At 43.9% G+C, this 60,948-nt stretch overlaps 2 protein-coding genes across 7 annotated transcripts in view; one reads left to right on the forward strand and one right to left on the reverse strand.

Annotated features, from left to right (window-relative positions):
- The window catches only part of trit1 (tRNA isopentenyltransferase 1), a 30,872-nt gene extending 16,550 nt beyond the window's left edge, over positions 1–14,322 (forward strand). The window contains exons 6-11 of one of the 3 annotated variants that reach the window (XM_041955618.1): positions 1–73; positions 3,789–3,901; positions 4,053–4,130; positions 12,005–12,114; positions 13,038–13,155; positions 13,438–14,321. The exon at positions 1–73 is cut by the window's left edge and continues 39 nt beyond it. In XM_041955618.1, coding sequence (XP_041811552.1) covers positions 1–73; positions 3,789–3,901; positions 4,053–4,130; positions 12,005–12,114; positions 13,038–13,155; positions 13,438–13,664 — 719 coding nt within the window. In that variant the 3' untranslated portion in view covers positions 13,665–14,321. Of the gene's footprint in view, positions 74–3,788; positions 3,902–4,052; positions 4,131–12,004; positions 12,115–13,037; positions 13,156–13,437 lie in introns of all 3 variants that reach the window. The other 2 variants (XM_041955616.1, XM_041955617.1) reach the window with 2 other exon arrangements.
- A 12,219-nt stretch (positions 14,323–26,541) lies between these two features.
- fam49al (family with sequence similarity 49 member A, like) lies at positions 26,542–57,786 on the reverse strand. Of its 4 annotated transcripts, none has more exons than XM_041955102.1 (12): positions 57,461–57,786; positions 44,244–44,334; positions 38,962–39,041; positions 34,769–34,890; positions 33,307–33,412; positions 30,624–30,760; positions 30,422–30,499; positions 30,049–30,165; positions 28,722–28,801; positions 28,186–28,312; positions 26,939–27,009; positions 26,542–26,841 (listed from the first exon to the last, which is right to left on the reverse strand). In XM_041955102.1, exons 3-12 carry the CDS (start codon positions 39,032–39,034, stop codon positions 26,778–26,780), a joined length of 975 nt encoding a protein of 324 aa, XP_041811036.1. In that variant the 5' UTR covers positions 39,035–39,041; positions 44,244–44,334; positions 57,461–57,786; the 3' UTR covers positions 26,542–26,777. The 4 variants fall into 4 exon arrangements, with proteins under 4 accessions (XP_041811036.1, XP_041811037.1, XP_041811035.1 ...); XM_041955103.1 differs by lacking the exons at positions 44,244–44,334; positions 57,461–57,786 and adding exons at positions 40,136–40,215; positions 42,696–43,165; XM_041955101.1 differs by lacking the exons at positions 44,244–44,334; positions 57,461–57,786 and adding an exon at positions 42,696–43,163.
- Between the last annotated feature and the right edge of the window lie 3,162 nt (positions 57,787–60,948).

Raw genomic sequence — 60,948 nt, forward strand, 5'->3', positions numbered from 1 at the left:
TGTCTGCTGGACTGATAGAGGAGCTCAGAGACTTCCATGTCCGCTACAATCAGCAGAGAGTCCGGGATGACAGGTAGCGAATCAGCAGCACAACGTGATCCCGCTCATCCTGAATTAATCATCTTTTAGTGTCGTCGTTGCTTCAGATCCTGTCTGGATTATTGTGCGTGAGGCTGAAGCCACTGGGATTTTAGGGACTTGTTCAGTTGTTCTGTTCTTGTAATCAGAAGGATCGTGTCAGGTGCTCCGGCTTGATGCTGGAGATATTTTGTTAAAGTGATGAATATAAATTTATCGGGGCATCGTGGCCAAAAGGAGCACACACAACCATTCACTGCATGCTGCTGTTAGAAACTGAGTGCAGTTACGTGACAATTAGCCTGATCAGCCACCGTCAGTAAACAACACAAACACACGCTCTTGGACCGTAAACCACTAATCAAACCAAAACTAACAGAAGTCAGTTTTTGAGGTGGTGACTAAGATTTTGGTTGGTCTCTGTTGGTCGGTCCTCTTATCTAGTTGATAATGAGTTTTTTGCGTCCTTTTTTGGATTTTAACGCAGGATGGGCACCTATCCACATAACTGTAAATTGAATATTTCTGAATGCCCTACACAGACTAGGCTCAATTACCAAGTAATAAAAGGTTTCCAGTTCCCTCCAGTGCTTGCTTCATAACATGAATTGTTAGCGAGCAGGTTAGCTGTTAATGAATCTTGATGTCCATCCCAAACTGGCTGTGTGGTAGAAGGGGCATTACTCCTGGGGCATCTATGGCACTGGTATGAGTCCCTGGGGAATGTCCCCTCACAAAGCCATCCTTTTTCTTTGCAAATCAACCAAAATCTATCTAGAAGATACAGCGTGGGATGATGAATCTGGCATGTGGGCCAACAAACATATGTCATACTTGGCTTCAGCCCTGTGGTCATTGCTTTTGAACATTACGAGGGAGTCTGGAGGTTCAGTGTCTGTGCAACAATGTCGACATCTCATTGTCTAAATTAATGATCCAGACATTCAGTCTGGATCCAGACTTCAGTCAACTCTTCCATGCAACCAGGGCAATAGGAGTGGAGTGAACTCGGTCAAGCTGCTATCCAGTTATTTATTTCTCCTTCCCAGTCTGACAGGTCACTCTGTTCTGTATGCTGTCGTTTCCCAAAGGCCTGGAGACCAATTTAGATACAGCCCACACTGTTGCGAGTTTAGTTCAGATGGGACTGATATTTCTTTAGGATGTCCAGTGATTATTAATAATTGCAGAGATAAGCCCCCTCTGTAGACATAGCTCTACCAGGGGAGTCTGGCGATACTTATTACCTCAGGGCCTCAGGAATTTTATTGAATGGACATTCTGGTGGCCCTGGAACAAATTACTCACAGCGCTGTGTTGTCTGTTAAATACGGTATTTACAGATAACATTGAAATGGTCAAGATTCTCTCCTTGTACTCCTCAGAATTATCAAGCTGTCCTTGACATTTTGTTGACAATAACCACATGACCAGTAGCACACTGGAGCTATGTCACTCTGTCAGTGGTATGCACGCACTGTTTCCTGCTCTGTGAGTGGCGTCTCTGCGTTACCATAAAGCATAAAATGTACCTTTTTCTTGCTAATAATTAGAAGCGCAGGACCAAATTTGCAGTAATTTTTTTCCCCTGATTGAATGAGAATTGTTTATGTTCGTGTAAGCAGGCATGTGGGCTTCACTAATAGCTGAAACAGATACAGTATGTGAACACTGCTGTGGGTCTCTGTTGGCAGCAGATATTGATATTGTATGTGTGTGACGGGGTGTGGCTGCGGGGAGTTGATGCATTGGTGGAACTGTGCCCGCGAAGCTGCCAATTCCCCTCTTTCGTCCCTCCTTTCCTTCATCACCCCATCCCACCTCATCAGCCAGCCTCCTCCTCTTCGTCTCTCCTCATCCCCCTTCTCTCTCTCTCTCTCTCTCTCTCCTTCCATCTCTGCCACTATTGCCCTCTCAGCAATCTGATCACCCAAGCACTTTACTCTCCCCTCCTCTGTCCGTCTGTCTCCTTTACCCTCATGTCTCTATCTCCGGCTGGCTGCTGTGGCCAGACATCAAGGTCAAATCTCTCCCTCCCTCCCTCCCTCCCTCTCTTCCTCTGTCTTTCTTTTTTCTCCCTCCATTGACTCTACATTTCCTGTGCTCTGTCGCTATTCTCAAATTTCTGTCTCTGCCCGTCTAGCCAGATTTATTTTTGTTATTTCCCCTTCTTGTTTCAGTTACAAGTGTAAGTTATGGACCAAAAATAGTCATTATTTTTATTAGAATGTTTATTCGACAGGCTGTTACAAAAGAATTGAAGTTTTCTACAAAGAGATAAGATTGATAGCAAGAGCAGTGAATTATTGGTAAAAAAAAAAAAGTACCAAGAAGATAAAAACAAAAGAATAGATTAAAAACAAGTCTATAAATCAGTAAATATAATCTGTAATCGGTATCGATGTCACTTCAAAGGCAAGTTTTATTAAAAAATACAGATTCCAGTTTACATGTTCAGTGTGATGGTCTGAACATTATCAGAATATGGCTGGGCTGCAACTACTTTTAGTATTTATTGGGGATGTAAAGAAAATAAGTGCAGTATTTGGATATGACCAGAAAATGCGCTCTGAACATATACATTATCCAGGTTTTGTGAGACAGATTTCAGATTTTCATGAAAAATTATTGAGACACTTAATCAGGTTCTCCTCTCAAACACACACTCCCTTTGCTAAAGACAAATCATTATATTTTCCCACTGTGGGAACCCTCCTGTTTTGTTTCCACTTTTATTTCCCACCTGGACCATCAACAGTTACACAGCTTCAAAAACACATCCTGTTTTATTATTTGACTAAATATAGGTGCGTGGGTAAAATTTTATCAGTTCTTATATGTTGATGGCAGCTAAACTTAAACATGACAGTCGAAAGCAAGTGAGCACAGAAAATAAAGCAGTCTAAGAGATTTCTATCAGCTTTTGGTAAGTCCAGACCACTTCAGGTGTACATTATTAATACAGATATTTTGTGATTAACAGACACAGAGGGTAGTTTGTACTACATCCAAGATATTCATGCGTACACAGTATTGTCCACTACATGTCCTGTTTTTCTCGACACCACTTTATTCCATCAAAGACTTGATTTTTCATCCATTAAGTCATCTCTTATGTTGAAGAGGCATTTTCCTGTAGCAGTAGAAATAAAGAAAATGCCATCTTGGGTGACCTCTACTATTTTTGCAATCATTCCAGATGCAGAAAAGGTACAGGTCATTGAACTGAACACGCATGCCAAATGTGGAGCTGTTGCGAAAGTCTGAAAAGGTACAGCTTGGGCTGGAACAGGCAGCAATGCTCAAATTGGGGTGATATGGTCTGACATTGATGGAAATGTTGCATCTCTACTGTCTGACGAGGTAACCAGTGGGCTTCTGCCCCAACCTGATGTCACTCCGGTCTGGCTACCGAGTCTCGGCACCCGTGGGTCCCTCTGCCTGTGCCATTCAGTTTTTTTTAATGTCATTCTGTCACTTTGTACCCCGAAGGGCCTCCCATCTGCTCAGACTGATATTCTTTGTTCAGAGGGGGAAGGAGAGATAGAGGAGGAGAAGGTGAAATAAGTCACCACCGGGTGTCTGGAAATGTCAAGTTGGAGATGGAAACTTTTTTTTTTTATTGATAGATAATGTTTCATTTTCTCCTCTCCTCTCCTCTCCTCTCCTCTCCTCTCCTCTCCTCTCCTCTCCTCTCCTCTCCTCCCCAGTCAGGACTATCAACATGGGATTTTCCAGTCAATCGGTTTTAAGGAGTTTCATGAATACCTGACTGCCCCTGAAAGCAGCGTGCAGCAGGATAAAGACACACTACGAGACAAAGGTCAGAGAAATACCTGATCAAAGTCACAGAGATGGATTTTGATTCGCCGGTTGGTGGACTGGTTGATTTATTAACCAGAAGAATCAACTGACAGAGTTCTCTCCCGCCTCCCCTTCATCTGCAGTCTAACAGCCTCCTTTTAACTCTGCAGGTATAGAGGCTTTGAAGATCGCTACAAGGCGCTACGCCCGAAAACAGAATAAATGGGTTCGCAACCGCTTTCTTAAACGTGAGTACCCTTCACCCACCTCGTGCAGAACGTCTTTGTGCACGTGTATGTGTGTGTTTGTGTGTGTGTGTTTGTCCTCCACAGTCCAGTTCCTTAGCAATCAGCACTCTCTTTAACTAGATGAGATTCATGAAGTCCATTAGACACACAATAAGCCTCTCAGGCTCCGTATTGTGTTCCAGGGTACAGGCTGTAGTGTGTGTGTGGGTGTGTGTGGGTGTGAGTGTTCATCAGTCTGTGAGCACAGCAGGATTGAGGTGATGTCACTTTACTACCAATCATTGCGTGCATTGATTTTTTTTTTTTTTTTTGCTTGCCATGAAATAAGAAATCAGCACAATTTTGCAGGTGATTTGAAAATATTTTATTTGTAGTTACTCATCACACCTAATTTATTAGAGCTTTTTTTTAGTTGAAGCTGAGGTGACCCTCTCCTGGCTGTAGCTTCACATTTAGCAGCATGTTTAGGACATTTATGAGAGTGGTGTCAACCTTTTCATCGAACTCTATGAAGCGAATAAAAACGGTTCCTTTAACAGTCTACGTCTATGTTTAAAATGGCATGCTGGTGATTCATTTATTCACTGGCACAGAATTGGATTTGATGTTATGCAGCGTGCGTGAGCTGCTGTGACGTGCTAGAGGGGCCATCCCCAGCATACACCTGCAGCTAAGACCTTTGAGCGTACTCACCACGGCCAGAATCAGCCAGTGTTTGGCAGGTGCTGATTCCTGCATGTTTTAATACTTATGTAAAGACTGAGTGTGTTTCTCTGTCCCAAATAGAAACCTGGCCTGTGTGTCCCACCAGCAGTATGCCCTGTAGTAACCCAGCCTCCTAATCCTGTTAGGCCCAAGTGGCTTAGGCCATGCCAGGTCCTAAACCTCAATACCCCTCTTTCTGAATTCCCGCCTACCCGCTGCACACACCATATGGTCTTCATCACATGTGTGTGTGTATCTGTGCTCCTGCGCTTTTATATATGCGGTAATCTGTCTGAAGTTGTCTGTGCTGTTGCGTGTGCATGCATTTGTCTGTGTGTGTGTGTGCTGGGACGGTCCATGTAACCTCCCCTGAAGACCCTGCTTAGACTCAGGCCAGTTGTCTGCAGCATCAGGCCTGACAGTACAGATGGCAGCGGATAAAATCAGCTCTCTTGAAAGAGTGAACTGGGTTTTGGTTATGATATGTCATGATATGGTACATGCAGGCACTCCTCAGAAATCACTGCGAAAGTGTCCGTGTCAGTCCAGTTGTGTTTACAGTCTTTAAGGTTTTTAAGCTGCATCTTGTTTTAAGAATTGCAGTATGTCCATTTTTATGACCATTGGCCATGATCAGGCATTTTATTTAACCCCTCGGCTGTAGAGATTTGGGAAATCTGTTCTTTGTTAAGAACAATCAGGACAAGGATCGAGAGCCTCATACATCTTTACAAGTTTTCAGTTGAACAGAAATCATCTCAAATACTTTTAACATAGAAAATAATACCCTGGAATACCTGTAGCTGCTGGCCTCTGCTATACAGTTCACTGCAGTAGCTACAGGAATTTCCAGGGAACTATTTTCTATGTTCAATTTAAATTTGTGTTTTTAAAGTTTTGAAGATGATTGACTGTTCGGGACCTGCAGTACTGGCGGCGACAGATGAGATGTGTTAAAAGTCTGAAACTTTCTGTCACATGAAGCCTGTTTGCAGAATCTGCAAAACTCTTCAGCTCTCAAAGGGAAATGCAGATATTTGTCAACCTTTTAGTGGGATTTTAAAGTGAGGCGTTTGTAACGTGTTGCTTCAGGCACCAGTGAGACAATGAAATACCGTCCAGTTCAGTTTCATTAATAGATCTGTGGGTTTGAAGGCATTTCAGCTGCCAAAACACTGCGCAGTGATTTGAGTGTTATGATGGAGGGTTTTACTGCTCTGCAAAGTTATCACGGCAACAATTCTTTTATCCTTTGTCATGACACCTGCCCACTAAACAGCATACATATGGCTTTCATTTTATCAGGTCTACAAGGAATTTTGTTGCAGCAAATTGTGAGTCAGGTTCATTTTCTTCGGCAATGCAGACTCCAGCATTAATAACGTTGATCTGGGCAAGAAGCATGAGCTCCTCACAGCTTTCAAAAACGCTTGAAAGTAATATAAACCATCTTAAACGCTTGTCTTGAGTCTGACTGAAAATAAACTTCGAAATGAGTCCCCTGGAAATGTGCGTAGCTACTGCAGTGAGTTTTTGGAAAGCAGCGGGAGGCTTGGCTCCTTTGCCCCGGCAGACATTATTCTTGCTGGAGTCCATGTTTCCCAAATGTCTACATCTGAGCGGGTGAGCTAAAGGTTATGTTAAATGCCGTAATTTTCCTGTAAAAGGTCTTGTTTATGCTCACACACAAACCGAGGATCATCATCCCTCATGTTGATATCTACACTATGTCAGATGTTTTGTGTCAGAGCCTTCAGGTATTTTGCCCTGGCTGGGACTGTCCCAACCCACGGTTTTGCTCTTCCCACCTATATGTTAGCATCGTCTCTGTTCTCCTCGCTCCCTTGCTGTGACTGTTGACCTCTTTTCTGTTTCGTCTGAGCCCCACAAACACACACACACACACACACACACACACACACACACACACACACAGATGCCGGCAGGCCTCAGCTGAGCAGGCTAATCTCTTGAAGCATTACAGAGCTGCCGGGAATTTGCCCTGACCACACAAGCTCGGGCAACAGGGTCACCGGGGGCTACGCGGACCAACCCAAGCACACAGACACTAGTGGGTCAAAGGGAAAGACAAACTGGAAATGACAGAACGCCTCAGTCAGACAATGAAGTGGATGAGAGAAGCTGGAAAATGACCTGAATGCTGACCGTACATGTAAATATTCAGGAATATCCGCAGAATCTCCAGCCTCGAAGGCACAAGTTTAACCCAGTTTTACAGTTCACAGTTTTTAGCGGCGACTTGTCGGTGAGGGAGCAGGTGGGTGTTCAGTGTCTTAAATACTTTCTTGATGCACTCAACTTTAGTTGCTGTGGGAATTTAAATGCCAGGTCAGCCGGCTCAAATTAAATCAAGCTTAATTTCTCTTGCCTTTAAGTGCGTCTGTATGTGGGTGTACACTTAAAGGATGTGTGTGTGCGTGTGTCCGTGTGGTTATAGGGGAATGTTTAATTAGAGGATTTAATCACCCATAAAGAAAATGGTAATTTGAGGTTATATTAATTTTTAATAAGTACCACATTATGCGGAGGGTGCCAGTGCCCTCGGAGTTTGTTTATTTTTTTTTAATTCCTCAAAGACATGCACACACGCTCTCCCTGTAACCAGGATATGCAGGTGTAGTTTGACTGAGGCCCTGTGAGTGTTAAGTAACAGGGGTGTAGCTATCTTTTACTCCCATGAGAGAGAGAGAAAGAGAGAGTGAGTGAAGGATGGATGGACAGAGACAGAGAGAGGCAGGAGCGACACATGGGCAGCTGGGTGGATGGAGAGTGGGTGTAATTTGATCCAGCTGGGGCAACAGGTGTGGGGCGAGTTTACACCCTTGTCCTCGAGCAAGTGCAACGCTTTCATGTACGCGCGCACACAAATGCGACCTCCTCCCGCGGAGCCTGTGGGGTGGAGTCAGGGCTGTTGTCACCACAAAGGCCTCTCTGTCACCTTCACTAGGTGGAGGTAGGCAAGGGACATCTGGATGACAATGACACATGAGGGTTAAAAGGAGATTCAATAGCAGGTATGTTCCCATCCATGCACCAGTGGAAAAGCAGGAGATTGAAAAAATAAAAATCCAAAATTAAATGGAAAAAGCTTTTGGCAGGCTGTGATGGGAAAAGCTGGTTTATCAAGAGAGGGAAGAAAGGCTGCCACTCCCAAGAGAAACCCCCATAGATAAAGAATATAAATAGCAGAGGTATCGCAGGGGTATGTTACTGCCAACGTCCTTGGTTCGAGTCCAGAGGGGGGCCCTCGCTGCATATCACCCCACTCTCTATCACCACAGTGGCTCATATAAACATCACAGGCGGCAATAAGAAGAGACAAAGTCATTCATTAAAAAACACAATTGGCAGTCTTAGAACAAAAGCATACATAATGTATCAGAGTTACTGTTTCTCCATTAGATCATACAGTCTTGCTGCATATTCTTGAACATATTCTTTTGCTTAAAACATGCACAAAATTTTAATGAATACAATTAATTTTTAATAAATTTTTTTTTTTTTTTCTTTGGCCTCTCGGGAGCGCAGAAAAAGGCTGTGAGCATAACATTGACATTTAATCATCTTTAGAATCAAAATCCGGAACTTGTTAACAAATTACTTATGAGCACATCCAGCAGATAAGGAGCAACATTCGCGTTCATTTGGAGTCCTGATTGTGTCCACCTGATGAATAGAAGTCCAATATTCACTCTCCTTGTAGCTTTGTTTTTGGTCTCCACCAACCCCTGAGACAAAGATCTGGCTCCTTAACTGCTAAATGCTCCACCGTGTAGTCACTAACTTTGCCTGTCTGCCTTTTGGAGCTGGATATATAAAACATGTCTCATTTTTAGAGCTTTTTGTCTAAAAGCCGCTGCCTGCTGCATCTGAAGCAAACACAATGAGAGCGTTGAGACTGAGCCACAACAGTTAGGCTGCGGGACGTGAAACCAAAACAGTGAGCTTGAGTTGGGTCACCATTGTCTTCATTTACTACAAGCAACTTTCACATCCAGCAGTCATGCGATCCACCGTCGATGAAATATTGATTATAGCAGCTTCAGTAGAGCTAGAGTGAAGGAGAAGAAACTTAACATAATGGAGGGGGGAACTAGATTTGTGTCGTGGCCCACTAACATAATCAGAGTCGACAACAATATGGCAGAATCTGCTGAAATATCCTTGCCCTGTACTTAACCTGCTGCTGACATGTCATACATGAACAACAGAAGGAGGGAAGGGAGACAAAAAGTGGAAGAGGAACTATAGGAAAGAGGAAGGAGGCTGAATAGAGGCAGCTGTCGTGTTCCAGTGTGGACGACAGCCAAAGAAGCACAGCTGGGCCGAGTAGTCGAGTTTTTATAGCAAAGCACACACAGGCGCATATACTCACTCAGCAAACACAAGGATAATGCAGCAAATGATTCTTGGCCCGTTTGCTGCAACAGGTGGACTACTGTTTCAGCACACACACACACACACACACTCAACACTGGCAAGCAGCTGCCCGGCGACAGGAGATGCTCTTTCTTGTTGGCAAGGCTCCCCTGTGTGCTTGAAAAGCAATGCTCACAGTGTGTGTGTGTGTGTGTGCGTGTGTGTGTGTGTGTCGACCACCCTGCTCTTTGTCCCTTTATTTCTTATCAACCCTCATTCACTGCAGAGTGGATTAACAGAGTTAAATTTCACCAGATCCCAAACAAGAATGCTGGAAGGGCGGGGGGGGGGTTCCGTCCAGCATCTGGCAACCCACCACACACCATCTCCCCTTCATTTAACACCACTCCTCTCTGCCCAGCGAGAGGTTGGTGGTGGCAAAAGGGAAGTGTTGGAGGGGGGGTTGGTGTTGAGAGAGATAAAAGAACAAAATAAGGAGAGAGCTAGCCGCAGCAGGAGGGCGGCTGGCGAGGTGGGGCTGGAGAGCTCCAACTCTGCATCTGGTATAGGTATTCCAGGTGACGCTTGCCGCCACCACCTGCCTGCTATTGTGCCCCGAACACAAAAGACGTCCCCTCTCACACACAGTAACCACGCCAGTGAAACCTGAGGCTTTGATTAACAGTCAGTGATGTTTTTAGAAAAACACACTAACAAATTGACCTGCTGTCTGGTGTATAAACACACATGCCGGACGGAGTGTTGGGATTAGCAGTGTGCGCCGATAAAACAGGAAACACCCGCTGGGAAGGCAAGCGATGCAGGTGCGGGAGTGTTCAGACGGTGCCATTAAGGATCTTTGTGTTTACCTTGCTTTTACGCCCTTGGTCAGCCATTCAATTAAGCAAAGTTGGCCTCGACAGGAAGTGAATGAAATACATCGCATGTTTTAGCGGCCGACGGGACATTAAGCCAATGCAAATTTAGACCCGGAGGAGTTGAAATGTGGCTTGTGCCAAGAACTGGGCCAAAATGAAAGTTTATAGCTTCCAGGCGGGGCTGTGTGAAGACTCTCATTGTTCCCACACACACTCATTCCGCTGACAGAGTCGGTGCAGTTTGTTGTACAGATGACCAGTTATACAGTTAGCGCTCTGTTTTCCTCTGTAATAATGGAGTCCCAGACAATTCCCAGCGGAGTCAGTGACTTCAGTCTATAGGGTGTCTGCTGCCCGCGGCTCCACAGTTCAGTCTGTATGTGGAGAGGATTAAGCCATAATTGAGTTGGCTAACTGCACCTTACAGGTTAATGGGATTCCTGTACATGAGTGTGTGTGTGCGTGTGTGTATGCTTCACCCATTGGTTATGAAAAAATGCACCTGACCAGCTTTGTGCCTTTTATGAAAGTTTAGCCGTGGCTCTATGGATGACTGAAATATATCAACAACTTTTGGGTGGATTGCCATGATATTTTGTTCAGATGTTCTGGTTCCCAGAGGATTAATCCTTCAATCACTCTAGCGCCATCATCAGGCCAACATTGTAATTTCCCATGATGAAATCCCTTCTCTATTTTTATTGCTATCAAATGCTATCATGCAAAAATGCTAACATAAGGTGGCAGACATGGTGAACATTATACATGGTGTGTGCATGAGCATGTTAGCATGCTGACTTAGCATTGAGCTCAAAGCACCGCTGTGCAGAAATACTGCCTCAGAGAGCTGCTAGCATGGCTGGAGGCTCTAAAAAGCTGATTTATGCTTGACTTGAGGGGTTAAGAGGAGGCCAGATGTAGATACCTGTGACGTAGGTTTTGATTTATAATTCTGAGTTGTATTTCAGCCGTTCAAATCACCACCTCAACACTAAACAGCTGGAGGTATGGCGTAGCTTGGGATCATTCACACGTAGCTGCTGTAGGTGTACTGTAGCAAAACCTCTCAATGCAAAAGTATGAATCCAGGTCAACTCAAATCTGTGTAGAATTCTTAACTTAAATGTATTATTTATGCAGAAAATTTGAGTTCTCTACATGTTGCACACACCTTCATTTCCTGTGCATCTGTGTGTCTTCAATCAATGCAGGGCAGGGTGATGCAGGCGGGCAGATGGACAGACACACACAGACAGACAGACAGACAGACAGGCAGGGCAGGGCCTGGTGCTGCTGTTTAGTGCTGAGGCCTGGCCTGCAGACTGCTGACTGATGCAAAATAGAAACACGGGGGTGGAACAGTTAGAAGGAGGGAGAGAGAGCGAATGAGAGAGAGTGAGTGAAAGCTGAAGCGAGACTGATGGCGAGGAAGAGAGAGAAAGGGAGAGATGGTGCACAAGAGAGAGAGAAGGGTGGGAGGAAGGAGGGAGAGACATTATCGAGCCAGTGTGAGTCAGCAGGTTGACAGAGCTTCAGGGTGCGGCTCCGCCACATCACTGCTACTGCAAATTTCCCAGCTCGCACAGGATTCATTCTGAAGTCCGCCTCATCCTTTCTGACATAATGTCACCGTTTGTTTCTTCTTATTAGATGTCAAATGATCAGCGACATAATTAGCAAGTCCATATACCCCCCCCCCCACATGAAGAATCAAACATGTATATCCAAATCAACCTCTTGATTAATGGTGCAGTTGTTTTAAACGACCAATGAAAATAAATTGTGGAAACACTGAATCAAAATTGTGGCTTTGAAAAAACCTTTATTCCTTTTATTGCCAGGCGGTGTCGGCCTTGTAAAATGCATAATGTGCGTTACCTGTGTGTGTGTGTTTGACGTGTGTGTGTGTAGGACCTGGAGACGCCGTGCCGGTGGTGTACGGCCTGGATGTAACGGACGTGTCAAGGTGGGAGGAGACGGTGCTGAACCCTGCACTGCAGATACTCGACAGTCTCAGCAAGGTGGGGCTTCAGTCGTGTAAACCAGCGGCCGCCTGTCAGCAGCGCTCATCTGCTGCTGGGATAAAACGATACGCCTGCTCCCTCCTTTACTCCCCTTTGTTCCTCAGCCCGTTTTCTCTTTACCTCTTTCCACTGCTTACTCTGTTATTTCCTCCATTAATTTCATTTTCCTTTCTTTTCATCCCTTTTCCATCACTTTACTTTTCTTTTACCTTCATTTCTCCATCTTCCTACATCCCAATTTGTTTCCTGCCTTCTTAGCTTGATTACTTGCAGCCCCCCCCCCCCCCCCCCCCCCCCCTCCCACTGCATCCTTTTATCTCCTACTGTAACTTTTTATTTTGTCTATACTTTACATTTCTTCCTTTCCTTGATTTCCTTATTTTTTCCTCCATTTCCATACCACCTTATCCAACTCTTCCAGCTTTTATATCCAGCTTTTATATTCTTTTGTTCCTTTTCCTTTCAACATCCTTTTCTCCCTTGTCTTTTTCCTCTCATTTTTTCCATCATTTCCTCCCTCCCTTGCTTTCACACCTGACTCCAGCTTTGCTTCAGTTTGCTGTTATAGTCTGCTCCGTGCATAATACTAAATCGTAAATTCCAGTATTCCATAAACACACTATTAAAGGAACCCTGTGTAGTTTTGGACCACTTGTAATAGCAGGGTTTTTACATCTTACTGCAGGTTTTACACTGTTTTGAAGATAACAATTTGTGGCACTAATGTGCCAGCAAACACAGCAATGCACCAACACAGGCAGTGATGAAGAAGACGGGATAGAGACATGGATGTAAACAACAGTATATTAATATGCCTTCAACTTGTTTGCAGACCTCAGGGATACACACCATGTAATTTTGTTGAGAAGCATTGAATGTAATTAAAAAACTCCTAAAAGCTGTTTTGCTCAATCAATCAGGGTGAGGAGCCAACTATTGCACCAATCAGAGTGCAGGGGGCGGAGCAGAGAAACAAACGGAGCCACCATTTGTGTGATATGTGTGACAAAGTGATCATCGGTGACCTGGAGTGGACAGGTGAGGCTGTGGACCCACATCGTGCCATGTGACAACATCACACAAAATCACGTGCCATTCAGTCCTGTTTGTGTTCAGCCATCAGAATGTATATACGCTGAAGTCCCTCAGATTTCTGTCAGTATTTACACCCACTTCAGTTTCCAACCAAACAATCTCAATGTTGTAAGATTCCAAGATTCCAGATTTTGTGTCTTGATCCACAAGTTTTACTGAGATGAAACTGTGTTTTCTCGTGCCAGATATATCCAGCAGTTTCCTCTTTATTTTCTTTCCACGCAGCTCACCTGAAGTCCAAAAAGCATCACTATCATGTGAGGAAGAGGAGGAAGCCTGATCCGGCCTGTGACCAATCCCAGGTTCCCGCCGCACCTCCTGCCTCTGCTGCAGAGACGGAGAGTCTCTCACAGGACTCTTGTGCCACCGTTGCCCCGGGCTGCAGTGAGACCCCTCAGGACTCCTCCGGAGATATAAGGACAACACGCAAGGAAGTCCCTGTGACATTTTAAGAGTCGCGCTGACTCTGGACTACACTCATCTTCATTCAGGTTTCCACCACTGTTCTGCACACACAGCTGGATGTTTCCTTACTTTCCTTATAGGACTACTTTCTTACTTCCCATGTAACTAAGCTATATTTTCTCTTTGACAGAGGAAGAAGTAACACAGATCCTTGCTGAATGTGGATCACAAAAAAACGTATTGTTCATGGGCATCAAGTATGGATCCTTGAGGGGATGTTTGTAGTAGATTCAGTATTTTGAGGGTCAAGACTATTCATTGCAGACTGAAAGGATAGATTAGGTGTTCATAGTGTGTGCAGCCAAATAAATGCATTCTTTGAGGACTCTTTTTTGGCAGTGGCCTGAAAATCTACTTCAAATTGTAGACAAAGGTCTGTTTCTGTTTTTGCAGAATGTGCCTTAAATGAAGTGACTATCTTTCATACTGTTGCTACATACTGTTAGCATTTGAGGATTTAAGTTTCTTTGTTATTTTTATCTTAACCACCGTGCACTTTTAATTTAAATCAATTCTTCTTAAAAATGTTCAATAAACTAAAGGATTTTAGAGATTCTCAGCCAGTGGAGGGTGATGTGTCCTGTGTCACTGAAGCGAAAAAGGAGGTTTGAGAGGCACAAAGTATTCACTGTTTGGCCGCTGCCGCCTCGTTTCACTGCCATTAAATACATGTTTCTAGCTCTTTGTTTGATAATGGCGAATCACCTGGTTCGTGCTGTTGTCTTTCAGTGCTGCCGAGCTGAGCTCATTTCTGCTCTGACAGCGGTGTAAACCACCGGCTCAGGCTGTGCGGAGGAGAGAGTGTGTTTTCACAGCCGTGATTGCAGGTCTTTGTTTATCCAGCGGCGTGTCGTACCCCTTTTAAACCAAGGTGTGCCTGCCTGCTGTAAAACCACTTACACAATACCTGGCATCCCTCCAAAGGCCTTTTTTGGCGCTCCCTTTCCCTCCCCTCACCTGCCACTTGTTCTTCTCACCGGGACAGCACCTTCCCCCCCTCGGTTCCTCAGAATCACACAATTGTTCCGCATTCCCGCCTAACGCTCCATCATCTCTTTCTTTAAGCTTTCAGTCCGAGTCTAAGACGTATTCTCTCATTACAAGCTTAGTTCACAGGCTCCTGGTGTTTGACCTCATCCACATGACTAAAAATATTTCCAGCCATATAATAGCGGGAAGTGCGTGCGTGCGTGCGTGTGTATGTATGTGAGTGTGTGTGTGTGTGTGTGTGTGTGAGTGTGTCCCACATTCTCTCTTTCCAAACTGGGTCAGGCCTCAAGCTCACTGGGTGCTTACCATACAGTGTGAGAGTCCCACTGATAGCAAAGGTCACTGTGCAACTGGTGTCTGGTTTTTATAACCCTTTCTGTGTTTGGATGGTTTGTTTTTCTTTCCTTCTGTTGTACATTTTTATGCCTCTGCGCCAACAACAGCCGCGGCTGGAGGTATTATATTTTTGGGTTGCCCGCACGTACACGTACCATTCTCCTGAACCATCTCAGGAGGGCCTTGAGGGAATTTCTTCAAATTTGGCGTAAATGTTCACTTGGACTCAAGGATGAACTGATTAGATTTGGGTGGGCAAAGGGTCGACATGACTGTGACCTCAGAAAACATGCTCATAAGATAATTATGACAAAATTTCTCACAAATTAATTGGTTTAATAGGATAAAATGATGAAGTGATGACATTTTATATCCAAGAATTAATTGGTGACACTAATCTTGGGTGTCCACCTTGAAACTGTGCTGATTGTATAGATCTTCTGATGAGAAGAACAGAGCCTTTTATTAAATTCCTTCAGAGTCTTCACGAGAGATATGAGTCTGGACAGACACGGATGTAAACTGCAACTTAACTGGTTGGTGGAGGCAAACAACCACAAGGTGGTAATTGGAGTTTTGTACAGTTTTCTTTTGCCTCCGGCGATTTTTTTTTTTCATTTCTATCATCTGTAATTACAAAAGCAGAAACAACAAGAGAAAGTCGGTGAGGCAGCTTTATGTGCGGTGCGTTCTTATCTGGAGTCTGGCCCGGCACCTCCAGGCACTGCTGAATCACTCCACTTTTAAAGAAGGAAGCTTGCGCAATTCAGTGACATAAGGGTTCAGCCCCTTGAACCACGCGTACACACACTGTTAGAAGTGGAGAACTAGGGCAGCATCCATGGTCACAAGGCTAATTAGTGATTTGCGCACCGCGATGCATTGGATCATCTGTGGACACACACACACACACACACACACGGGAACACGCACTGAGTGAACTCATTAAATGCAGACAGTGAGCACAAAGAATCAACACACCAAACCAGCTTGGAAATGGGAAACCTGCAACTATGGCCTCACACACACACACACACACACACACACACACATTAATAAGTAGGAGTTTTCTGCTTTCTTGAGTGTTTGATTAAATGACTGCTGCCACTTGAGCAGGCTTGGAGCTCCTCTTTGTGAGTGTGTGTGTGCATATTTGTGTGTGTGTGTGTGTGTGTGTGTGTGTGTGTGTGTGTGTGTGTGTGTGTGTGTTTATATATATAGCTGCATCAGTCAGCAAGACGCGCAATAATTCGCTCAGTTTGAGCGCTCCATTTCTGTCTCTCCCTCTCTCAGTCCAGACCTGCCCTATAGCGGCTCAGTTAGCTGTATATGTTCACAGAGCACACACTGTCCTATACATGAGGCCCTCTGTGGGGGGACTGCAGGCTGACTTATGTAACACATGCTGAAGTCTATAGACGCTTGTTTTCTGTGTCTGGCCTGTTTGCCATGGACTTTAGGCCTCCGGTACTTGCTTCGCTGCATCCAACGTATGCCGCAAATGAATTTATTTTTGACCTGACATCAGTTTTTCTCTGCATCACTTTGACATTGACTTGTGAGATATGACCTAGTTTGTACCATGAAAAGATTAGTTTAGAGAATATTTGTCGATTGTTGGAGTCATCTGTCAAGAAAAACTGCCTAAACAGCTCAGTTTTGCTTTTCAAATGTGAGCATTGCCTGTATTTCTGTGTATAATCCTGCAAATGAAACACCTTTGAGCTTTGAATCTGTACCACTTTCATGGGTGCATGATGAATGCGTAGCTTTAGCCAGCAGCTTGGTATCTTATTTTAGCATAAAGACTGTAAACAGGGGAAGAACAGCTAGCATGTTTGTTTAATTACATAATAATATTATGTCTTATTTTTAAGTCTAAGTCTAAGTTTTTACGAAATAAGTATATCATACAAGTGGGCTTCAGGGGTGCTGTTGAGAGGTTTTTGTTACCTTTTGAGGTCGCTATTTTCCGCTGTTTTCAATATGCTAAGCTAATTAGCTTCATATATAGCATACAGATTCTGTTAGTGAGAGAGCATACAAGTGTATTCCTAACTATTCCTTTAAAGAATTATTCATCTATACATCACTGCTTATCCATGTAAAAGACATTTTGAGCCAGTCAAACTATTTTTAGTTTTTTCCCCTCTCTGTAATAAATTTTCTCCACATTTTTTTTTTGGTATGCTAATGAAGCTTAACAGATTCTGTGTTGTTGTTGTGTTGCCTCTGCGCCTCAGAGCTCTGCTGTAGTAGTGTGTCATCCAGTGACTGTGCGTCTAGGTAATTTGAAGTCCACTTAATCCTAATCTCTAATCCCATTTGACTAAACATTCTCTGCCATCTGGCCCTGGCGAGACAAAAAAAAACCACACACACCTGCACGCACGCAGACAGACATGCAATCAGCTAATCAGATAGAGCGGCAGCTGTAGTCGAAGACACTGTTGACTTGACTGCCTGGAAGGATCCTTCTTTATAAGAAATATCAGTCCTGCTATTGTGGAGTGTTTATAGATAGAGAAGAGTACAGAAGGCCAAATGTTTGCCTAGACACCACACAGCCTTATAATCTCAGAGGTGAAGCGTTTGGAACGTGAAGGACTTGGTTAAGAATGTGAAACATTTTTCGTCACTGTAGGCAAGACAGTGAAGCGCGGCAAAGGTCACCTATCAGGCTGCCAGCTGTTGTGCGCATTAATTTATCTGAGCTTGATCCTGTGCGCAGAGTAAAGTGAGTGCTCTTACTTGTGCCCTCTAACATTATTTTCTCATTTATGGAAGACTGATGTCTTCTGACTGTGTGTGTGTGTGTGTGTGTGTGTGTGTGTGTGTGTGTGTGTGTGTTTGTGTGTGTGTGTCCCTCTGCATGCGAGCTTCCTCTGCTCAGGGTCAGTGTTTTGCACTCGATCAGGAAGAGGACAAAGACAATTCAAAACTTGCATGTTGCGTAACCAAGTGAGAAACACAACACTGTCAGGTGTGACTCGGTTAGATAAGACAGCATTGTGTTTTCCTGCACGCGTGTTCATGTGAGAGCTCTGCTTTTTTTTTTTTTTTTTTGCACGTTTCTTATTAGCAAAATAGTAAGAAACACACACACCACACAACCCCTCTATCCGCCCTCGGGCTCGTGTGTGTTTGTGGTTCCCTCAGCATAAGTGTAACACTGTCGCTGTGTGTTTGAACCTATATGCATTATGGATTACACACGCACACACACACACACACACACACACAGCCAGAGCTGCACAATGAGGGATGAGTGTGTTGAAGCCTGATCCAGCCCAGAGATGATGTTTTATAGTGTTTCAATGCAATCTGATGAATGCATCCCGAGCCAAGTGCAGACCATCATTTATTGATGTGGGTGCGTGTGTGTGTGTCTATAGGGACAAACGAGGTTCAATGAGTTTATGCAGCTCCCTCTCCCTTTTTTTTTGTCACACTGTCTGGCTCCTGTAGTGGTCGCCGTGTACAAAAAAAAAAAAGTGACAGAAGGACGAGGGGAGGAAGAGACGTGATTAGATGTGAAAAGCCTCTGAGGAAAGTGTCATAGGTGCAGTGTATGCATGGCTTCCTATAGTCTCTCTGTCTCCCTCTCTCCCTCTCTGCTGCATATTTCCTGCCTGGTTATGTAATGCGGGGGCAGCTTGGTACCCCCCCCCCCCCCCCCCCCCCCCCCCTTCTTCGTCCTCTACCCTCCCCAGTCCAGAGCATGACACGCCTTCCTGTTTTTCCAGCAACCCAGTGAACTCTTTTCCCAGGGCAACACTTAGGTGGGCACACACACACACGCACACGCACACACACAGCACATACTTTTGGCATGAATTGTAAGTAATAAGCTTATTTTAGACAAAGTTGCCACCCTACATGTATTGTGTCTGGTGGGGCTACATAAATTTCATTGTCTCACTCCTCACACATTTTGGGTTTGTATGTGTGTGTGTGTTTGTGTGTGTGTGTCTCATCTGCCTTCACATCATAACAAATCCTCTTCTCTGTCCTCCTGTTCATTTCTTCTCTCACATATCTGACTGTCCACTTGTTTCACCTTTGCTCTCGGGCAGGAAATGGGTGTGCCAGCCCATCAAGGACCAACAATGAGGCCTGACTGCCTGTTTTGTGTGTGTGTGTGTGTGTGTGTGTGTGTCTGTGCGTCTCTGTGTCTGTGTGTGTGTCTGTGTGTGAGCATGTATGTGTGTTCATTTTATTGCATGTGTGAGCACAGGGAGCAGTTTACTGTATTGGAGACAAAGAGTGTGTGTGTGTGTGCATGTGTATGCGTGTGTGTGTGAGTGTGTGTGTGTGTGTCTGGGTTTCTCCATTGTCAGTGGCTTAAGCGCTGGAGCCGGCTTTTTCCCGCCAGTGCGGCGTTTTGTAGGAGGGGTTTTGGCTGGGCTCAGCAGCAACAAAGAGCCAGAGCTTCCCGCCCGATATGCAAATAGACTGAGAGTGGGCGGGCCGGGGAGCCTCCCCCACGGCAGCTCTTAACGCTTTCACTGCCAGGCTGGAGGCCAGCAGAGTGCAGGTGGACTGTGCACGTTCCTTTTTATTCATCTGTCCTCTGGTCAGTAAGGAAAGTCTAAAGAAAGGACAGTTGAGGGTTTAGGCTTTGGTGAAGGATTTAATTTAATTTTGGATTTGGATCGGTTAAGAATAAACAAGTACTGTAAATACAAGATGCGGCACAATCGAATACTAAACCATCTTCTACCATGAAGAATCATTACGTATATGACCAAATTAACCAGAGGGCCCATTCTTCCCACTCTCTCTGTAATGTGTACATTATTCATATGCTGGAATATTACATGGTCCCAGATTTGGTGTGTGGAAATGTGTACATGCAGCTGAATTTGCAGCATCTAAGCCATAATCAATTTTATATTAATGCATCAAATGACTACATGCATGTGAGAGGGGGTCACTCGTAGTGATTTAGTTGGTAATATTATGATAATATCATCCAACTCTGCATTTCTCCCGCTTTAGTGTATTTCAGCACCTTGTTTTGGATTTCCGGCCTCCGGCTTTACTGTTCTGATTCTCTCCCACCGCTCTCATCAGCAGCATTTTCACAGCAGGCGGATGTTTTCAGCTCTATCAACCCTCTGTGCACCACCTGCTCAGCACCACACAGCAGACAGACACAGTTAGCGACCAGCTGGCAAACACAGTGCCGCATTTAGCCGCTAAATAGCCAGATATTTCCCTCAGATGTTGGTAGGGACCAAAAACAGAGCTAAAAGTGAATGAACGTTGGACTGAATGCAGGTTGAATCGAATTACTGCAAGACAAGTTGACATCCGGGGCTTTCAGGGCCCCACCAGCAACTTCCTAAAGGCTAGCATGTAGCATGGTGTTGTAGAGTTGCAGTCTTATTGAGGATGGCGCACAGGTCTTCTTACCTGTTAAGTGGTGAGAACAGTGAGATGTATGGATGCATCTGACATGAAGGAATGGTTATCTTAAATTTAATCCATTTGCCTTTAAAACCCCCCACATTTGTTTGAACCACAGAGGACTTCTTGCTTATTTTCCATAGTTTCTGAAGACTGTACAGCAAAAATTCCAGCACAGAGGTTAAACATGTGACGACTCACCTGTGCTTGGTCTGAATTTAAACTACCATGGAGATCCACTCGCTTTTTACAGGTATTGTTGAGCAGATAAGTGTGTTGTGCAACGCGATGTAACATTAGATGGCATGTAGACCAATAGCAGCTGTTTTACACACACCTGCTCGCACACACACATCCTCTTCACCCCATGTCAAACAAAGGGCCCTACTGTATGACGAAGTCGTGTGCTCCAACATGCTAAGCAGCAGGCAGGATGGGGACTGAACATGGTCTCACACACCTCATACACTGTCAAATATTTCAGATATTCACACTCCATTTATGCATTTCACTATTAGAAAGAGTGCCGTTGTCTTATCTTATCTCCTGCCCAGTTGGTGTGTGAGCAACATGCAGTACCCAGTCTTAGCCTAACAGCAGCCGTACCACACATGTGTTATTTGATCCACTGAAGTTATGTAATGTGCTCTAGTGATTCTTCAACAAGCATAGTCATGCAATTAGCCTTTTCTCCTCGAAGAAGCAGCTGCCTGAGTTTATGAATTGAATACATTTGTCATGTTGCATTTGAAGCTTCACCGCAACACTCGCTGAGAATGAGTGAAGGTATGTCACTGCACTAACAGTAGTGGAGGTTATAAGTGGATCATTACATTCTTGTCCTCTTGTACACATATCAGGAATCAGGAATCAGGAATCAGGAATCATTTATCGTCATCACACAAGTTTCCAAGTGCAACGAAATTCTGTTCAGTTACACCGTCCCAGAGGACACAATGGCACAAAAGACAGTACAAATAATTGACATGGGAAGACAGGGACAGGAGAACCACGATGCAACCAGCAGGGCGGCGCCTCGCTTACTAGATGAAAAACAAATGAAAACAGGAGGGAAGGCAAAAAGTCTGAAGAGGTCCAGCAACACTTGTGGTACAACCTCAGTTCCCAAAAAGTTGGGACACTGTGTAAAACGTAAACAGGATGCAGTCATTTCCAAACAAACTGTGCTTACTGACAATCAACCTGTTTACCTGTGGAATGATCCAAACAGGTGTTTTTGGAGCATTCCACAACTTTCCCAGTCTTCTGTAGCTCCTGTCCCAACGTGTTTGAAACATGTTGCTGGGATCAAATTTAAAATAAGCAGATATTCACATAAATCAATGAAGCTGATGAGGTAAAATATTTGATATATTGTCTTTATACTGTTGTCCAAATGTCCAAAAGGATGAACAAGTTATCACATTTGTCACATTAATGTTTTAAGCAGAGTCCCAACTGTTTTGGAGTCTTGGTTGTATAAAGAACTTCTTTGTGGATCGCCCTGAACCACAACACTCATGTTATTAGAAGTCTACTTAGAGTTCTGTCCTCCTTTGCATAAATTACCAATCTTGTGATTTTGGACTTAAATTAAATGAATGAAAACATTGTAACTATATTTACTGTCCTTCTCTCATCAAACAGCCAACTTTCAAAGAGAAACTACCAAAATGTACTACATTTCCCCGGAATCCTTCAAGATTAGAATGATTAGAAAACACTTTCCCTCACATAGCTGCACAAATATGCGCCCAGACTCATATAGATGTGTGCCATGCACACTGAAATGTTGCACGGCACAGTCGATTGGTGCATTTTTACAGTGCAGGTTGTGTGGAGCAGCAGTTGGTGACCAGCCCTAACGACACCCGGGCTGATTTACATTGCGGCTGGCGAGTACAACGACCGTCTGCTGATATGAAGCATGTTACGGGTGGTGTGTTCATCATTTAGGTGAGTTAGAGGGAGGCAAAGAGGGAAAAAGACAGTGTTTATTGGTGTGTGTGTGTGCGGCGGGAGGGGAAGCCAGCGGAGTGAAACCACTGTTGAATGTGAATCACACACACACACATGCACTTTGGCTGATAAGGTGTTCCTTCCTCGGGGCAGTTAACGGTTAATAGTTGATCCGCTTGGGCTGAGCCCTGCTGCAGCCGCGCACTTTCAGAGGGAAAGGAGGGGAATTTGCAAAACGTTTCAGGGGAACTTTTGGATTATCTGACCTGCCTTCAACTGTTAGAAGAATCTAACTGAAAAGAAAAAAGTCCCCACTCATGACCCTGTTTGCCCTGCAAGTGTTTTGCACCAACTCCAGCTAACAAATAAATTCAGATTTCAATCATTATTGTCTCATAATGTGCGCACTGCTGCTGTGGTCGAGGTTCCACATACATTACCGTCCAAAACCTTGTATTTACATATTTTACTCCCTCATTTCATTTAAAAAATTTGTTCTAAATGGCTTTTTTATTGAAAGGCCCAGTGTGTCCCAGACTATTAAAAAGGTGCTAACCCTTAAATAATTCCTGTAGTCTGGGTTTTTAATGTCCCATGATGGCAACTTAACCAACCTGACAAGAATAAAGGTTCAAAGAAAACACTTGTAACATTGTAGTTTTTGGCACCAAAGTTACACAGTAACAGTTAATTTCATTCCAAACTGCAGCAAGTTCAGCATCTTTCTGTTTCTGTCACTTACATGAAGTCACAAAGTATCACAGCACCAGATTCAGTGTTCTGTTGTTCAGTGCTTCAAAGCGTCCATTGAAACTGATGTTTGCTGCACACTTTTGAATTTGAATGCATTCCACAGGGGAAGTAAAGCTAGACACTGGTTCCTTATTTATTACATGACAGTTAGGGCACAAAGCCAAAGCCAGACCAGCCAATACTGGTCTGCACCAAAAACACACACACAATTCACTCCCCTCTGCAAGCTACGTGCTACGATATTTGCCTACTATCTTTTTTTTATTTGCCATCCAAATCTCTGTTGATTCAGGATTATCTGTGACTCTTTCCTTACAGCTGCCTCTTCCTCTGTGTGTAAGCTGGTTGCGTTTTGCCCTCTAAGATGGCACAGTATCTGCCTGCTGCTCTCCTTTCCATATATAACTTCTGACAGGCTCTCCTGCCCTACTTTATACCCTCCAGCACTCACACTGTACGCTGCAGCCACACACGGCTGACTCGACTGTGTGCCTGAAGCTAATTCCTCTGTTAAAAACCTACTTTGTAACAGCCAATATGACTGATAGTGATACTCCAAAACTGATGGTTAAGCATTAGATGTGATTTGATTATTAAACATTACTGCTTAACAACAGGTCTGTTCCATCATTAATTATTTGATATTTCATTGGAGTGGCAAGTGTCAGAAGGTCTCCTTAGCCGGGATGAAGTGGACCTGTCATGTTTTGAGCCCAATAAAGCAGGTTAGTCATATGTATTTATCCTAATTGGTTGGGTTGGCAGTCTTTCATAAGTTGATCTTTTGCTGCCCCCTTGTGGTAAGAGGGGGAATGTGACTGAAGTGCATCCTGAGAGAGAGAAAAACTGCAACAGGCATTCAGCTCTAAGACCAGCTGATGCATTTTTGTGGTCTGCTATGATAAAGACGTGTGACACTGAAGCCTTGAGCCTAAACCTAAACCATAACAGATTATATGATGATGGTCATGATGTCATTGTTTCAGGAAGGATGGAAACAAATCAAGTCAAAAAAAAAAGTAAATAATGTTCCAAACAACTCTACAAGGTATAATGTGTCATCATATGCAATTTGTGCTTATTAATACTTAATGATTCCACACATTTCAGTTGAGAATTACAGTTGTACAAAGGTGCTCTGTATACTTTTCATGATTTTTCAAAAGGTGTGATGGTTAAGGTTTGTTTGACTGCCAGCTCATTAATCTCCTCTCTCTTACACTCATGTAGGGATGAATGGTAACCACATTTTTACACTGACAGCACACTAAGACTGACACCATTGCCCTCATGCATAAAACCTCACAGGCGAAACATGATTTTTTTTAGAATTGTAATAAATTTATAATGGATAGGTTGACAATTTTCTCAGTCTGTCTTAACAGTCAGGTCCTCGTATGAATATTGAAACAGGAGTAGCTTGGTGTAATCGTTCCTCGTGTTCATTCTGCAGATTTTCTCTTTTTTTTGTGCAGCTTACTGTTACTCGGCACCTGCAAAAACAAGCTTGGATGTGCATGCGCCGCCAGATGATTTCCTGTTCCTACTGGCCGTTAAGAGATCCCATTCATTTTTGTGTTCTCTGTACATAGTTTCCTTGTGGAGCTACAGTGGATGGACAGCATCAACTAGGGGATATTTTATATAACTGACAACTTTGGAATATATCTACTTGATTTGACCTAATGTCATGGAGCTGTACAGACACAGAACATCAGTGGTTGAATGTAATAAATGACAAGTTTATTGTTGCACAAAATGTACAAAATAACAAGCAAATGGACAGCCCCTACCCCCCCCCTTAGCATCCCTCCCCTCCCTCTGGTTCATTCGCCATAATGAAGCTGAATTTCTGAAACCTATGACTACGGCAAGTCCGATGGTCCAAGCCAAACGCATGGTAATTCTGAGAGACAACACATACCCAATTTCAGCGTCACTGAACAATTAAAAATGAATAAAAACACCTTATTTACACATTTCTGTCAGAACTTTTACAACATGCCATCTATATATTTATACAGAATATGCTTGTGCACATACCCCTGTATAGAAAATATATTATAAGATCAAATTAAGTTAGACTAAGGGCTATAGACATCCAAAGTACAGCACTTCTTTTTAATCTCCTTTTGAATCTTTTTATTTTCATTTTTATTTCCCACTTATTCAATGACTTAGTTCAACAACCTCGCACTAAAAGAAACATCTCTAACTGTATGCAGATATCGATGTGTTTTCCCTCGAGGACCCAGGCTGAGCATGTACTGTAGATGCCTGCTGAGAAAAGCCTCACATATTTACACTGGGACACTCTGAGCTCTCCCTTAAAATGCACAAGTGTAAATTTGACCGACTTCTGTTTGCGTCTCATCCTCGTACGTATTTAAAATGATGATCAGTGATGTTTTACAGGACGACGAGATCTCATCCTCCCAAACCTCCCCTCCTCCTCGAGCCTGCCTTGATGATCTAACAAAAGCAAAAACCAATCAGCTTTGGCACTGGGTGAAGAAATACGTGTGCTGTGGTTTCCTAGAACGCCTCTCTTGGATCTTACGTGTCATTCATCCCTGTTTGTGCACTAATGTGAAATCACAGAATAGCTGAAAGCGGTCTTTGAGATTTGAGATTTAACATATTAGTGCAAAAAAAGCAATGAAGATTTTTTTTTTCATGATTTCTAACAAGCTAGCACTGTGATATCTAAACCACATTAGCACCATGGAGAAAGAGAGAGTGACGGACATTGTTCAAGTAAAGCCAGACAACTCACACACTGTTTTGTGCTGGAACATATACAGCGTAAGGGCACACAACATGGATGGAACTGTTTTGTGCCAAGGAAAAACCACATATCCCATGGATGGATGGATGGATGGGTGGGTGGATTGGTGGGAACAGGGGTGGAGGGCAGTGAGGACGAAATCAGGGTGAAAATGGAGAGAGACTATCCATGTCCTTGCCTCCTTTCCCTTCAGCCGCTACAAAACAGGTAGAAGCAAATCTCCGGAGAGTATCCATCACATTGCTTCACGAGTCACCTGCAGGTGGAGACTGGTGCAGCTGAAGGAGACGGCCATGCCACTACATCTGCAAAGCTCAAGAGTGTAAAACCCCTCCGGTTAAACTGAGTGTGTGAGGGGGGCGCGGGGGAAGTCTCTGGGATCAGTTTGGGATCAGATTTCAGGGGATAGGAGATGGCGTTGTTCTCAAAGTGTGTGCAAAAATACTTGTCAGACTACTGCTGGAACATGAACCCTTTTTTGTTTGTACATTTTCAGTTTTTCTTCGGTTCTGACCTTAAATTTTGCAATATAGCTTCCTCTTTAATCCTACTTATTTTTCATCTGCTGCTTGTGTTTCACTTGTTTTAATATATATCTATATTTTCTTTTCTGGCTTTTTTTTTTCTCTTTTCTTACTTTACAAAATGAGAGACAGAATGATGGACAGCTGACAATATATATAATTATTTTCCTCTTCTTAGTATCAACAGGTCTTTCTTAACCTGGAGTTGGTTTTCTTTGTTCGTTGTAAACAAACAGGTTTATCAGCCACTGGTGCTTGTTTCCTCCTCCGCTTTTTTTTTCCTCCTCCTTCAAGTGCTCTCCCTCTCTCCTCCCCTCTCTCCTCCGCTCTCCTCTTCCTCATTGCAGGAGGGCCCTGATTTGTTTGGAGGTGCTGTCATCATTTAGATGCCGTGTCGTATACCTGGAGAAGAAGACAACAAAGACAGATGCACGCGTCACGTCTCCGTGTATCTTTTCCTCTGCTGCTGAAACACACACACACACACTTTCACACCCACCTCAGTGCGTTCAGAAGTCCCTCCACGCTGTTGGACGGCTGCTCTTTCAGCACCTTGATGCAGCCCTTCATCTGCCCGACACAAAGACAACACAGGGCGTTAGAGAAAGGTCAGCAGCCTCGGGTTCACCTCAGTTCCTGCTGCTGCAGCCACACCATGACTCAAAAACACATTATTTATAACAGTAAGCGACCTCGTCTACCAGTGCAATGTTAAACATGTATAATGCATGTGTCTTTATAAGGTTAGACCTGTCGTTCCTAACCTTCCCGGCTTGTTGCTGGACATGAATCACAGAGTGATTTTTTTGCTCCTCAGACAAGAAAAAGCTCAAACTTCATTTTATGAAACAGCAATATTTTCTCTCTCTATCTTGATTCATCATGAGACGCCTCACATTTACGCTGGGACCCCTTTAACTCAGTATGAAGGCCTACAGTGAGTGTGCTGATCAGCCTTTAATGCTGATTAGTAATAATGTGCATTATCTTTGACTTTTGTTATCTGAACAAAATATTGTGTGATAAAGATTTGAAGAATTAAATTATTTTTTCCATCACCTGAAACTGACTAACACAATCATTTTGGTGGGTCAGCAGCTTCTAAAGGCAGAACTGGACAGCTGCTGGTTTACTTGACTGTAAAGAAGAAACACCTCACACCACGCTGTGACGATGTATCATCAGCAAGAAATTAAGTTCTGACGAAAGCACATCATGCATACTTGCGTGCCACAGCGTCAGTTTAAAAGTCATTCAAGATTTATTCTAAAAAACAAAACATATTGATCTCTCAGGTCTACTACTTTAACTATGACTGGCTTCCTTCACATTAGAGGTGGATGACTGGCCAATATCCTACTTTTAATGGAAGCCAAATCTAAAAATCTGATTTAAAACATTTGGCATGTATTTCATACGGGTCTGTGCAAGCAGGTTATTACAACCCATGTTTGTATGTTTGTTTATTTGTTAATTTTTAGGCTGCAACCTCTAGCGGCTGCAGTAATTATGACGGAGCAAAAGAGGATCTTAGGTGATGTAGTATAAAGGGCAAGAAAGTGTGGTGGATGGATGGTCAAACAAACACTGGACTTTCACCCAGGAGGCCACTGTTATGTCCTGTGTGAAGCCAAAAGTCAACCTACTCTCCAATGATCATATACGGCGTGTTGTTTTTGGGGGTTACTGGCAGTCGACCTATTCTCTCGTTCAGGCACGAGGACGTGTTGGTCTGTTTGTACTCACGTCGATTTTGGAGGTCTTGGCAAAGGCCCCGACGGGGTGAACGTGATCATAGAGAATGATGACTCCCACCATCACCCTCATGCAGAACAGCATGGTGTCTGTGTTGGTGAACCGACAGCGGTACTCCCTGCGACGGAGGCATTGATGGAGGAGAAGAGTTTAACAAGAAGAAAATTGTTAAATAATGACCAGAGGAGAGGAGGGGACGCAGAGTCATGGCAGATTGCTGTGAGTTGAAGCACTTTGTGATTGCCTTGACAAGTTGCTGATGACTTTTCATCCACATAAAGACATCTAATAAAAATGATAAACCGTTTTAAATTCAGCATGAAGGACTCTGTGAATGATTTACTCTTTGAATGAGCGTTGTTCAGTCTATTGAATTAGCGGCTCAAACTTGAGAAGGCCTCTTTTGTATTCATTTTGAAAGGGCTTGTTAATTAAAATCTAAGCTTCTGACCTTCGAAGAGAGGGACAAGGGGAGAAGATTGGGGAGGGGACGTTAAAAAGAAGGGAAAAGTGTGGACAGTACTCACGGAGTCTCCAGCATGACACGGCACACACAGGCCATGGTGCTCAGGCAGTCTGTGGTGTCCTCGATGGGCAGGGTCTTATTCTGAAGGAAAGGAAAAAGAGAAATCAGCACGTGGAATGACTCTCATTTGAATGTTCGGAAATTAGATAAACACTGAGAGTGTTTGTCCTTTCCCTCGCCAACAAATGCAAAATGCTCCACCACAAGGTGGAGACAAAGCACGACCGCAGGGTTTAAGGCACAAGGTTGGCAAAGCCACTTCACTAAGAGGCAATCATGGCCAGCGTGTCCTCTAAATGTTGCATGAGTCTCAGACGTATTGAGGTGTAAAGCTGGGAAAAGACTGCTTCTTCCACACTAAAATACTGTTTTGACAGCAAAGGTGAGGAGAGGTTTTCACGCAACAGGGCACCTGAGGTGAAGACTCAAGCGTGCAAGGACATCCACTCACCGAACTCCACAACTCACAACCAAACCTCATATCAGCACCACTGATAAGGATCAGTTGTATATGTTTTATGTAGTGTGGTTTATAAAGATAGACTTTTTTTATGGTGTAATAACACTAATCTTAATAGTTACATGGTGATTTACAGTATTTTCACTGCTGTTCTCTAAGATTGTTTGCTCTGGTCTGCACATCCTCTCTGCTCATTCGGCACAGGACGCCTTGACATCGACCGCAGCTGCATCACGAGCAAACACGAGTGTAGGTAAGGTGATCAGCAGAGTCACGTAGTAACTGGTCAGTCCCTGATTCATGTTTGATCAAGCAATAGTGTGTCTTTGCTCTGTTTCACTGATTTCAGTAGTTATCCAAAGGAGGAACTCTTAATTCCACCACATTTATTTGACACATACACTACATATATACACTAATGGAAGACCGAAACTGATGCAGCAGATGCAGAGATATCATCTTTTTCATTTTATTCCATATCTCGTTCTTTCTTGTCAAAACCCGCCGCCTACATTGCTCACAACTCTCGAGGCAGTTTGCCAGCTCAGCTCCCTCTGAAGCCACAAACTGCTTTTACCTGTGCAGTTGTACTCCACAGCACCTGTTAACACACTTTGATGTCTCATATTGGACTTCCCTTTTTTGATTTTACCTCCAAAACATCGGATAAGATTATAAATTATGACACACTGTTGTAGATTAAACTACCCATCAGTGTATGATAGTTCAAGTAGCTCCACCATACCAAACTATAACAATCTTAATTAAGCATAAATGAATCAGTACTAATAATCCAAGTCCAAATCATATATCAAGTCTTGATAAAGTAGAGGAACATATGGATCTGACTTTTGAATTGGAAATCTACCTCTGACACAAACTTGGTGGTGGCATTACTCAGAGTCTTCAGCATTGGTGTTGCTTCAGCGTAGAACAGGGACATCCGATTGGCCATCTCGTTGTTAACTTCGTTCTCCGCTTCCAGCTGTGTGCCAACACAAAACGGACATCTTTAAAAAGCATTAACCATGAACTGCACCCAGTCCAGCAATCACGTCATCCAGTGAGGATGATCTGATAGGAGCTTGTACATCTCTTTCTGTTGTAAGGAGACAACGAGTTCCTCCACTGCAGCCGTTAATGATTTAAGAGAGAAACTGAAGCCACGCAGCTTAAGATGAACATTTGATCATGTGTGCAACATAAACAGCCTGAGCCAGATCGTGTCTCCAAGGCCTCACCTGCTGGTTGTTCAGCCTGTTCCTGCTTATAGTCCTTCTATAGTAGCTGAAGTCATTCTGAATGGCTGGATTTGTCATCTGCATGGTGAGAAAAGAGGTGATTTTGATTTTCAAAAGGCAACTAAAGGAAGGTATTGATTTTTCAGGACAGTAAAGGTCAGCTTCCGAGGGCTGTAATTAGATCAAGAATCATTCCCTTCACCTTTAGTTCATCAAAGCTGAGCGTAAAATGAAGGATCTCAGCGAACTGTTTGGCCAGGGCCTGCTCTCTCTCCAGGTGCTGCATGGGAGCGTACGGCGGGCTGGTCAGCGCCTCCAGCAGGCTGCGCAAGGCATTCTCTGCAAACATACTTAGATGTCAGAAATGTATCTGCACGAGCTGAAATCTGTGCGTCACACTGCTGCTACACGCTTTTATCTCCTCGTGTTCAGGCCGCTGTAAGTCTCTGTAATCTGGCCTGGATCCGAAGTCTCCCTCATGTCACCAGATTTTAACAACAAAATGCAGCAGTAGCAGGATTTAAACAGATCAGAAATCACTTCGCTACAGTTCTTTTGCCTCCTCACAGGAGATCAGTGGGCACCTGTTGGGCTTTTTGAACTGAACCCAGCACTTTTAAAGTGCAGTGGGATCTGGCCTCGGGCAGTTAAACAGACCTTTGGATCCCCTCTGAGAGCAGGGTTCAGGTCCCCAAACAGGGCCTTTCTGGCTAAGATGTAACAACACATCAGGATCAGGATTAATTCTCATGACTTTGGTGACTCCTTAAAGAGTGCGCAGCTGATTTAGCATTGAGCTCCTGTAACTGTTAAACTCATGGTGGACAGTTTAAAAAAAGATTAAAATCAATGTGGCAGAACCAGAGATGCTGTATTTTTTATTCCATGCGTTGGGGGTGCTGTGCTAGTCATAGCTTACATAGCCTCAACTAATTAACAAGAGTAAGCATGATAATAATAAAGTGAGATGGTGGATATGGTAAAAGGCATTCTAGATGTTTTCTTTAGAAGCATGTTTGCATGGTGATGCTGGCATGTCAGTGAAAGCAGTGCCGTGTGTTAAGTGCAGCCTCATGGAGCCGCTGGCATGGCTGCAGGCTTTTAGTCTGAACATTAAGCTTGTTGAGATGGATGTTTTCACAGTGCAGCATTCACTGACTGGGAAAGTTAGAAAAGTGGGAACAGAAGTGGTAATATTGACTAAACTGAAAGAACATATACAGCGGCACCCCACAGAGATCACACTGTGGCCGGAGCATCCCTGTGGACCCGGTATCGGTGACCAGACATGTCCACTGCGTCACGTATGCTATTGAACCCAAGCCTTTCCATTGCTTTGCTGCCGCTAACAAATCAGACACCAGAGCTGGACCTCAGAGGCTGTATGTGGTAGTAATGCCTCAGAAGCAAAATCCCCAGAGGCCCCATCCCTTCCTCTGCATTAAAAATGTATGAAGGCCTTCTATAAATACAGCGCTGAAGTGTTTCATCTAAAGGGCCTGGGCAGAAACCCCACTCTCCCTCTTGCTGTTAGCACAGACCGCATGGTCCCTACCCTGAGCACTCATTCCTGAGGGTATACTGACAGACTGCTGTACACCTGTTTGTTTACTGTACGTGCAACCTTTTAACCTCTCATCGTCCAATTTCATCAAATACATCAATTGAAAAAGATCTTCTAGTTCGTATTCTCCTGATCATTAAGATTTGATCCCGTTCTCTCCATTAGGAGGGCGGGAAGACAATGTCTACAAGATATCTATTGTACTGTATCTCATGGATACATTAGCGCTGATACATTATCATTAATTATTAGTTAGCCCTCTTTCTATGGTAAGCTGAGAACACGATGTCCATGAGATCGAAGTATTATTGGAAGGGAGAGCAGAGGCGGCAGCCAAACTCTATTCCTCTGCTCATACTTCTCTCTCTCTACTCTGCCCGTCTCTCCCTCCGTGTTGGACGACCATGTACCACTGTTTCCGTAGCAACGGCTGCCTGGCTGCTAGGTCAGGATGCTGCGGAGATGGCTGAGAGGACATCATAGCGTGTGTATGTGTGCGCGTGTGTGTGTGTATGAGTGTGCATTAAGGAATGCTGCCGGGCTGAAACTGCATGTAAAATCGCAATGGTGGTACATAGCAACATGGAGTGGAGCTGTGAAGCAACACTGACAGTACAGGCCGAGCTTCTCCCCATTGCTAGTGAAGATAAGAGCCCCCCCCCCGTTCATCGCCTTCGAATTAATCTGCCTCTTGTTTGAGGTTCAGTAAAACATGTACAATGTGTTCACTCCACTGAAAGCAGTTTCTGTATTATTCAGGGCTTCAGTGTATTAACAGTAGCTGTCTGTCACATATATGTCACATCCTGTCGCGGTAGAATAGCTGTCAAAAAGACAACAAAAACAACAGCTTGTGTTGCCGTGCAGTATTCATCTGTGAGACCGGTGCTGAACATGTCAGGAATTCTCTACGCGTCTATGTGCTACAAAGACAAGATCGAGCTCTTACAGCTTCACCAGAATGCAACAAAGGCTCATTTCAGCCTGAGCAAAGAGACGTGAATGTGATGGTGCCTCTCTTTGCGTGCGCGTCCTTCACCTCCTATTCTACTGCTGTTACATCTTCCTTCCTCTGACTCGAAGCCCATACAGCACTTTCACCCACCCAGGTGATGTAAGGTACTTTGCGGCAGCCATAATCAAGGCCTTGCTTCTTTGATAACTGTCTGACAGCAAAAAAAAAAAAAAAAAACTGTTTCAAAATTCAGATTTTGGTTGAAGCTATAATTCCTGCTGCTACTGGACCTCCAATATGGCCACCAGAGAGTGTGTGACATCACTTGAAATTGCTCTATAGACTGTGCTTAATAGCCGTGCTCACCCAGTCGGAGGGAGAACTCGTAGAACCGCTTCAGTTTGGCCACCAGGGGGCAGACTGCGTTCCAGGCCTTCTCCTGCAGAGCGAGGTCGCCTGGGTTCTGGATGGCCTGTGGGCAAGGAACACAGGCAGAAGCGCAGATGTTACTTTCAAAAAGGATTTAAAAACCCTCCCCATCTCCTCTGTCCTCTCTTCCTCAAAGCAATGTTTTACTTTAGGAACATTTTTACTTTCAACCCTTTCACTATGCTGATTTCAGTTCAGCAAAAATGGAAATATCAAAGATTCTGTATCACATGGCATTTACCATGACCTAATATCCACTCAATGACATATCACTGTATTATTTGGTTATTGTAAAAACTGATTGGACTGCTGTTACTCTATATTTTTCTTATGATCAACACTACAGTATCAACTATGCATCAGTTCATCTCTCAGTGCTTCACAACTTTCTACCACTTCTGTGGCACTCAGCCCCAACCCATCTGTTCCTATTGAAGAATGCATCATTCTTAAAAACAGCTCACTTAATCAGCTGGGCACTGTAGTTTTAGCAAATGTTACACATGGGAGTAGTGCATTAGTTGGGGGACTATTTCCAGTCCTGAATTAATACACATTTGCCAGTGAGTGTTTACAGCAGCTGGGGAGTGTGTGTAGGATTTACTGAAGATAAACTGCAGTAGTCATGTTAATCGTAATGAAGCAACGTGTCACCGGTGCAATGCTGCGACGCATTTTTGTGTTTTTACAGGTTTTTGCAACAATAGAGACACAAATGAATGAGTTACTGCAGGTAATACTTGTTAGAGGGATCAGTTCATTATTGGTTTTGTGGTTTTATGGGATTATTGACATTATGAAAATACAGAATATTGCCAGACATTTCCTTTCATGGCCTCACATCCCTACAACAGTGAAGATTTAGTACTGGGTTGCATGTTAAAAGGAAAAACAGCGATCAAGCTCGGTGAAATATGGCTTACAAAAATAGAGTCTGCCTATGTGACTGCTCTTAAGAAATGCGTCCAAGTCCTCGAGGTTAGGAAGCAAGGAGAGGAAACGATTCAGCACTATTTGTTAACAAGTCGAGAAATGCCAGCAGCTGAGCAATCAGCAGCAATCGCTCATGCTGCAGCGGGAAGTGGTTTGCAGTGATGTGTCGCTGAGCAAAAGCTGAACCTGAACACACCAAAGCTGGTGTTCATCAGCATACCAGCTTTCTAACGGATGATATTTGTGCCTCTACCGCAGCATTGCCACCAAAAACAACATATTGCATGAAATGTTTGTTTGAAAAATACTTTCACACGTTTCTGTTTTTGCCCATATTTACTGCATGGTACACTACATGTCAGAAATTCACCCTGGCAGGCCATGTGAATCACACATGAGCGTTATTTCTCTTTTTTTCGCTGCGGCTCGGCTGCTTATTGATGCTCAGCCCTTATTGACTGCTCACTTCTCGTATCTCCTGGCCCGCGCCATTATAGGACTGCAGCTCGGCCAGGATCCCATGAGCCTCCTCCAGCACGGCGCTGACCTGGTTCCACACGGCTGTCTCTGCCTCCGTGGGCTGGGCATCTGGGAGAGGAGGAAGGAAGGGAAGTACAGAGGGAAGGAGAGAAAGAGGAAGAGGGAGCGCGGGAAGTGAAAGTGTGATGTAAGGTCCGGGTGGGGATGAAAACATGGAGGGGGAGGTGGCAGTAAAGAGGGAGGGATAGATGAAGAGGAAGGAGGGAGGAAAAAGAGAGAAGATTTAAGGAGAGAAGGAGGTTGTTGATGAAGGGAGAGCTAAAAAGATGATATCCTGGAAGGCCAGATAAAAGCCTTAGATAACTAATTACGTGCATTATGTGACTGCAATAAAAGCAAAATGTCCTACAAATGAAAATCACTGCATTTCATTGTGTTATTGAACATTGCAGCCGTACACGACCAAGGTCAAAATCTGGCCAGTGAATGGATGATCCAATTTACCCAGCATAGAAAAGAGACCTGCAAGCCATGCTCTGTCACACAGTGAGGTTTGATTACAGTGTGTGGTCGACCAATAAGGACCACTTCAGGGAACTATTTGGATGAGGAGGATGTTACAGTTAGACAGTTAAACATTTAGATGGTTTTCAGGTGCTGGAAAAGTGCCTGGATTGCAGCACTTGGACAATGTGTCTGACTCCTGAACTGTAATCGCCTCAACTCTTCACCCAGTGGGGATTTATACAGGCCTGGATAGGTGTAATTGTGCCATCAGATTGATGGAATAGTCTTATCCATCTTTTTCTCACTTTCTATTCTCCCCTCCACATCTATGAATGAATACAGACAGATTTTTTTTTGCCCTTGAGGTTTAATTGTGAGAACTGTTAAAACAAACAAGCAGCGGGGAGGACAACCTCTGGGCCCGCTCACTCTTTCTCTTACCGTTTCACACTGAGCAGCAGACGTACTGTAAACTCGGTGTTTTTGCCGCAGGGCAACTCCCAGTCGCGGTTCTGCTTTGTTTGCCCGCGTGGCGTGCCGCATGCATACAGGAGGGATTAAGTGTTTGAGCGACACAATTTAGGACGCGTCCTCTTGAGTCACCACTGCGTTTGGTTTTCTTTTCTTCAAGCTATCCATCTCGGAGTGTGACTCAGGTATAAAGTGAGAGTGGGAGTGTGCCCGGGAAGATCTCTGCATGCAGCAGCACCGCTGATTATTTTTGCACCCTGAGGCATTGCCTCCCTGCAGAGAAATAGTAATCATGGAGTATTTGCTATCCTACTTGCACACTGGCTGCCATAATAAGCACAGCGAGCACCGCTATTTTAGTGATGACTTCTCTCTAATGTGCTCCTGCAATTCTCTGGTAAACAACATATTTTGTTTACTAGGTACAGTAATAATTAAATGACTATAGCTTATACTCATAGCTTTAAAGGAAAAGTTCACTTTCCAGCTGAGCTAGATGAGACAATCAATACCCTTCTTATTCCTGTGCACTGAATATGACCCTGGAGCCAAGAGACCGTCATCTTAGCTTAGTGTAAAGCCTGGAAGCAGCTACAGTACAGTACAGTTGTTGCCTTTGACCAGAGCCAGTCTAGCCTTTTCCAGTCTTTATCTTATGCTAAGCTAAGATAAGCCAACTAACTCCTGTCTGTAGCCTCAATAGTGAAATTAAAAAAGTCAAATTAAAAAGACACATTCCAAATTATTCCTTGAAGGAGTCTGTGTTGCTTAGTTTAGTATGTGGGGATGAAGGTTTCCTTGTAATGCTGGACATGGTGACCACCATTATTCCAATATTAAATAACAGATAATTTAAATAAGAAATTAACCATATTTTTTATTCTGTCGTCAGATTTGCTCCTGATCCTTCCAAAGGTTTTAACATGGTATAATGATTACCATTAGCCATGAATGGGTTCATGAGAGCTCAGTATAGAGTTTAAACCAAACTTGAAGCTGTGTGACAGAGGTGACTGTGTCTCTGGGTTGAGAAGGAGAGCTCACAGATGGTTGTGGGTGTGTGTGTGTGTGTGTGTGTGTCAGGGGGGTTGGGGTGGGGGGACATGTCTAAAGATGCCTGTGTCTGACTCATTCCATTTGCATTTGAAGTACAATGAATCACAGGCATAATAAATGAAGGGTAAATTCAGCCTGTTTGACAGCTGACATCTCTTGCCAGCAGTGAGCTCTCCCACTCCCACTGTAACAGACAGTCAGTGGAAGAGGAGGAAGTCAGTTGTTAAAGGGGGGAAAGTGGTTGAGGAAAGGCAGAATATGTTGGAATACACTGCAAAATATGTCCATCTTAGCATTTAGTCTCATAATCATCACATTTGTCTTAAAATCTTCTGTATGATTTGTTTTTGCCAAAAATTAATTATAGTAAACAATTGCTGCTAATCATCAGAGTGTCAGCTTTGCCATTAGCCGTGTTTCCATGTAATTACCAAGCAAACTTGTAGCAAACATTTGAATGTCCCATAAAAGAAAAGAGAAGTGAAAATAGTTTAAGTTTAAGTTTCCATCAACTGGTTTTGAGTTATAAAACCAACAAAGGCCACACAACGCGTAGTCAGAAGGTGGCGATGCAGGCGACGTTACTCATTGCTGCAATAAACAGAGCAGAGATCGAGAAACGGAAACGGCCAGTTGTCTGTCAACCGCCAATAAATCTCAAAGAAAAAGAAGAGAATAAAGAAACAAAACCAGCTGTGGGCTTGGCTTTCCCCTGTCATTGTTGCTGCAGCCTGCTGTGTCGGCGGCGGCGGTCTTTGTGGTTGCGGGGTCAGCGGCGTCTGTGAGCGGGACAGGGCGGCGGGCTAGCTAGCTGACACCCCTAGCTCTGTCCCTGCTCTGAAAATGCTGCAGCACTTTTTCATTTGTCATTAATTTTTATTCGAAATCTACACGCTTGATTTCTCGCCTCAAAAACTGACAAAAGTTAATGTTGTGATGAAATAGCGTACGCAAATCTTCCCATCGTAGGGCCAGTTGCTTGCTGTGATTTTTGCCAAAATCAGCACGACATCCAGGTATTTTTTTTTAACACTGCAGATTTTGCATTAGCTTGCATACTGCATGCCACGTGCAAAATTTTGGCCAGATCTGTATGTGGTGCTAGTAGTAAGCAGTGTCAAATACAACCTGTTTATTCTTCTTATTCTTCTCTTGGAGTGGAAACAGCTGATCAGTCATGTGGGTTAAGTGTTCCCTGCGGCAGAACTTATTTGGAAAAGCTGCTTCTTTCTTGGTTTAGGTGCGTTAGCTCTTTGAAAAAGGCAAAAACCACCTCAAGCGAACAAAAAATCTTTCTCGTGAAATTGAGGCACCGTTTTTGAACCTATTGGAAAGAAAAAAACGGTGCATTCAACGGTAATGGAAACATGGCTACTGTGTACATGTTCACTTGCTGATGTTAGCATTCAGTTCAACAAGAGCTGCTGACATGTTTGATTCTCATTAACTCAAAAATGTTTGATTTGTTGCCAAGACTACAGAAGATTTTAACACTGGGTGCTAGAGTGAAATGAGCTGTTAAGACGGACATGTTCACACTCGAAAGTGCAGAATTCACTGAAGGGGTGGCTCTATTTACCAACCTCCTTCTTTTTCTTTCACTTTTTCTTCATCAGCACACATCATTTAGAGTAATGCACGCACACACACATATACACACAGATAGGTCAGACATACAATAGGTCAGACAATAGGGGATGAGGAGATGAGGAGGTGGAGGGATGACGACAGACGTTTTGTTAGCCATCATCATCCCCGAGCAACACAAACCCACACAGGACTGGCATTCAGTTGATTTCTCCTCTGTTTTTGTCACTTAGGAGCCGAGATCAAAGCATTATTGTTGTCATTTTGCTACAGCGTCACCATCGTCATTGTGCATCTGTCTGCACCTAATAAGATGTGGCGTGTGTGAATAAGACCCTTTAAAAAGAAGCCAAATGACTTTCAAATGCCGGTCCCTGGAGCAGAAATCAAAAGATAAAGAGGAGGGCTAGGAGGAGAAGAGCCGAGGAAGGAGGAAGGGGTAAATAAGGACGTAAAGATGACACAGTGGCCAGCTAAGATCAGTGGAATGAGGAAAACAAAGCAAAGGCAACAAAGAGAAAGGGATAACTTAAAAAAATAAGAAGCGGATGGTCTCACGTTCAAAGTCAAGGAAAACTATTGGGCCATGCTCAAGTTCGGCGCAAGCCAGCACTTTCAGGAGGTTTCCCATGAGCCCCCTGGAACAGAGAGAGGGGAGAAGTCTGTGGGTGATGAGGGGACGGGTGTCGGGGTTGTGCCTGTGTTTTCGTGTGTCTGTGTGTGAGTTGTATGTGTGTGTGGTGTGTGAGAGGTGATGTGTCGGGGTGGGGGACTGGATGAGAGGGGGCTGCTGGAATGGCATGGTGGAGGTGTGTCCTGGGTGATGCATGGCAACACGGACACAGAGCTTCTTTAATCCCACTCCTATGGTATTTTTTTTACAGCTTTCTTTAAATACGAATAAGTCATTTGATGTCACCGAGGATGGCAAAAGGTCAAATGTTACAGAGAATGTGTGAGAATGGAACAAAGAGGAGAGAAAGTCCAATTAACTCAATTTTCATTTGCAGAATTTTGTTCGAAAACATATACAATTAAAATTATATATAAGAATTTACTCCTTACTTTTTGGCACAAATCTTATAATATATGAAGAATCAAACATAATAATAATAACAACAAAAATGATGATAATGATAATAAACAGAGAGAATGAGAATAATTGATAAAACTAATGAATTAAATGTAAAATTGGTCTCAAATAATTATTGGTTTATCTATTTCTATGTAGTTTGTGGCCAATTTTGTTGAAAAACATTGATAAGAATATACTCCCTAAAATCACTTTCTATAAAAGTGCACACTTGCATGTAGAAAGGAGTCAAAGCCGGATATACTGTATAGAAGTTAGAATATACAGTATATACAGTATGTAAGTGAGTTGTAGCCTTCCTCTTGGAAAATGGATAATGTTGTTTAAACAGATAAAACTTGCTTGCTTGACTCTAATTGTCTATGTACCATTTTATATATTCCTACGCACCATATATTTATACCATCATTGCATAGAAGAGCATCAGAAAGCACTGAGAGTGGGACCAGAGAGCATCTGATAATGACAAACCACACCCACAACACCACTCCATCACACCATCAACAACTCAGCAGCTCGCATCCAAATATACCCCCCCTGACCCCGGCCGGCGACCTCCCACTGAACACCTCCGCTGCACACATGTGCTCTCACACTTCAAGCACACAGACACGTGCACGCACCCCGGTGCTCACTTACTTTCAAAGTCCAGGAAAAAATGTGGACAGTTCTCTAAATCCTTGCCAAGGACCTTAATGAGGTTCCCCATGGCTGGCGACCTGGACGGGAGGAAACAACAAAATGCATACAGTACGCAGAACCTGGCAGTGCTCATGAAAATACACAGCATGCACACGGAGAACACAGCAGGTTTCTTTTTTTTTTTTTTTTACCCATCTGCACTCTTCTAAGCATTCCTTCTTCCTCTCCTCCTCCATCCTTCTGTCTAAGCAATATGTCCAGGGCCAAGTCAGCCGTTCCACACATAAATGACACTGATCACAGTTCGCATCCCATACACAGTGTGTGCTGTATTCGATTAGAGGGGGGCCTAAATCCAGTAGCTAATCATTTAGCTCACTCATTGGGAGTTACTAGAGCTGAGCAGTGGTTTTATTCCATTTACATTACTATAGTAACCTAATAAAAGCCTGCTATGTGCGGGCTACTTTCTCCTAATGCCCTTCATGTACAGCAGTCTATGGATGCTTTATGATGAGCTCTTTATACTTCATACCCAAAGGCCAGATGCCAGCGCTTTATGAAACCAATGATGCAAGTTATATCAGATTATACTGCAGGTCAGACACGCAAGATCAGCATGCTTGCACGTTCGTATACAGCAGTATACGAACGTGCAAGCATGCTGACCAAACAAAACCAGACCAAACAACACATGTCTAGTGTTTTAGAATTTAAGACAACGACGGTCGTCCCCGGTTTCGACCTCTTCAATCCCATGCAGGCCAGGCAGTGTAAGCTCACTACACTGTGGTGTCAGATATATTGTTGGGTTTTTTTTGATGGCATTTACAAGAATCCACCGTGCCTGAATGAAAACAGCCCGTCAGAGCCAGTTGATGGTTGAGTCTCTGGTCGGCAAATACCGATGGCTTGTTGACCTTTGACGACATGGGAATGAGACTCAGCAAACAACTATCTTTCTCCAGAACTGCCTACTGCACCTTTAAAAGGCTACTAAATACATTTTCATTACCATCAGATAATTCACAAATTGTTAAGCATTCCTTTTTACTGTTCTGTAATTACTTAGTCTGAAGCTATTAAAAAATAGCACCGAATATGATGTAACATGAGACAAAACTACTTTTTGTTGCTTATTCTATTCACGCTGCTATACTCAAAACGTTACTTATTAAATATTTCAGGCTGAATTTTAGAATTGTGTTCAGGACATCTATAATATTTCTATTTGACTGAATGCTGCAACCATAAAAAATGTGGTGTCAAGCGTTAGAATATGTCAAACATTGTCAGCATCATACGGTTTCAGTGACGAGAGGGAACAAGCTGATGCAGAATACAGATGTGATATTGTCAGACAGTGTGAAATAGCATGATTTTGACAAACTCAAAGCGAATTAAAGGGGAAATTGAAGGAAAATGGGTGTGGAGGGATCAGAGAGGAGGAGGACTGAGAGGCCACCTGCAGACTTGCGTTTATGTCGCATAAAAAAAACACCCCATAAACACAAAAGCGGAGTGGAATCCAGCATTTAACACCGACTCTCATCTGTGCGGGTATGAAAGTCTCTTCTCGATCATAGAGGGATTTCAGCGGCAGAAGGTAAACAGCCAAGTTTCACTTCCTCGGCAGTACGCTGTGTTGATGTGCAACGTTAGCACACAGCAGAGGCCTATCAGTTTCGCCCCTGCTAGACTGATTTATGGCCGGCATTAGCATGTTCGTGAGATGCCACCAACAAAAAAAAAAGCCCAGCGTTTTTGCTGTTACTCAGCAAGAACGGGTGTTGCAATGCAGCACTGAGGTACAGATGGACAGGGGGATGGAGTTACACCGTCTAGTCGCTGAGACAGCTTGCTGACATTCTCCAAAGTGGCGACTTCTCTTTCAGATGAGTACTGTACTGCACTGTATCTACTGGATTATAAGTTTACTTTGTCTCCAGGGGGCGGAGACAGAGCTATATGCTGAGTCACTGCTGTAACCTGTGAGCATCAGTCCAAACATGTAAAGCGCACCCTGTCTCCTCCTGACTTTTCGACCACCTGCTCCAAGATAGCAGGGAGCTGTGAATAAATGAATTTCAGATTCGCATCTTCAGCCTGACAAGGTGATTGCAAAGGAGAAGTCGAGCTGAGATTCAGATCAGAGCCTCGTGTGAAGCAGCGAAAGCTTTCCTGACATGGGAATGGGTGAGCGTGTGTCAGAGGTAGCCGCACACCGGCCTCGCACACACATTAACACACGTATACCGAGTCTGGAGCAGCATGTGGTCCATCCGAGAGCAGAGCTCGGCTGACGGTTGCCAGGATACCGTTGGCCTGGTGATATCGTCTGCTCGTCTCAGCAGAAGATGTGGAAAAAAAAGGCATCCAGTTTGCTCACACACTGGACCAGTTGCTTGCAACAGTGATCGGATGCACCAGCCTTGACTACCTGAACAGCAGTCAGCCTTTGTATTTATAGCAGAGCACATATGGTAAACACAAAAAGCCCTGCCAAGCCTCAAAAAACAGGAAATCAAGAAACGAACCAACAGCTCTCTCTTCTTACCCTCTTTTCCTACGAATGACTCGCCTCTTCCTTTATCTGCAGCCCTCAGTTTCTTCTCCCCGTCCCGTCTTTGTCCGCCCTGCTTTGTGTAGCCGTTGCTGTGAGTAAATCCCAGGTTAGTGAGGTTAGAGCGTTGACTGCGGTCCCACAGCAGCGCTGGTGGCTGTTTTTCTCAGAGGCTGATGTAAACTTCTGCTCTCGCTCTTTCTCCCTCTGTCTCTCTCTGTGTATCTCCGTCCACTTCACACTTCTCTTTTTCAGCCATCTATTTAAAGGCTTGTGGTTTTCTCTGGTTGCTCTGTGTGCTAGATGCTGCTTTTTGTGTTATGTATTTTTTCTTCTCAAGCGAGTTTGTAGAACAGGATACTCATCTGCCGGGTGAGTTTGTTGTTATAAAGAGCATAAGATATATCAATGCTATTTACATTCCTGTCTGTTTCCTCGGGATGTATTGTCCAGACTTGTGAGTCCGTATCTTTCCAGTTCATACGCAAACAGAGAAAACTCCTTCTCTCTTTTCGTTTTTTGACATCAGAATGGGTTCCTCAAAAATATCCCCTTCAGCTCTCCTCTCTGCCTCACTTCTCTATTTCGCCCCTCAGCAGCACTCTCCCGGCTCCTCAGGCCTCGTCTTGTCACAGCACATCTCTGTCACGGTGCCATTCAGTCTCACTGGTGGCCCTTAGGTGCAAACGAATCTAAGTGGCAGAAAGGGAACGGCGACCGGGCTGCGCAAACACACATTTCCTGGCGTCCTTAATGTGCATTAAAAACCACTGGATGTATCACTGTTTGAACATTAAGACATGGCATTCTGTGAATTAGGAAGTGTGCTCGATGGCCACTGGTTGCAGTTTCTCTTACACGCAAACACATGTATTGCTTACAGTCGGCAAGCGCGAAAGTGGAGTAAAGTGCTTCTCTTATGCAACTGCAGAGCGCACACAGCTCTCATCTGTAGTCCGGCAGGAGAAACCGAACCGAGGGGCTCCTCGAGCCTTAATAAAGACACGGCTCGGCTCCCACATGGCGTCTGAAAAGCAAACCTGGTCCAGACTGGGAGCCAAGCGGCAGAGCGAGGCCTCCCGGCTTCCTTTCAGCTCTTACTGAAAGATTCCTCCTGTTACACACCAGGAGCTTCATCAGTGTGGCTTTGCTGAGCACAGAAACAGCTCTGCTCGTCGTTGCCAAGTCTAACATCTATTAACTCACCAATAATGCCATCTGAACGCCCTTTCTCCATCTGCGTCTCTTTCTCTCTGCTTCGAACCACAATGATCTCTCTTTCTGTCGCACACTGGCTGAATAGGTATTCAGTGGCCGGTAAATCAAACCCGCTCAGCAGCTGCACTGTACACAACGGATGCAGCGACTGTACTCTCCCAGGTCTCATCTTTCCTCTCCACTCATCACTGTTTCCTCATTCCTAAACTGTCCATCCGTCTCCTCCCTCTCTAAGTCGCCCATATGGTGCTTCTCTGCTGTGTCCTTATTTTTTTTCTTTATGTTTTTCGCTGTATTTTTCCACTCCTCATTTTTCATTCCTACCTTCGCTTGTATTTATCCCTCTGGAACACTTCACTGCATCAACCAGGGCTTGTCAGCTGCACACAGTGGTTACAGCATCAGCACCCACCACCTGCCAAAGAGACAGACAGATAGACAGAGAGAAAGAGAAATTAACATAAAATTCAACATCACATGCAGTACAGCGTCTGGAAACGAAGGAATGCAGACGTCTTGACTTTGGTTCTATGAGGCACTGAGTCAACAATAGCAAAGAAAAGCAAGATACAAAGAGAGCCATAAAGAGCCAATACAGAGTAAAAAATCATGTAATAAGGCTGGTGTGCTAATTTGTCTTCATTATAGGTGAGGATATGATTTTACCTTGCCAGCTTTGCAGAGACACTGGATATACCTAGATTGAAGATGCTGCTGCATCTTAAAGTGTTATTAGTCTATAGTTTAAACCTGAAATAAGTGTTTTTTTCCACTTGAGAACAGCAGAAACAACCTGTGATCACAGCGTTAACATATTACCACCGAAGCTGATGGAGTGAGCATGTTATGATGGAGTGATGCCATTTGAGCCATAAAGATTCTGCGGTCCAAAATGTTCATGGACCACGGTCAGAAACAATAGAGCTTATGAAATGATCAGTATTACCCTTCCAAAAGCTCAATTAGTCTAATCTGAGAACCGAGAAGGTGCTTCTTTCTTTCCCGCTTTTACATTTCAATAACGGACTAAGCTTGTTAAGCTTATCCCATTGATCGTGCGTCTGTCACAACTCCAGCGCCGTCTTACCCGCGGACTGTTGTAACTATTAACACTACCGCTGCTGCCCTTGCATCATTGAATCTCATCAAAAGAGAGTGCAGACAGGAGAGAGGCGGGGGCCTTTGCAGAATAGTTGCCAGGGAAACACAGCCTCTTATTCCCATGGCAACACACAGTTGGATACTGCTCTGTGCTATCAATCAGGTGGATTCGATGGATGGATGGATGGATGGACTATACTCTCCTTAATCTCCAGAGTGTGTGAGACACCAGAGCATTGCCTTTCATACAGTGGGGGTTGTAAACTACACCGTCCACTTCTGGAATTACATGTCCTCTACCTTACATAGGGACTTTCATTTTGACTGTGTGCTCTCTTCAAGTAAATTGCCTAATGCTTATTGATCTCTCCTTGCAGTGAAAGGGCAAAGATCAAGTCTTGCACCGGATGCTGAGGTCAAGAGAGGTGACAACTTGAACTGAGACACTGAGGTCAATAAGTTAAGAGAGTTAAGGGAAACTACATCTTTTAAGTGATATTGTTTTTTCTGCTTGGTAGAGTCTTCAACCCCTTGATCTTTAAAACGGACATGAATTGGTCGGTAAACTTTGTCTGCACATGATTCTCAAATGTCAACACAGAGAGGCCCTCAGAAACTCATGTACATTTCTCACGTTATAAACCACAGAGAAGACATCGTCATGAAAGAAAAATCAGCTATAGGCAGCTGTTGTCGTGACTATTCATGGATTTATCAGACCAAATTGAGAGCAGACACATAATTTTACTCCAGCTTCAGGGCCCCGACGACACATTTTGATGGATTACTACTTTCAATTCTGCTAATTAGTTGAGTGCTTTAGTTTGCTGTCTAAACTCAAGCCACCTGGTTGCGTTCGGAGCGCTGCTTAATCTGATCCATACACAAACTTCTATTTCTGTCTCTGTACTTGATGACAGGACTTAATACACTTTGATCAGCCTGAGTTCATCTCAGTCACATTCCAGTAAAAACAGGATGCCTAGTAGGTGTAAAGTGGTCTTTTTGATAAATGGCTCCACATAGTAACTGGCTTATGTGGCTTACGGGTTAAGATGTCGACCAGGATCTGCAGTGTCATCGGTTTGAATACAACCTGGGACCTTTGTTGCATCATCTCTACTGTCCATCTAGTCCACCACAAGGCTTCAGACCAGATTCAGTGATAATAATTAAAAAAACCCTCACCATTAGCATTGTTGGTGCTGCTTTGCAAAGATTCTCAAAGTGTGTGGAGCCCCCCACTGTGAGGATGAACGTGATTCTTTGAAAAGATATTCCCTCATTTTGTGTTTTGATGGTGGGAGATGAGAGTGCTGTCGAACACGAAGTCTCCCACAGCTGTTAAACTGATCTGAGATCTGGTGCTTTGCAGTCGCATATCAATCTATTGTTTCTGCTAAAGTTGAGTCGGGTTTTTCCTTTAATTTATCCCTTGATTGTGTGAATGCAATGTTTTCTTCTGTTTTCTTTTTTTCCTTGAAGTATTAAAAGCCAAAACTAATTGATCACATTCCAGGAAGACTTCACTTTGAAATTGGCACTGCCACTTAAGGAGCCCCGTCATGAATCAGTGTCACGCTAATCAAATATTAGACTACTCTGCAGTCTCCAGAGAGCAGGCATTGAAAGAAAGGTCTAGCCGAATGGAGGGACAGTCTTTAAATACAGTTGCTTTTTCAGCGACTTCAGAGCCAATGAGTTTTTCTGAAAGAGGTGGTGTGAGAGCTGGAGGGTCTCAGGAGGAACAGGGGACAGATCACAAAGTCGTTGTATGCAGACATCTGTCTGTTCAGCCGTCTGTTCTGTTGAGGGTCCATGCTACTTAGCTCATGTTAGTTCAGCTCACTGAACAGGTCTTCTTTAGAAAAAAAAACACTGCTGATTATATCTCTTCTCGCTCCCTCTCTCCATCTCTTTCACTCCTCTCAACCTTTCGCCTGCTCTCTCGACACACCCCTCTCTCCACCCCCTGTTCACTCCGAGCCCCGCTTTTATGCACTCGCTCATTCACTCATCTTCTCTCTGCACACCTTCTGACCTCTTCCTCTGTTACTGTGTCTTTTATATCCTCCCTCCATCCTTTCTGCCTTTGTTCTCAGCATATTCTCCCTAAAGGTAGAGAGGAGTGCAGGAGTTCTGCTGTTAAATCATGTGTGTTTTTCGGAGGAAGGAGGGGTAAAGACGAGGACGTGGACTGAAATAGACACCCACCTAAACTCTGTTAATGTTTGAAGAAAATGTGTTTAACTTTATAAGGCTGACAGAAATTATATACTGCACATTGTTGGTGTACTGTATACTGCTGGTGGTATGTTGGAAAGTGATGGCACACACTGGAGGTCAGATTTGTAGGAGGAAAGGTGAAAAGATGGCAGGAAAGTGAAGGAAAGGAAACAAGTCACAAGCCGAGGAGAGAAGAGGAGAAGGAGAGGAGAAAAAGGAAGAGGCTGGTGGAGGAGAGAAATAAAAGGGCCGGAAAGGAGAGAGGAGAGGAGAGGAGAGGAGAGGAGAGGAGAGGAGAGGAGCGATGCGTTGACAAAGAGCTAGTTTCAGGAGTATTATCAGGAGTAATGGGAGGTGGCAGTGTCAGACCCAGCTAGACCATCGCTAAGGATTGACCGACGATGGAATGTTACAGCCAATTTGCCTCAGGGCCACACACACACACACACACACACACATACATTCATACACACTTAGGACCTCGCTGAGGTGAGGAGGGAAAGAGGAGCACAAGAGCTGAGCGTGAGAGCAAAGGATGGAGCGCGAGAGAGCGAAAGAGAGATGGAAATGGAAGGTGGAGGTTAAGATTCTTCGGCATCACCCCTCCCCCCTCTTCCTCTCTCGCTCTCTCCCTCTCTCTCTCTCTCACACACACACACACACACACACTGACTGAGTCTGAGTCCAGCGCAGCGCAGCACACGGTGCCTCATGAAAGGGCGATTGCAAATGAGCATTGTGATTCTGTGCTGTGAGGCTGACAAAGAAAAAAGGGGAGGATAGAGTGAAAGACAGAAAAAATGACAGAGAGAGAGAGAGAGAGAGAGAGAGCGGGTATGGCATGTTTAAACTGCACATGAATCCATTTTCATTGTGTTACATGCTTCAGTGTGATCTCTTTTTTTGACTGAAATGAAGAACTGGGGCAGCAACTGAGGGATTTCATGGCTTCTTTGCTCAGAGGTGGATAAAAACCAGGCTCTACTGTCTCTATTGTGTATATCCATTAAGTGCGTTTGCATTTGTTGTACAGTATCCTGCTTGTAAAAGTGTCCAAAATGAGTCGAGTCTTGTAATAATATAATGCAGTTTCACTGCACCTTATTCGTTCTGTTCTTGCCACAGAGATGAATATATTCCTTGTATTTAATGTAGCCATTAATATTTGAGTACCAAAATTTGGCTCAGAGGCATTTTGAACCTTGAAAAAGCAGAGTTCAAAAAAATTACAGTCTTGAATTTCAATTTCCAGAGCTGTTTCCTCTCTGAGCTTTGGCTGTCTGAGGATGGATAGAGTAAAATATCTTTATCTTTATTTGTAATGCGGGCTGGTAGTCGACAGCTGTGGGAGCGCTGCAGTCTTTTAGGGAGTCTACATGCACTGGTATGAGAGCTCTTCATATGTGTACAGGCACATGTGTGCTGCTGCAATTGCTGTGACTGTCGTTGCAACCCCCTCTTCCCTTGTCCTTCCCTGACTCCCTGCTATCTGTAAACAAAGAGAGAAGCGATGTACGTCTGTACAGCCAGCCACTCTTTGTCCCTGATGGACTGCTTCCACGCTGCTTGTATCAGTCAGGCCAGCGTTTGTGCGTGTGTTTATATGTGAAGTTAATTTCATTGTGATGAAAATAAAATTATTTTGAGGTGAATTGGTGGTTATGGCTCAAGTGGAAGAGCAGGTTGTCCACCAATCAGAAGATCAGGGGTTCGATCTCCGACTCCTCCAGGCTGCACGTTGAAGTCCCAGTGGCTGTCCAGTGTGTGTGTGTGTGTGGCATGTGTTGTAAAGCACTTTGAGTGGATCTGTAGACTAGAAAAGCACTCTAGAAATGAAGTCCATTTGCTATTTGTGTGTGTGATGCCTGTGCATACAGTATGTTTGTGTGTGCATATTCACCTGAGATTGAATTGGATTAATTTGGTTTGCATTGAGCTGGTTTAAATTGGACTAAGTGTGTGTGTGAGAGAGAAAGAGTAAAACAGAGAGTGGGCAGCAAGGACTACTATAAAACAGTACATAAAGGCAGTCTGAACTCAACTCCCTGGTGTCTGGCTGTCTTGTGATTGTCCTCTCTCCTTCAACTCTCCTTCACTCTTTCAGTCCATTCATTTCTGTCTGCCTGTCCTTTTGTCTGTCCACTTGCCTGCTGATGTTTTTGCCTGCGCGCACGCCAGCCATTGTTCTCTTCTCTTCTTCTTCTTCTTCTTCTAACACAATCATATATTTAGGTTGTGTAGCGATCAGAAATCTAAATCCTCTCTTGTCCTTTGCCTCATAACTCATCTCTCATTCAGTCCCCTTCAATTTTTGTCTTCTTCACCTTTATTGGACAGTAACTGATAGAACAGACACAGACAAAAAACATGCCGAGAGGGAGACGGGTATGACGTGCAATGTCCAGCCAGGATCAAGCCAGGGACGTTGGGGTATGTATTTAACACACCATTTAAAATTCTTAGCAGGTTCTGAGGAGAAATGGAAAAAATGGCAAAAGAAAGTAAATCGAATCAAATCATAATGCACTCTGCAATGCTTGTGGTGCTGCTGCGCACACATTTGTATCACAATGGAAACAGACAAAAGTAAGGGTAGTGAAAGAGCTCCAGAGGGATCTTGGAAAACCAAAATGGTATCAAATCTTTAGAAAAACACTTTGCTTTTTCTTGCACAAAACAGTAGCGAAGCCTCATTCCAGACCTCTGAATCACATGTCGGATTTTTCAGCATGTAGGTTCGGTGTTGTGCTCATTAATAGCTGTTTCCCTGGTTGCGAAACCCTTTGGAGGTGGGACTATAAATGGTGTCTGGACTGGCAAGTCTTTCTCTGCCAGGCCAGAAAAATGGTGAAGGAAAAATAGCTACGAAATGGCAACGTGCATGGACGAGGTCAATGCAGCCATACAGGCTGTTTACTTAAAAATATTTTAAACAGCATAGTTTTTCAGTGTGAAAAACCTTAAGTTAACTGCTGTTAGCAATGTCACAGCTTCTGTGTTGACTGCGTAACATCTTAGTGTGCTGGATACGTCACTCACTACTGCATAATAGCAGAAAACAACTAACACGAAGTAATTAAAAGCTATGTGAGAGCAGACCTGAACTCATCAGGCCCAGCTTGGGTCCTTCTCTCCACACTAATTAGAATAATGGAGTGAAAACCAAAGTGCTACTAAGTCTGATGATCAGGCTCACAGTAAAGTACAGCAATGTTTTGTACAGCACAGCACTATGACGTTTATTATTACTGTGATCATTTCTATGTAGTATACTGTATGCCATTTCTATGTAGTGTGGAATTAGGGCACAGCATGTGTCTCAATCCCTCGGCCGGAGAACGCGACCACAGAGAATGAATGAATGGGCCGACCTCTGACCTCGGCGTGACCTAGAATCTATATTCAGCTCTGTGCGTCGAAGTCGTCCACCCTCTACGTACGGCGAACAGCCAGCGTGTCCTTGACGGAGACGATGCTCCATCACACTGTGCTGCAGTGTGTCTCACATGGCAGAGGATGCAGTGTTACACTACTCCCTGTCCCACTGGGAGGGGCAGGATAGCAGCAGCAGCTCTCAAACCTATGAAATTGGCTGCGAGGTAAGGTACAGGCTCGAGCTGACGCAGAGAAAAAAAAAATAGGTGGAACAGGATGAGAATGAATTTGAAAAAAGTTCACCTGGGATGTGCTGGTGGTTCCCTGGTGTGAAAGTCTGAGATCTTGGCTGCTTTGGAGGTTTATTTCTGTCCGGTGATTTATTTTTGAGTTGCATTCGTATTCTTTCTTTGTTGTGTGCTGCTAAAAGGGTGACATATACAGTGGAGCCCTCGCCGACTCAAGCTGAGCTAATTAGCAAGTGTGTGTTTGTGCGTGTCCGTGAGCACAGAAAGGGAAAAAGATAGAGCGAATGTATGTGAACGGTCTCACAAGCCTGATCAAACACCGAACACAGGCATGACTGCCAGCATCCCAGTGTGCCCAGGGCAGACCTGGCATGCACACAGACACACAGAAACCGATAGCAACATACAAAGACATACAGTGATGATACTGAAATTAGAATCAACCATTCGCTAAGATCAATTTTTCTCTCTGACATAATCCTGTTTGTTTGCTGAGCGTACAGATTAATCATCCTTTATTGGCAGTATTTAAAAAAATATGTCACTTTTAATGTTAAAACCAAAAGGCTTTGATGTGCTCCCTCTGGTTAATGCTGGTTAGGCTTGCTGGAGTGTAAACACCCTCAAATCAAATAAAGAGTAGGACAGAGCTGCGAGTGTTAGCCTGAACTCTGATACAGCTGCATTCAGGGCTCCCATACTGTAGGTAAATCCTACACAATGGATGCCTTACCCCTATATTCCACCAGGACAGAGCTGACTGCGGCCATGCAAGACAATGCTTGTGATCCTACCAGAAGCGATTTAGCTTATTTTGTCATTTGTCCTTCATATTTTTGTCTGTTTCAATTGTGTTTGCTGTTGATTTATGATCAGGAGTCTGCATAGGGTGTTTTATTGTAAAAATTGACCAAAAGCTCTATGCCGTTCCTGTGCCTGACTTCCTGCCTGGATCGATACATCCTGCGCAGCTTCACGCAGCATCCGTCAAAAATAGGCTAGGCCTGTTTTCTCCACGGAGCAAAGCAGAGAGCCGCCTCTGGGACGCTTCTGAAACACACTTTGCCGCTTCTGTTGGAATCACAAGCACTGTCAAAGATGGCTGAGATCAGCTCCGGCAGCCGAGCAGTTGTGTCGCTGGAATCTTTGGGTAGAAATCCTGAAGGTCTTTTTTTAACATAACCTTGAACTCTACAAAATAATATAGTTTGCTGATGATATGTTGCTTTTTACTTTGGAAGTAATGCTATGTTAGCAACATAACTGCATTAGCCCACTAGCCAGAGCCAGTTAGCAGATATAATCAAGTTGTTGCGCTTTAAATCCTGTGTTTTTGGTTTTGGAAAGACACCGTCCTCCAAAGTCGAACACGCACACCGTCACTCATTCATCTCAGACTGTCAAAGTGTTCCTCCCTCACACAAGGGTGTTTACCTTGATCCTCAGTAACCAAACACTTGGTTATATTATCCAGCAGAACTTATTAAGAGAGCATCAGCCTCGATTGAGATAACATCGCCAAGTAGATAATTTGCCTCTTCACTTATTACACACTAATTGCAATACTATCTCACTTCCTCTCCTCCCGCTCTGCTCTCTTTAGCCTTCCATCAGCCTAAATTGGCTTCACCTTCCCACTGAATTGGGGATATTGATCTTAAATATGGCCAGAGGGCAGCCATTTGGGCTGTTCATAGACGTTAGTGGACAGCAATTGATCTGATCGAGGGACAACAGACAATACTGTAGGAAGTCCTCAGAAAGCAGATCTGAAGTAATCTGATTACATCCAGAAACTCACCATCTCCTCTTTTATTGCTGTACAGAGAGTAGGCAAGCCGAGTCATTTCCGGTTAGAAGTAGCTTCACAGAGTCAGGAGAGGATTGACTGTGGCACGTTTCTCTGTCTTACTGGATGTAATATCACACATTTCAAAGAGCTTCAGCAGGACACCCATAACAAGGACGATAACAGAGTTTAATAAGACTTTTCAGTAGTCTCCATAAGTGCCATCCAGCATCGAGAGTTAAGTAATATGATCTAAGAGTTATCAGATCTTGGCTCCCTTGCCACAGTGAATTAAATCTCATTGTCTCCTAAATCTATTTTCTCACTGATTCAGTGGGTTACTTCACAGACGTGTGTTAAATTAAACAGTCCTTCATTTGGAAACATGTGAGGTAGGCTAAGTTTTTTAATCACGTATTGAGGGATAAGTCTCATCTCTTTTGAAACAAGTTGAATGGAGAATAAGAGAATTTCGGTTTCTGTTAAATCGCCTTCTTGTTTTATCGTCAGCTTGAGAGGATCCTTGTTCCTCTTTGTTTCAATGTAGTGACACTTGAAGAAAATTCCTGAAACAGGTGACGGTATTGTGAAATTTGAAGTGACCTCACCTTACCAAGTGGAATTTTTCATTAGTCTTAAAGGAATAGTTTGACGTTGGGGGGATGCACTTACTTGCTGTCTTGCCAAGAGTTCGGTGAGGAGGTCGATGACACCCTCATATCTGCACAGTAAACAAGAATCTCCGGCCAGCAGCTGGTTAGCTTAGCTCAGTATAACGAGTGGAAGCATCTAGCCTAGCTGTTCCCCTCTGTTTCTAGACTTTATGGAAAGCTAAGCCAACCAGCTGCTGACTGAAACTTTAAATTTAGCTACATTTGAGAGTGGAGTTGATTTTTTCATTTAGCAAATTAGTGCATTTCCCAAAATGTCATGTTATTGTCTTATGAAACCTATAAAACCCAAAGGTCGCCATTTCTCTCTTATCCATAGCTCTCTGAACCAAAGATGTATGTACTGAATGTACTTCTTGCATAAATATAATCGTTCATCCCCCACCGCCCTGCACCCTCTCTCACCGCCCTGCAACCTTCGTCGCTCAACGCAGTCTCCATTTAACAGGATCATCTCAGATGTGAGGGAGTAATCCCTGATTCCCGACAATACTGGCTTAAAAGACATAAGATTACCGGGTGGAGACGGATCACATCTCAAATTCCAGAATTACCTCGGCCCTGGCTACACACTGGTCCGGCCTCTGAGCTCCAGGGAAAACAAAAAGGAACATCAGCAGCAAGAATAAAAGCTCAAGTGGCCGATGCTTGAATGACAGATGTTGCTGCTGAACAGATGGATCGGCCAGTCAACAAGATTAGGGGTGTTTGGATAAAACATGGATTGTCAGGCCTTTTTGAGGAAATCAGTTGCGCCACATGGACAAACATATGGATAATGTCGTATTTTAATCCATCCACTTGTTTCCTACGTCATGATATATTACTGGAAGTCTGTCTGATAAGCTTGTCTGGGAAAAAAAGAGCAATAATCCCCGATCGAATCATTGCTCTTTTGATGAGGGTAAATATAGGATGTTGAAGTATGCTTTGGGTTTAAAAAAGACAAATCTTTCATTTTGATGCTAAACTTCAGGCTTTAAAATGCTCTTTCAGGTTGTCCCATTAGCGTATATTCACTCAGCGTCAAAATGTTTTGACAAAACACTTTCTCCGGCGGGAACCATGACGCGTTAAAGTGGCTGCACATATTTCCGTGTCATTGTACGTGTCACTCATCTGCCTTCTTCACAGATTGTCAGTTGGGGTTATCCTGCAACCCGGCTGGAGGAGATCAGTACACGCTATTACGCTTTTGAAAGTGACAAATAATGAGAGAAGCAGAAAATAAAACCAATATCACCCATTATCTCCTCCCTTTTCCCTTTGCTTTTGTTTTTTTACTCATTCTAACCTCACATACCCCCATCTTCTATTCCCAGTCCCTCAGCATTCGCAGTAACCGACATGCTGGAGCCATAAGATTACACACATCTGCAGCGTGAAATACATGGCATCGTGTGAAATGTTGTGTAGCTTGGAACCTGGGGTAATTGGAGTGATGACATGAAAGCAAATGCATCCATCAAATGCAAATAACTGTTTGTACTATTTAGGAGAAAAGGATGAAATACATAAGGTGAGGAGAAATATAAAGAGAGCTTTCTCCACCATGACACCCCAACCCCCATTCCTGTCTTCAACCTCGTCAAACCCGATAATCCTGACACATGCTAAGGCAGCCTAAAAGGATACTGCACCTCATGTGGACAGAGGAAATAGTACATTGTAAGACACACAGTACACTAATCCGCTGCAAGACAGCAGGACAGAATGATTGTGCAATGCTGGAAGACACCGCCACATGCTGTCAACACCATTTTGCGGTGAGCATTTTGACTAGATGAGGGTGAGGGAAGTGACAGAATGTACCGAGGTGATGAAGACTGGTTGGGGGGGGGGGGCTAGGAAGGAAAGAAATAGTGAGAGCAGCGACGAATCAAGGAGTTAATGACGGAGAGCGAGAGAGAGGTGAATAAAGGGAATGCACAAGGAGAGAGAGAGAAGGGAAGGGGGGTGTGAGACAAAGAGTGACAGTGAAGGAGCGAGCAGAGAGGAGGAAATGCAGACGGGCATGTTTCTATGGGCGCTCAGGAAAGATTTGGGGTGAGGGAATCTTGCATCATCGCGGCAGGCCAATGAAAAGGCTCGGTTAAAATGTTCAAAGGGAGTGTCCTAGCAACAGCGGAGTAAATACCAGAGCAGCCACCATTCCATCTTAGACCGAAAAAAACCCTTACACACACACACACACATTGATTAACACACTCACACACTCCGAGCACACACACGCTAGCTGTTTCAGTCACCGTGCTGTTTATTCATACGTGTAAATGGGCTATAATCTGCATATTTTGATTCATGACTGTACAGCGTACACCAAAATCTATATATCACCCACTGTATGTAAGAATGCTTCAAATGACAGTAATACATTATGACAAGCCTCATGTTTTCTCTGTGTATAGATGGATCCAGATGTGTGATATTCTGTAACATATATAATTTGAAATGGTTGTGTGTAATATATATGGGTATACATGAGTAGGCCCTATACAGTATGTAGACATGTATCAACACACATTGTGAAAATGTGGATAATTTCACCATGTGTGTTTGATAAATGTACATAGGTGTATCTGTGTGCTTGTATATGTGTGTGTGCATATATATGCATACAAGATATGTTGTACAAATACAGAGAATAAGACCTATGTGATTTATATTGGAACATAACAAACTGGCATTGCAACGTGACCTCCTTGTACATCAAATCATCGTGTGTGTGTGTGTGTGTGTGTGTGTGTGTGTGTGTGTGTGTGTGTGTGTGTGTGTGTCATGAAAGTCAACATGGCAGTAAATCATCATTTAATCTACTCATGGATTATAACCAGTCAGTAGATTACAGAGGGATAGAGAAGGCCCGGATCTTTCAATTACACACCTCTTCTGTTTGTTTCTCCCGCTCCACCCGCCTATACACACTCAAATCCACACAATACTTCATCATGCTTCCTCTTCCTTCCTTGCTATTTGTCCGTCTCTCCATCCACAGCACCGCTCTTTCATTCCTTCTCCTCCCCACGCACAAAGAAGACCTGCAGAGTCACACAGTAGGCAGCTTCACCCTTTCTGCTCTCCCTCTCTGTCTGACAACCCCACGTACACCTTTTCTTCCACCCGGATTTTTCCACATTTCCACTGAAAAGCTTTAGCCCTCATTCATTCATTCATCCCTCCATTCAGTTTTTTCCTCCCTCCCTCCTGCTTTCCGCTCTAGTCGCATGCACCCACCCCTTCTGATCAGCAGTGCAATCTGGGGCTATTGTTTTTAGCGGGTCGTTTGCAGAGACGTCCCGCACAAGCGCACACACCTCAACCACCTACCTCACTGTATTAAACTGACCGCCTTTTGTAGTGACGCTAACAATTCCTGATATAATGCATGTGTCATAACGGAAAGCTGGAAAGGCGAAGAGGCGTGCTTGATATGCAATTTACCCACACTGTTCACAGAACACTCCAGTGAATCAATGTGATATATGATTCATGTGCTGTGATGGTTCTAGGTCACATGTGTCCCGTGACCAAACCATCCTCCATCACTGAAAATATACACACATTCACCAACACAAGCATATTTGGACTTTGGAGTAAGAATTGATCTTTGCTGAAGTGTGTGTGTGTGTGTGTGTGTGTGTGTGTGTGTGTGTGTGTGTGTGTGTGTGTGTGTGTGTGTGTGTGTGTGTGTGTGTGTGTGTGTGTGTGGCAGTGGCAGTGACCGCGCCACTCTGGCTAAGCACTGCAGTGAAAGAGGACAAGCCCCAGTTGACCAGCCCCACGGGGTTTGACGTGGTCGGGCCAAATGTAACGCTCCGTCCCTACCCCCGGGATCCTGACCCACGCTTGTCCTCCACGTCCAGTCCCTCTACCCATCGGCACTAACACCATCCCTCATTCAAAGCCCGCTCGAAAACCCCAAGCACCAGCCAGCCACCAGCTTCAGTCTAGAGTGTAACCCACATCCATCCTCCGGTCTCAGCCTCCTCCTCCAGCAAAGCCAGCTCGCAGCCTCTCTTTTAGGTGCAGGGTGGGACTGCCAGCCCCCTTCCTACTATCAGAGCTAAACGGATGCAGCGACGGTGAGGTAACATGAAGAGGAAAAAATAATACAGTGTTGGCTCAGCTTACCGGCTGGGTGTGCAGGAGGGGAGGATGATGCCTCTGACTCTGCTCTTCCTTCCCTTTCTCTGGACCGAGGTGAAACACGGATGGATGCGGGGAACAAAAGAGAAGGACCGAAAGGGACTAAATGCGGAGACCAGCAGCTGGTGGCTAGTGAGGGAATGAAGCGAGAAGAAAGACGACAGAGGACGGCAGAAAAAAAAAGAGGGAAAAGTCCTTGTGTTGCTGTCTGTCTTCCTTGGAGAGACTCCTTTATCCTTGTGAGCCAGAGGGCTGTGGATTCACCTAAACACTGAGCACACGCACTGCCTCACGCCACACAGCCCTCCCTCTTCTCCTCTCTCTCTGCACTAAAGACAGCAGCTGTTGGTCTATGAGAAATAGAACGCTCTGTCCCCCTCCCTCTTCCCTCCTCCTCCTACCTCGCACGCTCACAAAGACCCCCACCACACACACACACACACACACACACACATACAATCGGCATGTCCTCACAACACCCCCTCCCCCTTTGACTAACATCTCCCACTAGCCTGCTAGCAATAAGAGGGGGGGTCACTACCCTGTGTGTGTGTGTGTGTGTTTTCTGTGTATTTATGTGTGTGTGGTGCAGAGTTGTATTGTGTTTGACATTGTTTCAGCAGCAGAGTGACTTTTTCTGTCCACACGGTGCGAAAGTGAATCATGGTGAGTAAGGATGTGCAGCAGGGTATTTTTGCAAACTGTGTGGGTGACTGCCGAGCATCATTTGCGACTGTGCTGCAGAGGGGAAGGAAATTCACATTATTTGTGGTTATGGGCAGCGTGAGTGCGAGGCTGTTTATATTTACTGTAAGAGTGAACAGCAGAGAAGCTATGAGCACAAATGAGCTGACAATTATGAAACAATAACAGATTGGCGACTACTTTTTGTGTGTGCATGTTTGTGTGTGTTACCACGTCCCTCTCTGTCCTTGTCATTCAGGAAGAAAACTCCCGCTAGAACTCTTACTTCAGGGTCGCAGCCTGGACGAAAGGGCATGGTTAAATGAGCCGTGGTTAAATTGTCACTCTGAGTAGGTTTGTGTGTGTGTGTTGGGGGGAGCAGAATGTCTATTGTCTGGTGGTCTTGTACGCAGACCAGTGCTTACGGCAGCCCACCCGGGGGACTGGAACAGAGTAGTAGAGCTGAAGACCAAAGGCTGCTGTGTGACACTCAACCAACGTTTGTGTGACAGTCACATCTCGGCCTGAATCAGGTTATTCTACTGTATTTGGGCACAGTGACAGAAGTCCAGTTGATGAACTCTTCTCACTGTGGCCGTTATTATTATTAATATTTGAACAGGTTAATGAGTCCCAAAAAAAGTCTTATCTGAATATGAAAAACTTAAAGATGCAATCAGTCCCCAAGTGTTTCAGAATTAGCTTTGCCTCTCAAACACTTCAACTGAAAACCATGCAAAAACTTATAGCCCCAAATCATGATACTATCACCTGTCAGCCTGTTTACCTGTGGAATGATCCAAACAGGTGTTTTTGGAGCAGTCTGCAACTTTCCCAGCGTTTTGTTGCTCCTGGCCCAACTTGTTTGAAACATGTTGCGTCAAATTCAGAATAAGCACATATTTACAAAAATCAATGAAGTTAATGAGGTCAAACATTAAATATATTGTCTTCATACTGTTTTCAATTGAATATATGTTAAAAAGGATGAGCAATATATCACATTGTGTTTTATGTTTTATACAGCATCCCACCTTTTTGGAATTAGGATTGTACTTGAAAAGACAACTTTGGAAAATAGAAATTCATTCAAAGTTCACAAAGTTGGCGTGCACAGAAATCTGATTGGCCGGTCGAAAGAAATGTTTGTTGGTCTCTGAAAAGAAAAAAATCATCCAACAAAAAAATAAGCACAGACGAGCCACACTGTGGCCTGGGTTGGTCATGAGGAGGGATATCTGTGCATAATGATCTGCTGTAAAGATAAGTAGCATGCTAGTAGCTAATAATACCACCACTTTATAGCTGAGTGATGGTTTCATATGGTTGCGCCCATATAATTAATGTCATATTACTTTTTGTCATAAAAAAAAGTTTGATGTCGATTGGAAGATGTCAGCTAAGATCAGATGTAAGAAAGACTTACACATATGGTGTCGATCATTGGAAACAACGGCTACACACAGGCTCTACGCTGTCTGCTAAACCTAAATGAAAAGCAGAGGAAGAGTTTAATGTCTGACAATAAGTATGGCTCTTCCTGTTTTTGTGGTTGTGTCTGAGAAATGGATCCTCTGACTGCTACTTTCACATCGCCTAACATTGTCCCACATTGCTAAACAGACTTCACACAGACTGCTTGTAATCGCATGCGAACTTTAAACCAAGTTTTGCTTTCACTTCAACTTCCCTGTGGTAATACATTAAGACTGCAGACACGATTTCTAAATGTGTAGTACAAATTGGAAAAGTAATCAGAATGAATTGAACTACGCACAAACTTACAGTGAGAAAAAAGCCTATAGGTACAATATATTTCAGCCACTGCATGCATATATATTTGAGCTTTAGCATCTCCACACACATTGAAAGAAAGTCTGAATAGACTCCATGTACCAGAATGCACCTGTGCCATCTGTAGTCCATCACAGAGGACAAACACATAGAAACATGGAAGTGGTGCTGCAGTGGTTGACACCCTCCTGTTAGCTAAGCAGCTGAGTGCCACAAAGACGAAAGGGAGGTAAAAAAAAAAACAAAAAAAAAAACAAAGGCAGAATAATAGTGAGCGCTACCTCTTGTAGTGGTGTGAGAGTGCTTTAGCTTTTTATTTAACATGCGCTGGGACAAGAGTCTGTCTCCACAGGTATGGTAGATGAGGCTGAGGAATGGCAGAGAACCTGCGTCAGAGTTTTTCATAAGCCTCATTGAGTGGAAGGTTATTATAAAACTGGTGTGAGATTTATTATAATGATTGCCACCTCGGCCTGCTATGATGTTGTGTTTAGTTACTGTGTCTGAATGAGCCTCCCATCTGGGTCAGGTAAATAAATGTTTTGCATCAGGCAGAAAATCTGAAAAGTCATCTCTTGAAAGCAGCGTTTGCATATTCCCTCCATGCAAATGAGTTAAAGTGGATTTAATCATTATGTTTTATTTGGTATCATTTTGTAAAAATAAGTCAAACATCAAACAAAAAAGCCTTAGTAGGTTTGCCTCTGTTTCCCATCTGTTGAGTGGACATGTGCTGCTGCAGGTCCTCAGGACATGTCTTGAAATTTGAGGCCTCTGCAGCACACAAATGGTGGCATGTGTTGGTTTTGGTGCACAGTAGTTTCAGCGTAATGGTCTGAGCTTTCTGCAGGGCATGTCGCTCACATTGATCCGTTGGCTTACCACTGCGATCCGTGTTACCGTTGTAAATTTTCCTTTTCAAAATAACTCCAACATAGACTAACATCATTTATTAATTCATAGCATGATAATCTGGAAGGCTTTCAAACAATGAC

Source organism: Chelmon rostratus, chromosome 16 (genome assembly GCF_017976325.1).
Source record: "Chelmon rostratus isolate fCheRos1 chromosome 16, fCheRos1.pri, whole genome shotgun sequence".
In the NCBI taxonomy this organism is placed as follows: domain Eukaryota; kingdom Metazoa; phylum Chordata; class Actinopteri; order Chaetodontiformes; family Chaetodontidae; genus Chelmon; species Chelmon rostratus.

Excerpts from the sequence above, each read along its gene's own strand:
- fam49al (XM_041955102.1), bottom strand. The coding sequence starts at position 39,034 with ATGGGAAACCTCCTGAAAGTGCTGGCTTGCGCCGAACTTGAGCATGGC. Across the intron at positions 30,166-30,421 it reads ACAGGCTGAACAACCAGCAG|CTGGAAGCGGAGAACGAAGT; the intron begins GTGAGGCCTTGG and ends GTTGGCACACAG. Across the intron at positions 28,802-30,048 it reads CCACCAAGTTTGTGTCAGAG|AATAAGACCCTGCCCATCGA; the intron begins GTAGATTTCCAA and ends CCTTTCCTTCAG.